Below are 72,089 nucleotides of genomic sequence, written 5' to 3'. Positions count from 1 at the left end.
TAGCCACCATCACCGGTGCTATCAAATCAATGTTTCTACTATTGCTGCTTCTAGGTGTACTAGTATTTTCCAAGCTTGATTTAAAATCTTCTGATTCTTTTTAAACGGTGTTGGTGTTGTTGTTAGAGGAATAGCATTAATATGTTCTTTTAATTTTTGTAGAATTTGCTTATTGCTAAACAGACTTTTCGGGAAGTTTAATGTATTTTAGAAGTTGTATAGATGACTGCCAAATGATATAAGTCCTTTACGATTTGTAACCATATCATAAATTAAATCAAGTAGATTATAACTTTTCCCTTGAATTATAATTCGTTTCCCAGGGCTATTAACTTGAAAAGGGTGATCTTGACGAGCATCAATTTCCAAAATTAGATATGTTATGACTCTTTTATTCTGTTCACGATATGAGTGTGGAAGTAGTTTTCACATAGTTGACACTATCGAGTTCAATTAATTTTCCTTCGATTGTATAGTATTTTGTTGTTGTTCCAGCAGCAGCAGAATCTTGAAGAGATATTTTCTTTTTGGGATCAATGAAACTTAAATTAACTGTTCTCTCACAATAGGGTTTATGTTTGTCCACTCGTTGAAGTGCATCTTGAAGTAAAACTAGTTTTTATCATCGGCAATAGTCTCCTCATTACTGAATTTACTTATATTGTCCTCAAAGAGTTCAACTGGTGAAAGGGCGACTTCTATTAAGGTCAGTTTGTAGGGTTTAGCCATCTAGAGAAAACTGTTTACAAGTCCCGCATTTATTGTCAATAAAATTGAAAAAGGCTACCAACCGCCGGTTGAAGACCTTTTCTTTTAAAATCTTTTCATTAGTTTTTGCAAGCCAAGGCACGTAAAATGGAACGATGTTGCTTTGTCTGTTATCTAACACCTTCCGGGAACTGTACATTGCCCTCGGTTAAATTTAAACAAAGTTCAGATATTAGATTAATAAATTCTTTTTCAACACCATGTCTGACTATGGCCTTCCTAAGCGATGGTTCTGAAGTGCTTTGATAGGAAAATGAATTTCTATTTTCATGTACTTTCTTCAGTGTCATGATGGCGATTAATAGCCTTTTTCACTGTTCGATAGAAGTTATACTGTAATTTCATTGTTAAAAAAATCAGTGACTACACGCAAATCCTCGGGTGTATTCTGATTAAGATCAAACAGAATATAACCATAGGTTTATCTGTCGTCTGAATGTACGCTGAAAGTAGAGATTTTGGAGCACCAGGATATACATTTTTTTATTGAGAGTTATTAGAGTGCTTGAATCACGAACAACTCTGTAGATAATACAATAGATACAGTTCAAAGCAAGTGTTCTCATACATTTGCTCTGATAAAAGAGATTATGTAGAACTAAAGTTATGGAAATCTTTTCAAGATGTGGGCGAACAGTAAACAATTGTAGCCTTTCCTGAGACCATCGTTCAATGGATTTGGCTATATCATCAACAATCAACCAAGATTTTGGCTCAATAATATTAAAAACATCAAGTCCCCGTATGAATTGTATCGGCATAGTATCTGATGCAGCCGCAATAACCTTCATTTGAGCATATTACTCTTGCCAAACATTACAATAATAGTAGATTTTTTAGGCTTTTCCAGAAAGATTTTATTAGAATTTTTAATTATTGTAGTTAAAAGTGTCGTTTTGCCTGACATTGATGGACCACAGAGGAACAATCTGAATGATGTTTTAAGTTTATATATATTTGATGTTCAACAGCTGGACTACAACTAGGAGTAAACTATACTTGTTTAACAAATAAACAATTTCCCCTAGTCAGCAGTCCTAGTATGATGTTAAAAAAACAAGAACAAAAACAACAGTTTAGAATCATATTTTGCTTTTTTTTTTAATAAACATATAAATCCAGCATCCCAACCAACATCGTCCTTTGACACACCTTGATCTTCAAATGCATCTGGTTGGGAAACATAAAACTCCCAAGCTCTGTTCAAATGCACTAGGAGGGATATTAAATTAAGTATTAACATTAGTTTCGCTAAAATATTCTTTGAAAAAGTTATCCGTCCACTCAGGGCCATCATCGATAATATTATGAGGGTAAAACGGCAAGATTTTTACTACCTACCAAACATTCCTTTAAAAATTTACCGTACAACTCAAGATCATTGTCGACAGATGGCGTCTCAATGAGTTGACTATTGCTAAAATCTGTCGGCGGCGCGATCAAATATGTATCCTTAACGAGGTCGCATAATCCTTGAGTTGGTAGTAGAGGCGGTAAGTCGTCCATGTTAATCTGCAATAATAATATAATTTATTTTCATTGTGTTGTTGACCCTATTTTATAACACTCGAAAAAATGGATTATTAGCAAGCTTTATTCTCATATTTTTGAAAAACATTTGCATACTAAAAAATACATATTAATAGTTCACTGTCAATCCCAACCCACCCCCCAACCACTCTATATATTTCTGAAAGTTTCAATTTAATATACCATTATATAATGCTCTTACACGTAAATATTGACAACTTAAATGTACATAGTGTGTATGTTTTGATTTCATCTTAGTTTCATCTTAATGCTCATAAATCTGCTTTTTGGAAAAACATGCATCATATTTTACCCATCCCCCACAAAAGTACCATCTTTCCCCCTCCCACTGTCAGCCGTGATAAAAGAGTAAGCCTTGATAAAACAGTTTTTAAACAAATGCCAAATTGCATAATTTATGAACTATGCTCAATATAACGTGGAGTTTTTATGTGATTCCTACTCACACAGTTAATTCAACTTTCAAATATTACGGATAAAATGGCTATATAATATTGCTATCCTATTATTATTTTCTAAATAGTGCACTAGAATATTCAATAAACTACACCATCATGGTTTTTCTATGATAACTCCTTCCATGCTAAATGATCTGTTGTAGAGAAAAGAATAAGTTAAAAAAATACTCATAGCGGCGCTTTTTTTTACTAATGTGCTGTCCATACTAAAAGCATCGCTTTTTAGTAGTGCGCTGTCCGATAAGTTCTGCCTTTTCGAGAAGAGCCGTAAATCATCTTTAAATTGAATTAACTTACTTGTTTAACTCACCCCGTGCATTTAAGATTTATAATATGGAAGATCATGTTTGATATTATTGTCATATGCAGTCATCACAGAAGTACTGATAAGTTCATGTCTACTAGGGCCAGCATATACTACCACAGATAGTCTTATCAATGCTGCTGATGATGTTTCCATTTGAGCAGAAGTTGTTAATTTTGGTCTGTTTGCCATAGGTTTTTCTTCAGAAATCTCCTTAAATAAAATTGTATTTAGTTTTACTGATAATTTTTTTCTTAATAAGCTGGATGTCCCCCACCTCCCTTTCCCCACGTTTATGTATTTACATCTATGTACTGCATTTAATTAGACAGTAATTAGCTCTCATGTATGTTAAAATGCAAAAAACAGTTTTAAAAGTCATTCTCTTTCACGGTCTAATGAATACAAGGTTACCAGTTCTATTCAAGGACTGGCGGGGGGGGGGGGAGATAATTGGCAATTGACTGGTTTTACATTCTATGAGATACACTCTTGAATGATAATAGTCTAAGACGCGACGATGTTTGACATTTGCCTGTTTTTTTTTTTTTTTTTTTTTTTTTTTTTTTTTTTTTTAATTCTAAGATTATGCAAAATACAGATTTTTGGATAATAACGATCTGCTGTCAAAGTTGAAACAAGTCATTATGCCGTTAAGATACTACCAGATATTATCCTAAAAAAAAGTAGGTTAAAATATTAATAATTTTCATTTTTTTAATTTTTCTTCGTTAAGTGATGGTATTTCTGTGTGCTTTATATCTTTATGAATTCCCATGTACAAATATAGCTCTTAGCCAATTTGAATACGACATCTATCCAAACTATTTGAACGGAAAAATATCTAAATTAATTATATAGAAACTATTTTATTATATAAAAGAAACTTGCATCGAAGAATTTATTAACGCCATTTTGATTGTCCATAATATGTGTATCCCTCAGTTAAGACTAGAACTAATAGTGATAGTATACTGGAAGTTGTGACGCATATTTATACGCTCAAATTCACAGAAAAATATATTAAAAATAGAATTTCTGTCACATTGCTTCTAACACTTTGGAGTCCTGTTCGCCAGTAAATATGTATTCATGGTCGAAGTATACGGTGCTGCTCTGGCTTGAGTCCAATTGTCTTCCAAATAAGGGTGTATAGTTGAAAACTCATGATAGACTACTACATAGAAGCAGTAGTATTATAAGGCAAATATTGTTTTTTTGTCAGTTCAACATCCCCCAAAACAAGCGTTGTAAGTTTTAATTTCTCACTCGAAACTGTTTCTAAGATATTGCTGATATGTCCTTTTGACAACCTGCATACGGATGTCAGGCTGTCATCCGTACAATATAAATTTTCAGAAATATTATCTGAAAATTTCACCTTCATACCCTTAGGTTGTTATAGGAGTCCCAGCAGTAGTACAATTATTCAGCTTAATACAACTATTCATTGCTGTGATATTGTCAATTCGCTCTTTTGATAACCTGGATATTCATATAATTCTTGAAATTTTTATCTTAATGTTCTTAACCTTACAAGTGGTTGCTATATTAAATTGTAGTTGGAGAAATAGTAATACTAGTAGTAAAACTGGTAAATCTAGCAGTAGCAGTAGTATTAGTAATAGTTTACGGATATTAATTTTTGGTCCATTGATCTTCCCCTTTAAGTATTCTCTGAGAGTTGTAACTTAATGCTCAAATCGATTTTGAAGATATGCTATTTTGACAATCTATATTCACATACTGTATTTTTTTAGTTCGAATTTGCCATCAATGTTCTCTCAAATTTTAGATTCATAGACTTAGCCTTAATAGTACTAATATCACAAAAGTTTTGGTGGTAGTATAAGTAGTTGCAGTGTTAATTTTGTATTAGTGGTAGCAGCAGCAATAGTAGCAGCAGTATTAATAGTGGTAGTAGCATGTAAATTTTGCCTTTTGGTTAGTTGAGCGTCGCTTTCATGATGTCCCGGAATTTTCACCTTGACACGTTTAGCCGATCCTAAAATACTGTTGAGGTGCACCTTAGACACCCTTTTGATGCCCTTTTCACCTTAATACTCTAAGCCTTACAGGATGTTGCGATTAAAATAGTAGTTGGAGCAGTTTAGTAGTAGTAGTAACAGGTACATTTTGCCTTATTTTGAAAGCAATTCCACCATGCTTTTGCAGTAGTAATGCAGTACTAATGCAGTAGTATTAGTATTAGTTGCGTAGTATTAGCTAAACACTAAGCTAGGTCCCCAGACGCACTCGCTCAAACTTTATTTATCGTTCATTCCTTAAGTTTCAGAATGCATTCACTCTCTCGGCATTCACTTTCACAAAAAGAAGCTTGGCCTTTGTTCTAATTATTGAAGAATGACTCCTGAAACACAGGAACCTTTTAATTAGAATGATAAGCCTTTTAAAAAGTTCTAAAAAAAAACTCTTTAGCATAAAGAGCTAGTTTTTATTGGGGGGGCTAATTAAGGCTTTAAGTAAAAGTAGCAGTGGTACTAGTGTTACTAGTGATATGCATATACTACCTTTTTGTCAATTGGTCTTCCCCTTTAAGCATTCTCCGAAAGTTTCGACTTAATACTGAAATCAATTCTTGAGATACATCCTTTTGGCAATATGCCAGCGCTTAATGTGTTTTGGTTTAGTTCAACTTCCCCCTCAATATTTTTCCTTTTCATATGTGTAGCTTTAATTAAACTAGTATCATAGTAGTAGTGTTCGTTGTAGGAACATTAGTAGCAGTAATAGTGTCTAATTATTAGTCGTAACAGTAGTAGCAGCAGCATTAGTAGCAGTAGTAACAGGTAGATTTTGCCTTTGGGTCAACTGAACATCCCGCTCATGATGTCCCGGAAGTTTCCACTTGATATGATAAGCCTTTCCAAAAATATTGCTGATACGGGGGCATTTGTATTCACATAGTATGTATTGATTTGATTTAACTTTTGCCTCAATGTTTCCTCAGATATATTTTTCAATTTCCTCAGCCTTAGTAGTACTCGCTACGGAAATAGTAGTTGTAGTGATAATAGTGGTAGTAGTAACAGTACTGGTCCCTTGACCCAGGCCTCTGGGGGTTGTGCCAACCCTGGATGCATTGTTACATGTTCTTTGGATTATTTGAAGCAAAATTGTCATGACATAATCTCAATCAGGTGCGTTTAAAGAAAAGAGGGGAAGTTAGGGGAAGTTAGTTGACCTCCATCAGTACTGACTCTTAAAAGGTCACTAGAACCTCCAATTTCAACCAAATGAGACAGCCACCTCTAAGGCTTATGCAACCATCCCTTCCACAAGAACCTTAAATTCGCGAGGGGCATGACTTACAGCCCTCATCCTCAGGCTCCAGCGGTTTGTATCAACCCCAAAACCCTTGTTATATTGTCATTATACTATCTTGAATAAAAGGACTGTCTCAAAATTTCTATTGGCTGTATCTCAGGGAAACACGACTTGTTTGTGTATGTGTGTGTGTGTGGGGGGGGGGGGGGATGACTGCACTCTGATATCTTTGACTTTTAAAAAGGGTACTAGAACTTCTGATTACCGATCCAATGAGTCCTCTCTAAGGCATATACGACCACCCTTTCTATAAGAACCTTGTAAGCCCCCAGGGCATAACTTACAATCCTTGCCCTGAGAGCTGTAGGGGGGTTGTCTTCCTCACAGACATAATTTCTGGACCCTTCAACTACGATGAACAAAATAGATATCTCCAAATTTTGATGGGAGATATTAAGGGGAATGATGAGCGTGGAGGGGGGCTGTTTGCTGTCAAATCACTTTGACTCTTAAAAAGGGCATTATAACTTCCAGTTTCAGACCAAATGAGCCCCATCTGAAGTTTATACGGCCACCTATTCCGTAAAAACCTTATATTCCACCAGGGCATGATTTACAACCCTATCCTCAGGGCGCTGGGGGGTTGTTTTAACCCTGGAGGCATTGCTATATGTTTTTTAGACTATTTTGAGCAAAATCACTTTCTCAAAATTTTAACTAGATTCGTTTGGTGAAGAGGGATAGTCGGGGGGGGGGGCGAGATGATCTAGCTGCCCTTCATCACATTTGACTCTTAAAGTGGAATTATAAATTCCAATTTTCAACCAAATGAGCCTTCTGTAAAGTTTATACAGCCGTCCCTTCGATAAAAACTTTAGATACCCCTGGGGCATAATTTACAACCCTTGCCCTTACGCTCTGGGGGTTTGTTTCAACCCCAAAAGCCTTGTTATATGATATTTGGACTATTTTGAATAACATGCATATTTAAAAATTTCTATTAGATCCATTTCGTGACAATACGGCTTGTGTGGGAGGGGGAGAGTAGCTGTCCTCCAATTACTTTGACTATTAAAAAGGGCACTACAAAGTCTGATTACCAATCCAATGAGCCCCCTCCAAAGTTTATACGACCACACTTTCTATACAAACCCTATATGCCCCCAAGGGATAATTTAAAACCCTTACCCAGAGGACTGGGGGGGGGTGTCATCCTCAAAGACACAATTTTCAGACTTTTCAACTACGTTGAACAACTCCAAATTTTGATTGTAAGTGTCTTGGGAACTGATTGGCTAGGAGGGAGGCATTTTCCCGAGGGCTGAATGGGGGGATGTCATCCTCGGAGACATAATTTTCAGACCTTTCAACAGTAATATATATATATATATATATATATATATATATATATATATATATATATTTATTTATGCCCGCTTACAATGGAGAAATGGAAAAAAAGCGGAGTACAAAATGAAACAAAGAAAGAAGAAAAACATGTTCAACACTAAAAATTAAATACAGGTACTTCATTCACAGAAACAGTTGAGTCAGCGGTGAGTCGTAGAGTTTACTGAGGGATCGTCTTGAGGCTCTCCGTTCTAGATCAATCACCTTGGTTGATGGATCAAGGATTCCATATATGGATGAGATCTCCGTGTTAGAAAATCTTAGTGGAAGTCGCAGCAAAAACTTTGCAAATCTGTAGTACGTGGTTTGTATTTTTCGACGCTCGGTGAGGGACAACATTTCCCACAAGGGTGATATATACCAGATGGCAGGAGAGACGACGGCGTTGAATAGTTTTGACTTAATAAATCGATTAAATGACCACTTGCATTTGACAGCTTTTCCATATGCTGAGAGGATAGATTTACAGACTGATTCAGCCAACAAGCCTCTAGTTGACCTAGGCGTCTGGCCATACGTGATACCAAGGTAATTTAGGAACTGGGACTGCTGGATTCTGATACCGTCAAGGACAAGATTGGAATTGGTCGAGTTGGTGCCACTAAAAACGATAAATTCGGTTTTCTCTATGTTGACTCGTAGTCCTATTCTTCTGTATAGGGTCACTAAAAGACGAAGATTCTCTTGTAGACCCCTCAGCGTGCTGCTTAGGAGCAACAAGTCATCTGCATAAGAAATGAAACTTAGATCCAAGTCCTCCAAAAAGAAGGTCCCACGAACGAATCTAGTTACAGAGTAAATCTCAGAATTAAAGATGATAGGGCTTAGAGCAGATCCTTGCCGAACTCCTTTGAAGAGCCGAATGGGTTCAGAAAGCTTTTGCTTGCGGTGACTGGCGATTGTTTCCCATTCCAAAGCTAGACGAATATGCGTGTGGGAGTACCAGTCATGGAGAACAAGGACAATGCGGGGGTCGACTCCTGAATCTAAGAGGCACCACAGTGCCTGCGATTGGACGACAGAATCGAACGCAGCGGAAATGTCGACACTGCAGGCACAGAGTGGCCTTTTTAACTAAAGATATAGACCTCATTATTCTTCTTAGTAGCCGATGGGCGTGTCCACAGCCCAACCCATTTCTGAATCCAAGTTGTTTGTCTCCCATTGGAGCGTGTGACGTAATATGGGGCAACAGTACCTTCTCAAATACTTTGCTGATAACCGATGAAACTGTGATTGGTCTGTAGCTTTTACAAAGCAAGGGATCTCGATTCTTTTTCAGAATGTTGGATGTGCGGCAACCATGAAAGTTGGCAGGTGTGAGTCCCTGCTCGATGCTCATTTGGAATAGTAAGGCTAAGTACTCATGTAGACGTTCTGTGCCGTGCTGTAAGTGCCTCGGAGAGATCCCATCGAGCCCTGGAGACTTGTTCTTTTCAATTTTCAATTGTGTTCCGAGTCAACAATGGCTTTAATCCCGGTCGGAAGTAGGAAATTTACGAAAAAGTGATCGATATCTGATGTAGTCAGGGATGCGCTGTGGACAAACGTGAGGGACTGGGATTTTGGAACCGGGGCCATATCGTCTGGCAGACACCCCCTTAATATGGTGAAAAAACGATCATCATCCAGAAGCTGACAGTTGAAGTCACCACAGATAATAATCTTTTCTGCCTTGTATTGTTCGGCCAACCTCCTGAGTCTCGCACAAGCCTTCGTGTAACGCCTTTCTGAGAGGACATCACGATAATTTATAGGGAGGTACACTGATATGACTATAAAGCCATTTGGACCAGGAACTCCGATCGCAGAAAAAGAATCGCATGAACCAATTAGCGTGCATTGCAAATTGGAGTCTGCAATGATCAAGATTCCACCACTCGGCCTTCCAACTGAGCTGTTGCGGATAGCAAACTGTAAAAAATAGTCCTTTCCTGGAAATCGGTCAAGGATTGCTGAATGATCGGCTGTTACCAAATGTTCCTGAATGCATATTATGCTATGCTTGGTTACTAGATCACTTAAAAGAGACAGCTTGTGTGGAGCGTGCCCGTATATATTTCTGCTATAAAGCGAGATAGTTGCATTCATTGCTTACGTTTGTTTGAACTAGCTTCTGATTGTCTTTTATAAACTGGGCATTGCGAGCTATAACATGGATGCTTTTCATAGCAATTAGCACATTTAGTGTCACGGACACATCGATTGTCTTTAGGGTTTTCGTGATCGCCGGAGCACCTGAACACTTCGCATTGTTAGGGCAATGTCGTTGCAAGTGGTCAAACTTTTGGCATTTAAAACACCTCAGAGGGGCGGCAACATATTTGTCCACCTTGATATGGCAATAACCGACGTATGGGGGTAGGAACTTTAAAGTCAATCCCCCCCCAAGATTTCAAAGTAATTCCCTGTTTTAAAGTCAAGCCCTGTTTTAAAGACATACCCTGTTTTAAAGTCATCAGGTACGCAGTACTTGAATGTTTAAATTTTGGGAAGACACACACTCGCATTTTAAAAGGACCCGCAATACGACGGGTCACGAGAGCAGGTGTAACGTCAATCCACTGGGCCAGATGGTGCGTGTTGCTTCAATGTTTAGATTTTGGGAAGACACACTTTCGCATTAAGGACCCTGTTTTGAGCATTCATTTTTTTATTACTTATAAGTATTGCTGATGCACCCATACCAGCAATCTCTATACACATAGCATGTTTTGATTTAGTTTAAATTTGCCGTAAACGTTTCCTCAGATGTTTATTTCAATATCCTCAACTTTTTTAGTACTCGCTATAGAAGCAGTACTTTATTGGTAGTACTTGTAGTGGTAATAGTAGTAGTAATAGCAGTAGTAGTGGTGGTAGTGGTAGCAGTAGTATTAGCATGCAAATATTGCATTTAGTCAATTGATCATCTCCCTTATCATTTACTGAAAGTTCTAAGTTAATATAGGCTGCTCAGTCAATTCTTGAGTCATGCCCTTTGACAACCCGTGTACAAATAACGTGTTTTGATGTAGTTCAACGCCTCCCTCAACATTGTCTGAAAGATTCACCTTAATGGCGTTGGTCGTTTTGGAAAAAGAAGGTGAAACATGCATACCTTTCTCATTATCATATTCTATATGTAAACAATGAAGGAACTACCTAACTTGAAGCCTTTCACCCTAAGGGCTGTAGGGGATTTGATATACCCAAAGGCATAATTGCTAAACCTTTCAACATGCTGAAGAAAATGGATGTCTCAAAATGTTCGATTGGATGTCTGTTTTGGAAAATTATTGGCGTGGGGGTGGGCTGGTCACCCTCTTATCACTTTTCACTCTTAAAAAGGGCAATATAACCTCCAATTTACAATCAATTGAGTTCTATCCAAAGCTTATACGACGACCCATTTCACAAGAACCTCACATGCCCCCACGGCATAAATTACAACCCTTCTCCCAGGGCTCTGATGGGCTGTGTCAACCCTAGATGCTTTGTTATATCTCCTTTGGACTATTTTTAACAAAATGACTATCTCACAATATCGGTCATACGTTTTTGGGGGGAGTGTCAGGGGGGAGGGGTTGGTTGGTTTACCAGTTGCTCTCCGTCAGTTTTGATTCTTTAAAGGGAACTAGAACGTTAAATTTCCAGTTAAATGAGCATCCTCTAAAATTTATACGATCACCCATTTTATAAAAACCTTAAATGCCCCCAGGGCATAGTGTACAATATTTGCTCTGGGGCTCTGGGGGGTTGTGTCAACCCGAGAGACTTTGTTATATGTTCTTTGGACGATTTTTAATATTAATTAAAAAAAAAATTTCCGAAAGATAAGTTTTTCAAAGAAAAGTAAAGGCCATTTTAAACTTAAGATCAGGAGATACAAATACCTGTTAAAATTCAAACTCAAAACGACCAGAAATTACTATTAAAGAATAAATGAAACCCAAAACGAACAGAAATTAAATAAACAATCATAGCAACAAACATACAACAAGTAATAATATAAATGAATAAATAGATCTTAAAGCGAGTAATTCTTCGATTGAATATGAAAATCAAGCTTAAAACGAAAACAAATATTTTGCTATTAAAGTATAAATGAAACTTAAAACAAACAGAAATTAAATAAACAATCAATGCGAACAAACTTACAAAATATATTAATGTAAATGAATAAATAAATCTTAAAACGAGTGAAACTTAAATTGAATATGCAAATCAAGTTTGAATCGAATAAAAATAACTACAAACAAGAGTGTGGATATCGTCTCACTGCAGAAGCCTAAAACCTACTGCGTCATTGGCCGTTTACTGAAAACAATTCTTTGAAATATTTTCACGTTTGTAACTTTAAGAAATCAAAAATTAATTAAGATTTTAGGAAATAAATATCAGCATATGTATATTAAATTGATAATGCACATTTTTTTTCAGTAAACTCATTTGAATTTTTTTTCAGTAAAGTACAAATTATATTCTGGCTTATAGAAAGCATAAGGGTTTTGAACCCTACTCACATTAATTTCTGCTCGTTTTGAGTTTGACTCTAATATTTGTTTTAGTTTTTGTTCGTTTTGGGTGTCATTTATTTATTGATACTGATTTGGGGTAGTTGTATGCTTGGTAGATTATATGATAGTCCGGAAGCCAGGTATTGAAAATGTGAACCATACCACGACGGAATGGGGCTTCTACGAGAATTAACCCACCCTCCAACCCCCTAAATTGACCATGCGGATTCACAAAAACCAATGGCACTTGCTTGCGAGTGGTGGAACACTCCGAAACTTGACATTTTATTATATTTTGGTGTTTCATGCAAGAAAATTCATGTTCCACAAAGTTTGAGGTGCAGTTTTCCGCTCAAATAGAAGTGCCAAGAAGCCATAAAATGTTTTTTAATAACAAACTAACACGATTAGTTACAAAAATTGGCAGAGTTAAAAAAAAATGGCAAAACTATATGAGTCTTGAACAGTCTTGGAAAGTATAAACAAAATCAAATTGAATATTAGATATATAATGATATTAATTGTTGACAGATCCATCAGTTCAAGATTTTTTTTTCATTGTAATTTTTATTTTCATTTTCAATGCTGTAAGAACTTGAAAATAATAAATTTGTAATATACGAGTAATTCGTTTTCAGTGAAGCACCAATGACGCAGAAGGCTTTAGGTTTTTACAGTTAAAGAAGGGGGCAGTATCCAAATTTTGCTTGTAGTGAAACTATATTTGTCTTGACCAATATTGAAAAGAACTAATAAATTAAACTGAAAATTTGATGCATCATAATATTAATTGCTAAAAGCTCATTAGTTCAAAATTTTACTGTAATTTTAATATTTATTTTCAATATTAAGTACAAAAGAAAACATTTGTAATATAATTCGTTTTTAGTAAAGCGCCAATGACACAGTAGGTTTTAGACTTCTGGAGTGAGGCGATACTCAAACTCTTGTTTGTAGTTATTTTTATTCGATTCAAACTTGATTTGCATATTCAATTTAAGTTTCACTCGTTTTAAGATTTATTTATTCATTTACATAAATATATATTGTATGTTTGTTCGCATTCATTGTTTATTTAGTTTCTGTTCGTTTTAAGTTTCATTTATACTTTAATAGAAAAATGTTTGTTTTCGTTTTAAGCTTGATTTTCAAATTCAATCTAAGCAGTACTCGCTTTAAGATCTATTTATTCATTTATATTGTTACTTGTTGTATGTTTTTTGCTATGATTGTTTATTTAATTTCTGTTCGTTTTGGGTTTCATTTATTCTTTAATAATATTTTCTGGTCGTATTGAGTTTGAATTTTAACAGGTATTTGTATCTCCTGAGCTTAATTTAAAATGGCGTTTATTTTTCTTTGAAAAACTGATTTTTCGGAAAGTTTTTTTTAATTAATTTTTGTTCGTTTTTGATTGCAAAAAGTTTTTATGGTATGGGGGGTGGGCTTACTGTTGACTTTAAAAAACGGATCTAGAACTTTCAATTTAAATCGAATGAGGTTTTTTTTCAAAGTCTATACGATTACCTCTTTGATAAAAACCTTATATATGAACAATAGACAGCTTGCATAACTTGTGGACAGCTATTGACAACAATGAATGGATTGAAAAAATAGCTCCAATAAGGGGGTTTAGACCATTTTACTTGCTGACACAAAGGGATCACGACTGTCTGGAATTGACCTTATTAGGAGTTTGTGGGCCAAAGCAATTTTGCATCTATCACAGAGTATGTATTTTAACCTTATAATTGGATAATTAAAATAGATTTCCTATGTGTTCTTCCCATACGAAACCCCGTCCCATAATTTATAAACCCCCTTTAATAAGTCGTGCCCCAGGGCATAACTTACAATGCCTACCCCTGGGCCCTGGTGGGCTGTGTCGACACCGGAGTTTTTTGTTATCAGAACTTTGAACTATTTTAACAAAATGTTTATCTCAAAGTTTTATCTGATACATTTAGGGCGTGGAGGAGGGAGAGGAGCCCTCTCTAAAGTTTATACGAGCATCCCTTCCATAAAAAATAATATGAAGGATTCGGAGAATCCTTAAATTACAACCCTTGCACTGAGGGCTTTGGGGGAGTTGTAATCCTGAAAGACCTAATTTCCAGAACTTAAAACTACGTTTAATAAAATGGCTGTCTTAAAATTTTGATCGGATGTGTTTGGGGAAAAGGTGGGCGTGAGAGGGGGGTTAGTTGCCCTAAAATCACATTCGACTATTACAAAGGGCACTAGCCCCCGGAATTTCCAATCGAATAAGACTTTTTTGAAGTTTCTACGACACCGCCTTCTATAAAAAACCTTATATGCCCCCAAGGCATAACTTAAAACCCTTGCCCTGAGGGTTGTGAGGGATTGTCCTCCTCAAAAAAATATTTTCTAACTGGAAATGAACTACGCTGAACAAAATGGCTATCTCAAAATTTTGATTGGATGTGTTTGGGGGAATGATGGGCGGGGGGGGGGGGGCTATGAGCCCTACAATAAAATACGCCAATTAAAAAGGGCCCAAGACCTGTTAATTTCCAATTGAATGTGCCTGTTTTGAAGTTTCTACGACAACGCCTTCTATAAAAATCTTATATACCCCCAGGGCATAACTTAAAAATTTTGCCCTGAGGGTTGTGGGGTAGTGTCCTCCTTAAAAACATATTTTCTATCTGGAAATCAACTACACTGAACAAAATGGCTAGCTCAAAAGTTTGATTGGATGTGTTTGGGGAAATCATGGGCATGGGGTGGGGGAGGGGCTAGTTGCCCTCCAATCACTTTCGACTATTAAAAATGGTACTAGCCCTTTAATTTCCAATCGAATGAGCCTGTTTTGAAGTTTCTCTGACAACGACTTCTATAAAAACTTTATACGTCCCCAGCTTATAACTTAAAACTTTTGCCCTGAGGGTTGTGGGGGAGTGTCCTCCTTTAAAACATATTTTCTATGTGGAAATTAACTACGCTGAACAAAAATGGCTATCTCAAAATTTTGATTGGATGTGTTTGGGGGAATGATGGGCGTACGGGGAGGGGGGGGGCTAGTTGCCCTCCAATCACTTTAGACTATTAAAAAGGGCACTATCCCTTTGAATTTCCAATTGAATTAGTCTTTTTTGAAGTTTCTGTGACAACGCCTTCAATAAAAACCTTATATGCACCCAGGGCATAGCTTAAAACACTTGCTCTGAGGGTTGTGGGGGAGTATCTTTCTCAAAAATATATTTTCTATTTGGAAATCAATTACGCTGAACAAAATGGTTATCTCAAAGTTTTGATTGGATGTGTTTGGGGTAATGATGGGCGTGGGAAGGGGCTAGTTGCCCTCCAATCATTTTCGATTATTAAAAAGGGCACTAGCCCTTTAATTTCCAATCGAATGAACCTGTTTTGAAGTTTCTAAGACAACGCCTTCTATAAAAACCTTATATGCCCCCAGGACATAACTTAAAACCCTTGCCCTGAGGGTTTTGGGGGAGTATCCTCCTCGAAAATATATTTTCTATTTGGAAATCAACTACGTCGAACAAAATGGCTATCTCAAATTTTGATTGGATGTGTTTGGGGGAATGATGGGCGTGGGGAGGGGCTAGTTGCCCTCCAATCATTTTCGATTAATAAAAAGGGAACTAGCCCTTTAAGTTCCAATTGAATGAGCCTTTTTTGAAGTTTCTACGACAACGCCTTCTATAAAAACTTTATATGCCCCCAGGGCATAACTTAAAACCTTTGCCCTGAGGGTTGTGGGGGAGTGTCCTCCTCAAAAATATATTTTCTATTTGGAAATCAACTACGCTGAACAAAATGGCTATCTCAAAATTTTGATTGATTGTGCTTGGGGAAATGATGGGTGTGGGGGGTGGAGGGGGACTAGTTACACTCCAATCACTTTCGACTATTAAAAAGGGCACTAGCTCTTTAATTTTCAATCGAATGAGCCTGTTTTGAAGTTTCTACGACAACGCCTTCTATATAAACCTTATATGCCCTCAGGGCATAACTTAAAGCCCTTGCCCTGAGGGTTTTGGGGGAGTATCCTCCTCAAAAATATATTTTCTATTTAGAAATCAACTACGCTGAACAAAATGGCTATCTCAAATTTTGATTGGATGTGTTTGCGGGAATGATGGGCGTGGGGAGGGGCTAGTTGCCCTCCAATCATTTTCAATTATTAAAAAGGGCACTATCCCTTTAATTTCCAATCGAATGAGCCTGTTTTGAAGTTTCTAAGACAACGCCTTCTATAAAAACCTTATATGCCCCCAGAACATAACTTAAAACCTTTGCCCTGAGGGTTGTTGGGGAGTGTCCTCCTCAAAAATATATTTTCTATCTGGAAATCAACTACGCTGAACAAAATGGCTATCTCAAAATTTTGATTGGATGTGTTTGGGGGAATGAGTGGTGTGGGGGGGGGGGGGGTGTGGGACTAGTTGCCCTCCAATCATTTTGTACTATTATAAATGACACTAGAACTCTCGATTTCCAATTGAATGAGCCCTCTTTGAAGCCTCTACGACGACCCCTTCATATGAAGTGCCTCTGGGGAAAAAAAATAATAAATAATAAAACATTGGAACCGTATGGCCTTTACTATAGGTAACGCTACAGCGTTGCCTCTGATAATGACTGAATCACAATTTTGGTCAGCTATGTTTGGGGAAAATGGGGGCGTCGGGTTGCGGGGGGGGGAACTTTTGTACTTTTTACTCTTGATAGAGAAATAAAACGTTAAATTTCCGATAAAATGAGCGTCCTCTAAAGCTCAAATAGCTAGCCCTTCCATAGAAGCCTTATAGGTCCCCGGGGCATAACTTAAAACCTTGCCACCAGGCTCTGGGGGTTTGTGTCAATCCCAAAAACCTTGTTATGTGATCTTTGGAGTGTTTTTGAACAAATGGCTATCTACAAATTTCTATCAGATACATTTCGAAAAAATAATACGTGAAGGGGGGGGGGGGAGGAGGAGATAGTGGCCCTCCGATCACTCTGAATCTTAAAAAGAGCACTAGAACTTCTAATCCAGTGACCACCCTTCAAATTTTATACGATCACCCTTTCTATACAAACATTATATGTCCTCAGGGCGTAACTTACAACACTTGCCCTAAGGGTTGTTGGGCGGGGGGTTCATCCTCAAAGATAGAATTTCTGGACCTTTCAAAACTCTGAACAAAATTGGTATCTCAAAATTTTGATTCGCTGTATTTGGAAAAAGGATGGGCGTGGGGGGGGGGGGTGGTTGTCTTCCAATCACTTTCACCTATTAAAAACAGCACTAACCAATTTCATTTGCCAATCGAATGAGCCTCTTTTGAGGTTTCCACGACAACTCCTTGCATACGAAGTGCCCTAGTCTAAAACCAAAAAAAATAATACATTGTGATAACATCGTTCTTTACTTAGGTGCAGCGCTATTGCGCTGCCCATTTTTAATCTAAAAATCTCTTTCCAAAAGGCAAGTTTTTGAAAGAAATATAAAGAGCTTCATTAAGCCAAAAAAGATAAAAAAAAAAAGTCAACTGATCTTCCAAGCGTAAAACTACCACACACGACCATCAATAAATAAATGAAAATAGAATTAATAAATGAACAAAAATTACATTCAATAGCCGAGCCAAATTCATAAAGAGTAAAAATTAAATCAGTAGGGCTGACAACCTCCATGCCTTCTAAGAACCTGAACATAATTTGCACTTAACTAAAAAAATAAAAGAAAAAAACAAATGATCGTGGATTGTCACTTTAACAAATTTATATATACTAATATTTATTGTTTAAAGTTTAAAAAATAAATTTAATAAAGCCAAAAAAGAGCCTTTCAAATGTATTTTGATTTCAGTAAAGTGCAAATTATGTTCTGGTCTTGAAGAGGCATGAGGGTTGTCAGTCCTACTCATGTAATTTGTACTCGTTTTTGATTTTCACTCGGTTATTTATCGTAATTTCTATTCTTTTTGGGCTTCATCTATTTATTGATGCTAATTTGTGGTAGTTTTACGCTTGGAAGATTATTTCAATTTATTTTTGATCATTTTTGGTTTAATGGCACTCTTTACTTTTTTTCTAAAAATTGTTTTGTGCAGAAAGCTTTTTAAATTAATAACTTTTAGTCCTTTATTGACTTAGCCTTTTTCATGGAAAAAAAATTATATCTTTTCAGTTTTTTTTTTATTATTATAAAAATCCATAGGTTTGTGGTAGTTTCATGCTTGCGGAATATTATTTTACTTTATTTCTGCTAATCTTTGGTTTAATTGAGTTCTTTACTTTTCTTTGCCTTTGATTTAGTTTTAAAGCAACGTTTTGGTTTCAAAGCACTATGAGTCAATTACATAATTGTGTGTTAGGGGGGGGGGGCAATATACACAATATCCGCAAAGACATAGCTACTGAACCGTTCTACTATGCTGAATAAATGGTAGTCTAAAAATTTTGACAGGACGTTTGGAAACGACAGGACGGATGACAGGTGTTTGGAAAATGAATGGGATGGGAAGGAGGGCTGCTTGCTCTCCTGCCTTGAGAAGGCAGGGAGGTTTTGCGCCCTACTAATGTTAATTTTTGCTCGTTTTGAATTTTACTTGGTTATTTATTGTAATTTCTTTTCGTTTTGGGCTTTTCTTTATTTATTGATAAATAAATAAATAATTCATGGTAGTTTTACTCTTGATTAAATAAAAAAAAAAAAGTTTTTTTTAACTGAAAGTATGGAACGACATTAAAACTTAAAACGAAAAGAAATTATTCCGTATATGAAAGGGGCTGTCCCCTCCTCAACGCCTCGGTCTTTACGCTAAAGTTTTGTTGTTGTTTAAAAAAATAGAGTTGCGAGAAAGTCAAACTTTAGCGTAAAGAGCGACTTACTTTGAGTTAAAAAAAACTTGTTGTTTTAATTTAATTTCTGAACGTTTTTGAATTAATGCAGGTTTTTATTTTGGCTCACCGTACATGAATAATTAAAACAAAATTTGCATATTAATTTTACTTTTATTTGGTTAAATGGCTATCTCGAAACTTGTTTAATTTTATTTACGAACGTTTTTATTAGTAATAATTATACGTAACTTACGAACTAACTTACGTAACGAACTTCTATATTCATAGACTTTTAATACGTATATTAGAGGGTTCGCACCCTAGTCGATACCTTGCTCTATAAGCTAAAGTTCGAGTTTTGTTCCAATTCTTTAAAAATGACCCCTTATTCACAAAGGTCGTTAATTAGAATAAATAGCTCTTATGAAAGTACTAAAAAGTCTTTTGCATAAAGAGCGAGGTACTGATTAGGGCGTGACCCCAAACATATACGTAATATTTTCTGTTCGTTTTAATTTTTGATGTTGCTCCTTACTTTTAGTTGAAAATCTTGTTTTTTTTTTTATTTAATTTCTGGTCTTTTTCTTTAATAATAGTGAGAAATCCGGCACCCCATCCCCCCCCCCCCACACCTACCAGAAAAAATCTCCCCTGAAAACGTCTGTATACTTCCCAATACTATATAATAACATTGGGTAAAGTTCATAACTTTCAGCCCTCCCCCCGGGGACTTCGGAGGGATTAAGTCATCCTAAAGGACATAGTTATCATATTTTCGACCATGCTGAACAAAATGGCTATCTCAAAATTTTGATCGGGTGACTTTGGGAAAAAATGAGCATGGGAGGGGGCCTAGTTGCCCTCCATTTGTTTTGGTCACTTAAAAAGGGCACTCGAACTTTTAATTTTTGTTCCAATGAGCCCTCTCAAGTTATTCTAGGACCACTAGGTCGGTACGATCAAACCTGGGGAAAAAAAAAAACAAAAAACAAATAAACACGCATCCGTGATCTTTCTTCTGGCAAAAAATGCAAAATTCCACATTTTTGTAGATAGGTGCTTGAAACCTCTACAGTAGGGTTCTCTTATACGTTGAATATGATGGTGTGATTTTCATTAAGGTTCTATAGTTTTTAGGGAGTCTTTCCCTCTTTTTTCTAAAATCAACCAAATTTTCTCAGGCACGTAACCTTTGATAGGTAATTTTAAACTTGATGAAACTTCTATATTTGAACTCAGCATTAAAATCTGATTCTTTTGATGTATCTATTGGTATCAAAATTCCGTTTTTTAGAGTTTGGTTACCATTGAGCCGGGTCGCTCCTTATTTACAGTTCGTTACCACGAACTGTTTGAAAGACTAATTTGACTTCCTTTTTGTTCATTTTTGATTTATTGAAGTTCTTTACCTTTCTTTGAAAAACTTGTTTTGTAGAAATTTTTTTTGAACTTAAGTTCTGTTCATTTTTATTCACATAGTCTTTTCCGTTGAAAAACAAAATTTATCTCTTTCGCTTTTTTCTATAAGAATCCATAGTTTAGCTCGCTATTTGTATATTGGAGAGACTTTTTACCAATGTTCAATCATGCACAAACAGTATCGTTTGATTTAATTTCATACCTCCTAAGCTGACCTGAAAAAATAGCATTCCCTAAAAAATGGTATATATGCTCTTTGATAACCTGGATATACTTACACTCTTTTTATTTATTTAAATTATATGAGCATAAGTAGTAGGAGTAGTAGCCCCAAAAGTTTTAACTTAATCCCCCGAGTCGTTCTCGACATATTGTTGAGGTGTCTTATTGGCAACCATACCCACAGTGTCTTTTGAGTTAGTTTTAAAGCAACACTTAGTTTTAAAGCATTAAGAGCCAAATACATAATTATGGGGGGTTGACACACCCAATCTCCCTAGAGACATTGACAGTTACTGGACCACTCTACTATGCAGAAAGAAATGGCAGTCTGTAGATTTTAACAGAATTTTTGAAAGCAATAGTCTAGAAACGAAGGCTACTTCCCCTCCAACTTCTTTTGACTCTTTAAAAAGACACTAGAAATTTTTTATTTAGTTCAACATCCCCCTAAATATTCCTTTAAAACTTCACTTTAATGCTCATAGTTTGCGTAGTAGCAATAGCTGTAGTAGCATTAGTAGGAGTATGCGCATAGCACATTTGATTTCTTCAAACTCCCCTTAAAAACACTCTGTAAGTTAAGCTTAACACAGCAACCGTTCCTGAGGCATTTTTGATACTTCCTCTTGCAAACCTGTGTGGGCATAGTTGGGGAATAGGCAGTAGAGGAAGAATGATTTTATGTTCGACGTCGCTTGTTTAGTCAGTAAATGAGTTTTTTTTGTATTGAGTCAGGACCTAGCTCATTTTTGCACAAATCAGGACTCACCGAGTATTGTAGGGAGTCAGGACCTGATTCGTGTTTTTTTTTCTGAGCCAAGCCATAAATTGTTCTTTAAGTCATCCATAAGATGAGACTTAGTTTGTTAATACTATGAATCATGAACGTAGACAAGGCTCTTATTAGGGAAGGGTCAATAACAAAATTATTACCTGATAGTCTGAATAGTAGAGCACAAAACCTCAGGAAAACTTGAGATTTCAAAGTGAGGGGTTGATTACCCCCCCTTCCCCTCACCCTCCCTGTGAACGTTGCCCCATTGACTCATAAAATAGCTTGTCTTTGCTGAACAGAGTTTTCGGGTCAAGACACGATCCTGTTAAATTTTAAACTTGTTTTAAGACAAGCTGTTGTATATGAAAACTGGAATATAGGCATATGTTTCCATGCCTATTTTGTAATTGGAAATTTTGTAATCCAAAAGTAGTTTTATAAATTAAAAACTAGTCACAAAAAACTGGCTCACGAAAAGAATATAAGAGGCCCTTGTGGTAGTTTTATGGTTATTCCTTGCTAAGGACGTAATAAAACATTATGCTTATGGTAAGTCTTTTCATGTTTCCCAGTTTCTTAAAGTAATATTAACGAAAATTTTCTAAAAGTATAAACAACATACTCCTTACATGGGTAGTATCATTAATTATTATGGTAGATCCAATGAAGATGTAATTAAGCGAATAGCAAAAACGCAGGGAATCTTTCTCCAGTTGAAAAAAATTCAAGTTTTGCTCTGAAAAGGAAGCATTTGCAAGGCTAGGGAGTACTTTTAAAATGTTTTCCAGGGACATTGTCTAAGAGTAATTTTACCTACTCATTTTACCTACCGTATATAAAACAATAAGCTCTACGAAAAATGTGGTTTGGTCCTACTTTCTAGGGCTACAATAAAAGAAAGGTTTTTCGGCCACATTTTATAGATGAAAGAAACATATAACCAAAATTACGATTTTTAGTCATTTATCTAGGGGAAAACAAAACAGAAGTTGTCTCAGCATGGATAATAGAACATAAGGAACTCTTTAAAGGGAACTAGAAATTCAACGGAAGGGCAAATGTTTGAGGATAGATGGGAGGGAGTAAAGAACGTACAAATTTTTAGGGGGGTGGGGGTAATTTTATTTCTGATGTAAATGAGAGAAGTTTAAACGGTCCCCTAGCCCCCTAATGTGCAAATAAATGCCCTGAATTGGTATATATAGGGGTGGGGGCTAAAACTCGTTTCTGACAAAAATTATTATTATATTCATAAAGAGCATAAAAAAAGGCATAGAGTGGTATATTCACTTTAGCTGTAACTCAATAATATGATTTGGTAAATATTTACCCAAATTAGCGTGCGCATTCAGTGCAGCAGTTGGCAGGTAATAGTAGTATTAGCAGTTGTCGTCGCAATTTCAGTTGCAATAGCAGTAGTATTAGTCCTAGTAGTAGCAGTAATAGTTATTATGGCATGCCGTATTACGCAACCTAACATAGTTACCGGAATAGTCAATTCGTAAAAAAATGTTTTGTTTTTAAATTAAAAAATCTCTATTATCTAATAATTAAAAAGAAGTGTAAAAATAATATTGGTGTTTACTCACTGCAAAATCAAGGCATTAGCTTAAATTCCTAGGTCTTCTTTACGTATAACTTTTATTTAAAATTTTTAATTTAATATCTAGAAAACAATGAAGTTTTTCAACAATTAAACAATTTAATTTCTTATCGTTTTTGAAGAAAATTCAGGCAATCTGTCCCAATTTCCACGGAGAAATACCCCTCTTAACGGAAATATCCTTTGGACAATTCAATTCCGGTTAAAATTTACACCGGACAATTACTCTACACAACTCCACGCGTAAAATTGAGACGGAAAAGAGAAAGCAAGACAAATAAAGATAATTTTGCATAGCAATTCTGACAAATTCCCTCAGAGTACAATTCCCCTGACAAGTTCATCCCCTGGAAACTTCTCTACCCATGGGATATTCCCCCGTGGCGAGAATTCCCCAGCAGAAAATTCGTCCCCCACCCGACAATCTATGAATATTTCCCAATAACAAATATTATGAGTAAACAATAGCCAAATTTTATAACTTAAAGACCTTTCCCCTTGAGCTAGGGGGAGAGGGTTCATGTTATATCTAAAGACATTGTTTTTGGACCTCTCAACTATGATGAACATCTCAAAACTTTGACTATCTCAAAACTTTGATCGGAGAATTTTGGGAAAAAAGGGCTAAGGGAGGGTTCTAGTTGTCCTTCAATCTTTTAGGTCACGTAAAAATGCACTAGAACTTTTAATTTCCGTTCAAATGAGCCCTCTTCCGATATTCTTTGACAACTGGGTCCAAACGATCACCCTCGGGGAGAAAAAAAAAACAAGCAAATAAACACGCATTGTGATCTTTCTTCCGGCAAAAAAAAGAAGAAAATTCCACATTTTTGCAGATAGGAGTTTGAAATCTTTTTATTTCCATTATTCATAATATCTATATCTATCTCTATATATATATATATATATATATATATATATATATATATATATATATATATATATATATATATATATATATATATATATATATATATATATATATATATATATATATATATATATATATATATATATATGATATTTTTGCTTTCCATATTCGATATATCGATATCGATATTTCGGATCAGTGTTTTGCTATCTCATGAATTTGTCGAAGTTTAGTAACGCAAACGGTAACTAAAGGGCATTTTGTATATTTTTTGGTATTTGTTAACAATCCAGTAGTCACACGAGAATTGTATTGCAAGAATAGATTGGCATTACCCGGTACTTATATGAAACGCTATATAAACAAAGGGTTTCTCACTCTGAGAACTATATTTAAACTTAAGTTTTTTGGGGTTTAGGGGGGATAAAAGGTTAGGTTACGTATTTAATATATGCTATGCTTTAACCTCACCCATCCTATTTTCATCCTATTTTGTTTTATTTCATTAGCATTAACGAAACTTGACTTATCGTGTGACTACTGGATTCTTAACAAGTACCTAACTTTTTTTTGAATTCAAATAAGATAAAATCAAACAATAAAAATAAACTTTGATTTCATTAATGAATATAATAAAAACCCAGATTTGGAATTAATCGGGCTCAGGAAAAGAGAAAAATAAACTACTGGCTATTCGAAAACAGCAGCATGTTAATGTTTTTCCGTGAGAGTCGGTTCCGCCATTCAGTGATAATCTGATCAGCCTTGGAAAACACACTTTCAGAAAGGGCATTAGTAGCGGGCACAGGCATGAATTTCATTGCAACTTCGTAAAGGTATTTTTGGGACCCCATAGCATGATACTTCCACCACTTGAGTGGACAAGTTTCTCTCGAAATTATTAGTTCCATATTGAAAGTTTGCAGAGCCATGATATGTTTGGCTGCTGTCGAAGCATGTCCTGCATTGACTTTAAGGACTTCTTGGGTGAACCCCACACACTGGCTCATTCTTATACGACTGCATCGCAGGGACTGCGATGGTACTTGTATTTTCTGATCGAGATTCAGCAGCCAGTAAGGCCAAATCTATCTCGTTTGCAATTTTACTTTCAACTTGTAAAAGATCGTCAGGTGAAATATACATATTCTTGAAACGCGGGTCAAGATATGTGGCAATTGCGAAGGGTGTGACTTGACATAGGCCTAGAAACCTAAAATGCATTTTATTCAGCAAAGAATTTAGAAGCTCATCAGCCACATCTGAGAATCCACCAAAATCTACCTGAACAAGGTGGCGTCTCAAAATTTTAGACAAAGGCAGGAGTTTCGAGATCGAGATGGAGCTTTCAGAAGAGACCTCAATATTTGCCTCTTCCAAGGGTGTAAGCACCGCAATCACATTTGGAATAACACTCCACTCACTATCAGTGAGCATGAGATCCACTTTACCGAGAAGTTCGAGCGAGCTTGTTACCGACTCTTTCAAATCTTGTAGACTACACAACATATTGAGAAGCGAATTACATCGAGTGATCACACCAGGTTTTAGTTTTTTGATAAAAACAATACCAACAGAGATATGAATTTTGAACCTGGCGCAACTTGTCGGTAGCTACAACACTACGTCTGAAAAAACTGACAATATTTCTAGCCTTTTGGACGAGAGGCAACAATTCACCAGTATCATTGATAGCACCCCCCACAATCAAATTTAGAGTATTTGCGAAGCACAAAACATGTTTCCATCCTGTACCTACTTGGGGTGCAGCATCCTTTGCGACCCGAACTACATTTGCTCCATTTTCAGTTACTACAGCAATAGCCTTTTCCTTGATTCCTCACTCAGTGGCAATTTTCATAGAGTTAGCCTTAATAGCATAAGCAGTATATATATATATATATATATATATATATATATATATATATATATATATATATATATATATATATATATATATATATATATATATATATATTCTCGGGGGTGATTGTTTCGACCCAGTTGTCCTAGAATCTAAGTAGAGGCCTCATTTGAACGAAAATTAAAAGTTCTAGTGCATTTTTACGTGGCCAAAAAGATTGGAGGGCAACTAGAACCCCTCCCCTAGCCCTTTTTTCCGACAATCCTCCAATCAAAGTTTTGAGATAGTCATTTTGTTCAGCATAGTTGAGAGATACAATAACAATGTCTCTGGAGATAATATGACCCCCCCCCCTCTAGCTCAAGGGGAAAGGTCTTTAAGTTACAAAATTTTGCCATTGTTTACGCATAGTATTTTTTATTGTGAAATATGCACAGATTTTCCGGTGAGGAGGGGAGGAATTTTCTGCTGGGGAATTTTTGCAACGAGGGAATATCCCATGGGTAGAGAAGTTTCCAAGGGATGAACTTGTCAGGGGAATTCTACACTGAGGGAATTTGCCAGAATTGCTATACAAAATTCTCTTTATAGGTCTTGCTTTCTCTTTTCCGTCTCAATTTTACGCGTGGAGTTATTGAGAGTAATTGTCTGGTGTAAATTTTAACTGGAATTGAATTGTCCAAAGGATATTTCCGTTAAGAGGGGGATTTCTCCGTGGAAGTTAGGCCAAATTGCCTGACATTACTTAAAAAACGATAAAAAGTTAATTAAAAAACAAGTTTTTTTAACTGAAAGTAAGGAGCAACATTAAAACGGACAGAAATTATTAAGCATATGAAGGGGGCTGCCCCCTCTTCAACTCCTCACTGTTTACAACAAAATTGGAATTTTGTCCTAGTTCTCTAAGAAGGACTCCTGAAACACAATGTTTACTTAATTAGAACAATAAGGAGCTCTTTTAAAAGTACTTCAAAAACTTTAGCGTAAAAAGTGAGGTATTGATGAGGGTCCATTCATTTATGTAATAAGATCTCTTCGTTTTAATTTTTAATGTTGCTCCTTACTTAAGTTGAAGAAATTTGTTTTTTTTATCTAATGTCTTCCAAAGACTGTGTGAGTTAATACGCAAGGGGAATTCCAGTCAATGCTCAATGATTTGCACAATATTTTGCAAATGTTTGAACAGCAAGTTGCACAATAACAAATGAAATCAGCGCTTTACTGAAAACGATTATTGTTTCGTGCAGTGTGTTTATTCCTTAAATTTAGCAACAACATAACATCAAGGTTAATCAAGATTCATAAATAAAGGTATCACAACTAAGACTGAAGCTACCCCTTCAACCTCTTATACCCTCTAAATCAGATGAGTTTCATTTGCATTGTTCTGAAAACGACGTATATTGTGTGCAGTTTGGTTTTTATTTTTCAAAAAATGTACATCTAGTAAGAAAAAAGGATAACAATCGTTTTTTAGAAAAAAAACACACGTTTCGTTTTTTTGAAAAAAAACGAAAAAGGAAATTAAATTCTTTGAATAATGGCTTTGTGACTTTTAATTTAATTTACTTTAAAAGGTAAATTTACTATTCTATTTCAAGATCTATTTCAAATTCTATTTCTATTTCAAGTATTCTATTTCAATTCTATTTATTGAAAAGGCAAATTTGCCTACTATTTCAAACAGTCACCGATTTGTCAAAAGTTATCCTTTTCATTTTATTTTGTAGGAAAATACAAAAAAATGATTACAAAATAAAACTGTGGTGATCCGCTTTGAAGCAACCTGTTTGGTTTCTTTAAACAAGATTTAGAATTGAAGAATCAGCAAATAATTATTTGCTTCCCATTAAAAAAAAATGTATTTAAAAGATAGAAGGTATGAATATATAATTAGTGATATCAGATTCGGAAAAGTAGAATAACCGTTTAAAACATGTTTATTCCTGAAAATCTTAGCAATTTTGGATTTTTCAATTTTGTCGAACAGTTCGTGGTAACAAACGGAATTTGATACCAACTGATACATTAAAAATCAGATTTTTATGCTGATTTCAAATATATAAACGTCATCAAGTTCAGTCCTACCCATAAAAATTTACGCACCTGAGAAAATTTTCACCCCCTAAAAAACACAGAATGAAAATCACACGATCAAATTTAGCCTATCAAAGTACCCTACTGTAGAAGTTTCAAGCTCCTATCTCCAAAAACGTGGAAATTCTGTATTTTAAGCCAGAAGAAAGATCACGGATGTGTATTTATTTGTTGTTTTTTCCCCAGGGGTGATCGTATCGACCCAGTGATCCTGGTATATCGCGGGAGGACTCATTCCAACGGAAATTAAAATTTCTAGTGCCCTTTTTAAGTGATCAAAAAATGGAGGGTAACTAGACCCCCACCCCCCACGCTCATTTTTTCCAAAGTCACACGATCTAAATTTTGAGATAGCCATTATCTTCAGCATGGTTGAAAATTACAGTAACTATGTCTTTGAGGATGACTTAATTCCCCACAGTCCCCGGAGATTGGGCTGCAAGTTTCGAACTTTGCCCAATGTTTACATATAGTATTGGTTATTGGGAAGTATACAGACGTTTTCAGGGGGAAATTTTTCTAGTAGTGGACAGGTGGATCGGAGGTTACGTGGAAGGATCTATCCATGGAGGACATTTTCAATGGGGAAGGGATATTGCTATGAAGGGGGTGCCAGATTTCCCAGCATTATTTAAAAAAACGATCAGAAACTAAATAAAAAAAAATACATGTTTTCAACTGAAAAGCTTTTCAACTGAAAACTTTTCAACCTCAAAACTTAATACGAACAGAAACTATTACGCATATGATTGAGTTCGCCCCCAAGTCAATACCTCGCTCTTTACGCTAAAGGTTTTTTGGTACTTTCATAAGAGCTATTTAGTCTATTAAGCGGCCTTTGTGATTAAGGATCATTCTTAAAGAATTAGAAAAAATTCAAACTTTAGCGTAAAGAGCGAGGTATTGACTAAGAGGCCGAACCCCCTTAATATATGTAATAAAAATATATGAATATAGAAGTCTGTTACGTAATTTAATTCGTAAGTTACGTATATTTATTACTAATAAAAAAGTTCGTAAATCATAGGCAGCGCAATCGCGCTGCCTAAGTAAAGAACGATGCTGGCACAATGTATTGTTTTTTTCCATACCAGGGCACTTCATATCGAAGGATTTGTCGTAGAAACTTGGAAAAGGGCTCATTCGATTGGAAATTGGAGTGGCTCGTGCCCATTTTAATAGTTGAAAATGATTGGAAGGCAGCTAACACCCCTTTCACGCCCACCATTTCCCCAAACACATCCAATCAAAATTTTGAGACAGCCATTTTGTTCAGCTTTGTTGATATCCAGATAGAGATTATGTTTTTGAGGACGACACTCCTCCCACAGCCTTTAGGGCAAGGGTTGTAAGTTATGCCCTGGGGGTATATAACGTTTTTATAGAAAGCTTTGTCGTAGGAACTTCAAAAAAGGCTCATTCGATTAGAAATTCAAAGGGCTAGTGCCCTTTTTAACAGTCGAAAGGGATTGGAGGGCAACTAACCCTCTAGCGCCCACCTTTTCCCTAAACACATCCAATAAAAATTTTGAGATAGCCATTTTGTTCAACTTAGTTGAAATTTCTGGAAACTAGGTCTTTGACAATGACATCCCCCCCCCACAGCCCTCAGGACAAGGGTTGTAAGCTATGCCCTGGGGTATATAAGGTTTATATAGAAAGCGCTGCCGTAGAAACTTCAAAAAGGGCTTATTCGATTGGAAATTGAAATGGCTAGTGCCCTTTTTAATAGTAAAAAGTAATTGGAGGGCAACTAATCCCCCTCTCACGCCCACAATTTCCCCAAACACATACAATTAAAATTTTGAGATAGCCATTTTTTTTCAACGTAGTTGAAAGTTCTGGAAATTAGGTATTTATGGATGACAACCCCTCTAAGCCCTCAGGGCAAGGGTTGCTAATTATGCCCTAGGGGCATACGAGGTTTTTATAGAATGAGCTGTCGTAGAAACTTCAAAAAGGGCCCATTTGATTTGAAATCGAAAGGGCTAGAGCAATTTTTAATAGTCGGAAGTGATTGAAGAGCAACTACCCCCCTTCCCACGCCCAACTTTTTCTCAAACACATCCAATCAAAATTTTGAAATATTCGTTTTGTTCAACGTAATTGAAAGTTCTGGAAATTAGGTCTTTTAAAATGAACCCCCCCCCCCCCAACCCTCAGGGCAAAGGATGTAAGTTATGCCTTGGGGGCAAATAAGGCTTTTATAGAAAGTTTTGTCGTAGATACTTAAAAAGGGCTCATTTGATTGGAAATTGAGAGGAGTAGTGCATTTTTTATTAGTCGAAAGTGATCAGAAGGTAAATGTCTTCCTCCACGCCTATCATTTCCCCAAACACTTCCAATCAAACTTTTGATGTAGCCATTTTGTTAAGCCTATCAGAAAGGTCTGGAAATTATGTCTTTAAGGATAATAAATCCCCCAGCCCTCAGGGCAAGGGTTGTAAGTTGTGCCCTGGGGACGTATAGGGTTTTTATAGAAAGTGTGGTTACACAAACTTCAAAGGGGGCTCATTGGATTGGTAATCAGACACTCTAGTATTCTTTTTAAGATACAAAGTGATCAAAAGGCAGCTACCCTCTCACCCCTACACACACGTCATATTGTCCCGAAATGCGTCTAATGAAATTTTGATTTAGCCATTCTATTCAAAATAGTCTAAATATCATATAACAAGGCTTTTGGGGTTGAAACAAACCCCAGAGATTAGGGACCAGGGTTGTAAGTTATGCCCAGGGGGCATTAAAGGTTTTTATGAAAGGGATGGTTGTTCAGACTAGGAAGAAGCTCAGTCTTTCTCCCTGAAAAAGACTATGTCAATATAAAACGAACAGAAATTAATAAAAAAAACTTTTTGCACAAAATAAGTTTTTTTTTTAAAGTAAAGAACTCCATTGAACCAAAAATGAACAAAAATACAATCAAATAATCTAACAATCATACAACTACAACAAATCAGTATCAATAAATAAATGAAACCCAAAACAAACAGAAATTAAAAAAAGTCAAACACAAAACGAGTAGAAATTAATCTGAGTAGGGTACTAAACTCTATGCTTTCTAAAAGCCAGAATACAATTTGTACTTTACTAAAAAAAATTCTTTTAAATGTTTTCAGTTATAACTTTAAGAAAACAAAGATTAATAAGGATTTTAAGGAATAAATATCAGCATATGTATATTAAAATGACAATGCACAATTTTTTTCAGTAAATTCACTTGAATTTTTTTTTTCGATTAAATTAACATGAACGATGTTGGCACAACGTATTATTTATTTTTTGTTCCAGACCACGGCACTTCGTATCGAAAGGGTTGTCGTAGAAACTTCGAAAAGGGTTCATTCGATTGGAAATTGGAATGGCTAGTGCCCTTTTTAACAATCGAAAGGGATGGGAAGGCAACTAACACCCCTTCCACGCCCACCATTTACCCAAACACATCCAATCAAAATTTTGAGATAGCCATTTTCTTCGGCGTAGTTGATTTCCAGATGAGGAGAGCACTCCCCCACAGCCCTCAGGGTAAGGGTTGTAAGTTATGCTCTGGGGGCATATATGATTTTTATAGAAACCGTTGTCGTAGAAACTTCAAAAAAGGTTCATTCGATTGGAAATTCGAAGGGTTAGTGCCCTTTTTAGTAGTTGAAAGTGATTGGAGGGCAACTAACCCCCCTCTCACGCCCACCTTTTCCCCAAACCCATCTAATCAATATTTTGAGATGGCCATTTTGTTCAAAGTAGTTGAAAGTTCTGAAAATTAGAACTTTGAGGACAGGATCCCCCCCCACACATCCAAAAGCGGAAGGGTTGTAAGTTATGCCCTGGGGGTGTAGGCTATATGGTTTTCATAGAAAACGTTGTCGTAGAAACTTCAAAAGAGGCTCATTCGATTGAAAACTGAAATGGCTAGTGCCCTTTTTAGCAGTAGAAAGTGATAAAGGTAATTAACACCCCTTCCACTCCCATCATTTATCCATACACATCCAATCAAAATTTTGAGATAGTCATTTTTTTTCAACGTAGCCGAAAGTTCTGGAAATTATGTCTTTTAGGATGACAATCCCCTCAGAGTCCTCAGGGAAGGGCTGTAAGTTATACCCTGGAAGCATTTAAGGTTTTTATAGAAAGTGTTGTCGTAGAAATTTCAAAAGAGGCTCATTCAATTTGAAATGGAAAGGGCTAGTGCCCTTTTTAATAGTCAAAAGTGAATTGAGAGCTACTAACCCCCTTTTCACGCCCACCTTTTCCCCAAACATGTTCAATTAAAATTTTGAGATAGCCATTTTTAGTTGAAAGTTCTGGAAATTATGATTTTGAGAATGTCTAACCCCCTTAAACTCCTCAGGGCTCAGGGTTGTAAGTTATACCCTGGGGACATATAAAGCTTTTATAGAAAGTGTTTTCGTAGAGGCTTCAAAAAGGGCTGTTTAGATTGGAAATTGAAAGGGCTAGTGCCTATTTTAATAGTCGAAAGTAATTGGAGGGCAACTAGCCCCCCTTTCAAGCTCACCATTTCCCCAAAAACATCCAATCAAAATTTTGAGATAGCCATTTTGTTCAACATAGATCAAAGTTCTGGAAATTAGGTCTTTGAGGATGAAACTACCCCCAGAGCCCCCAGAGCCTCTAAGGTTTTAAGTTATTCCCTGGGGGCATATAAGGCTTTTTATAGATAATGTTGTCATAGAAACTTCAAAAAAGGCTCATCCAATTGGAAAAATTAAAGAGCTAGTGCCCTTTTTAATAGGCTGGACGAAACGGATTGGAGGGCAACAAACCTCCCTCTCACGCCCACAGTTTCCCCTAACACCTCCAATCAAAATTTTGAGATAACCATTCTTTGTCAACGTAGTTGAAATTTTTGGATATTATGTCTTTGAGGATGCTCAACCCCCCCCCCCCCCCGCCCACGCACCTCTAAGGGCAAGGGCTGTAAGTTATGCCCTGGGGCATATAAGGTTTTTATAGAGCGTTGTAATAGAAGCTTCGAAAATTTTGAGCTAGTGCCCTTTTTAATAGTCAAAAGTGATTTTAGAGAAACTAACACACCTCCCACGCCCACTATTTCCTGAAAACAGCCAATAAAAATTTGGAGATATCCCTTTTTTCAACGTAGTTAAAAAATCTGGAAATTAAGTCTTTGAGAATGACACTCCCCCACAGCCCTCAGTGCAAGGGTTGTAAGTTATGCCCTTGGGGCATATAAGGTTTTATAGAAAGCGTTGTAGTAGAAACTTCAGAAAGCGCTCATTCGATTGGAAATTGAAAGCGCTATTGCCCTATTTAATAGTCAAAAGTGATTTGAGGGCAACTAACGCCCCTCTCAAGCCTACCCATTCCCCAAACACATCCAATAATAATCGTAATAATAATAATAGTAAAAATAATAATAATAATAATATATTAAAAACCCGTCCTATACAGTAAATGTACAATGACAGAGTATACAAAATAGTGCAAAAAGAGGAAATAAAAAGAAAACATCCTAAAAAATGACAACAAAAGCAACAACTATTTTAAATAGTATACAAAATAGTACAAAAAGAGGAAACAGAAAGATTACATACTCAAAAATTACAACAGAAACAACAACTTTTTCGAAAATAGCAGCAAGGACAACAACTTCTGAAAGGAGAAAAAAAGAAAAAAAAAGAAAAAAAAAGGAAACAAGAGGGGAAATTAAACAAGCAAACTTGCCCAATCGTGCTTTATAATTGCTGGTTTTTTTTTTGCCGGCTAATAAGTATCTCGACAGCCAGATTTGGGTCAGCTAGGTTGTAGCGCTGAATCAGAAAACTATTTTTTGTCCATGGTGGCAATTTTAGTAGGTACTTGGCAAAACAGAAAAACAAAGAGCGGATTTTAGACTTTTTATGGTTTGCCAATAATATTCAAAAAGGGGTCACATATAATATGTGTGGCAGAGCGGTAAGGTTTTAAATATTTGCCAGTAGTGGACGGTTAAATCTCAGAGTGGATTTAACGATCAAAGCATATGAGGTGGAAATTCGCCGTTCAAGATGTGATATCAGGAGGGAGTGGGTATGCTGTAATGAGGTACCTATTGGCAGCCCCAGATACAATATTGTATCAACTGGTTTTACTGAGCAATCACCTAGTGTGACATTAGTAGGAGGGTCATTCTTCCAATTGTAAAGGGAGTTAAATCTCAGACCGACTTTCTCGTAATTCGACTGCAGACATGAGAATATTTCTGAATGTTGCTTAAGCGTCCAGCTGAGATTTAGCGTGTCATCAGCATAGCATACTAGGGAGGCGTCAATAGAACTGAGAATGCATGATGAAGGACAGCTGTCTTGAGGCTCAATAATGTAGTTGTTGAAGAAATTGGGGGGGGGGGTAAAACTGCCTCCTGGAGGGCACCTTTACGGACTGGTATCAAAGCTAACTGGGGGCTGGCGGAAGGCCTTTATCGGCAGGGAGCTTGAGTCGCACGCGAACGCGAGAGTAAATATCAAGGAAAGCCCGAATGATATTTGAGTTCATTCCTCTTTTAACTGAGTTTAGCAACTTAAACGCATAAATCAATGAATCAAACGCTCTCTGCAGGTCTAAGCCACTGATCGATAGGCTTTCTTCTGATTTGTGTGCATCCAGGAGTGCATATGCAACGACATGGAGAGCTTAGGCACAACCAATACCGCGTTGGGAACCGATTTGTCTTGGTGGACTGCAATACAGTTTCTCAAACTCATCTACGAATAAAAGTTCAAATCACTTGCAAAGAGAAGTAGCAATCGTGATTGAACGGGAAGAGGAGCATTGCATGGTAATTTTTCCTTTTTTAGGAACTGGCGTAAGATCTCCAATTGAGAAAGTGGTTGGGACATTGCCCTGAATGAGGATAATCTGCATCAGAAGAATTACGTGACTAATGAGAGCGGGCCCACCACTTTTTAGATGGAGTGCGCTGATCTCGTCAATCCCAAAAGATTGTTTAGGTTTTAGGCGAGAGATGGGCTTGCACACAGCTCCCTCTGTTGCAGCAAAATCACCCTGAGGACCACTATCTAAACTTCGAAGAGGACTCATTCCATTGGGAATTGAGAGGGCTAGTGCCCTTATTAATAGTAAAAAGCGATCGGAGGGTGAATACCCACCATACCCATTATTTTCCAAAACACTTCCGATCAACTTTTGATATAGCAACTATGTTAAACGTAGTTGAAGGGTTCGAAAGTATGTTTTTAAGTATCACAACCCCCAACAGCCATCAGGGCCAAGGTTGTAAGTTATGCCGTGGGGCATACAATGTCATATAGAAAGTTCTGTCGTAAAAACTTCAAAAAGGGCTTTTCCTAATGAAAACTGAGAAGGCTATTGCCGTTTTTAATAGTCGAAAGTAATCGGAGGGAGAATCCATCCCCCCCTCCCCCGGGCCCATCATTTCCCAAAATATTTCAGATAAACATTTTGATATGGTCATTTCATTCAACTTAGTTGAAAGGTCTGTAAATTATTTGTTTGAGGTTGACAACCCTCCCCCCATAACCCTCATGACAAGGGTCGTAAGTTATGCCCTTGGGGTATATAATGTTTTCAATAGAAATTTTTGTTATAGAAGCTTCAAAAAGGGCTCTTTCGATTGGAAATTGAGAGGACTAGTGCCTTTTTCATTAGTAAAAAGTGATCAAAGGTCAAATGTCTCCCTCCACGCCTATCATTTCCCCAAATACTTCCAATCAAAATTTTTATATAGCTATTTTTTAAGCCTATCAGAAAGGTCTGGAAATTATGTCTTTGAGGAAAACAAATCCTACCAGCCCTTAGGGCAAGGGTTGTAAGTTGTGCCCTGTGGACATATGGAGTTTTTATAGACAGTTTGGTCATATAAACTACAAAGAGGGCTCATTGGATTGGTAATCAGACGCTCTAGTGCTCTTTTTAATAGTCAAAGTGATCAGAGGGCAGCAACCCTCTCACCCCTACACACACGCCGTATTGTCCCAAAATACGTCTAATAGAAATTTTGAGATAGCCAGTCTATTCAAAATAGTCTATATATCATATAACAAGGCTTTTGGGGTTGAAACATACCCCAGAGATTAAGGGCAAGGGATGTAAGATATGTCCAAGAGGCATTAAATTATTTTATGGAAGGGATGGCTGTTAGTTGGGAGGGAGCAGGAAATTCTACCAGGAGTCATATATGGGCATAGACCTACTAACGGGAGTGACGCAACACGCTCAGTGAATACAACTGGTACAAAATTACGTGCCTCTTTCTAGGCCAGTCACCGGTTAGAATTACTGGGATAACAAGCTGACATCAGAGCAGACTTCTGGAAAATTTATTAGCATGGATTTACGTAACTGTTATATCACACTTTGTTTATAAAATCCTCTTATCTGACTATCGAATATTCTTGAAGTAGAAGTTTCATAGGGGATGAAACAAAGCTAGATATTATTCATATTTCCGATTGAATTTTATTAAAGGGAATAAAAGAGTTAAAAGCGCGTAAAGATAAGTCTGAGAGGATGGCAAGTTTTAAATGTATCTGTGCACAGTTGCCAGAACAAGGGAAACGTCAGAGATTAATTGACATTTTAGGGGAACTGTAACCTCCTAGGGGTCCCCTCCCTTCCAAATTTTTTTTGACGCCCCCCAATTTTCAATATAGAGGCTCCATTAGAAGTTAAAAATGTGTAAGAAAAAATTTATCAGAACGTCACATCTGACCTCATCTTGCGGGACTTAAACAAGCAGATGCTTTGAACATCTTATTCTGTAACTTTTTACCTAGTATTATCAAATATTTTTTGTCAGTCGAAATTCCCCGTGTGTAACTTGAACATTTACAGACCGTGCATGTCCCAGGACTTTCCTAAGTGATATAAGTAACCTTGGTTCTTGTTAATTCGATTATAGGATTTGTATTATAGTCCTGAACAGTGAAAGAAATAGGAGGTGAGATTTTTAGTTCCAAATGGCTCATGTCTGACACAAAAGAACCTCCTGAAAAAGACATAGATGTCTCACCTCTCCTGACCTTAAAAAGAAACCTAACTAGAACCCCTCCGACTTTTATGTCTAAATCAACCATACATCTTAAGGGGATATAAGCCCTAAACATCCTTCAAGCTAAAAGTACCCCTGAAGAACCCCAACCCGAGATCATATCACTGCTTGATGATTCCCAAGCAATTTAATCGCTACCTAGCTCTTTAGATCAGCCATACTGTTACATTGTGACCATCAAGAAAACCAATGGTCAACCCTTTACTAGATATCGGTTAATGGATATTAGAAAGTTTATGTTTTTACTAGCTAACTCAACTTTTGAAGTAGTTTTCCTGAAAGACAGTCTGATAGATCTTTATTTTACCTCTCACAAGGCCGCGGATTCAGTCCTTTCAAGGTCCAAGGAACTAATCGTTGAGGGTTCCAAAATCTTTGCCACTTCAAAAGAAGTGGAAAAGTCAGATAAATACGTGGTTTATGGAGTTGACTCCGGTATACCAAAAGAGGAATTTACAGCTGAACTAATTGATTCTTCGGGTCATCCCGTCCAACCAACAACAGCCACAAGACTCAGCTTGAAAATTATGGTAATCTTTTACCCAGTCACCCAGTGCTCATTGTATGCATAAACATTTTGCAAAGAGAAGTTTTTTTTGCATGGTATAGCCCTTCTCCAGAAGTCCTATAAACCAAAGCCCCTACAATTCACAATTTTCCTAGCTCATGGTCATAGCAAAATAATTGTAAACAGTCACTCCAATCATGTCGAAAATGTGGTAAACCTAGCAACGTTATAGAAAATTGCACCGAGAAAGACGCCTACTGTAAAGATAGTAATAATAAGGGGCACACGGCACTTGAGAATCAACTTTGTCCGGCATATCACAAGAGAGCCAAGATCCTCGGAACCTCTGTGAGATTGAACTTGCCCTACTCCGTCGTAGCCGCTACAATCCCTAGACTAACAACTCCAAGTCGACCCTTAAATAGCCAAACTGAAGTTTCAAAGAACCAGAGGAAAAAGGTCCCACTCCCAATAGATAAAAGCTTTTCATTTACCCAATGGTCCACTCAATTTCCTCAACTTGAGGCCAAATCGCAGCCTTCCTCTTCCCATCTTCCAGTTTTATCACATCCACAAGTTATTCATCATTATAATCAAGAATGGCAAAGGTTAGCCATATACCTCGCAATTTCCCATCTTATCGAGGTTGGCAGTGAACCAGTTGAACTGAAAAATATCCTTAAAAAAAGCCATTACTACGCTCATAGGAGAGGAAATCTGACAAAAAGCTACGGTCCAACTTTTATCCTTCATAGAAGGCATGGAATGCCATTCTAACTCAATATTTCCTATGATCCCAACTGTTACCAAGTCCCCCAGAAATTTGAAAGAATCACCAGCACCTGAAACGATGGTAGAAGCACGAAGCCATAGCAAAACAAAAAAAAAACAAGAAAAAGCCGACTAACACAGTAACACAGACATTGACGACCTCTCACGAAGTCTCTTCGGGCGAGGATGATGTTCAAAGCAAATCCCAAGCGAGAAGATACTCAACAAGAATGCCTGACGACCAATTAATGTGTGACTTTTCGTTTTTAACTAATTTATCCCTTTCTAATAACATTACTTTTAATTATTCCGATATAGAAAGCAATCAGCATTCCATCCTTATAAGCAGCCCCAATGGTACCTTAACTCATGCTAGTTGTAAATACCTTGATATTCTCGATTTTGCTACCAATTTGAAGCCAAAACTAGTAAATAATAATTCCCTTAATGTTCTTTGTTTCAACATCAGAAGCATCCGCTAAAGTGGCTCAAGTTTAAACATTTAATTTCATTCAATGGTGTCTGCCCTTTTGACGTTACAGGATTAACAGAGACATGGCTTTCCGATAATGATGACACTAGTGGTTTTTACTCCCTGATTACCAAATAATCCATATGCCCAGGAAATTGAAAAAGTGTTGTAGGGGTATCTCACTTTACATCCGTTCGAATTTAAATTTTACCGGGATATCAGAGTGCGAATCTATGTTCTCTACAAAAATAAATCAATAATTGTTAACATAGTAACATTATCGGCCAAAATTCCTATATACTCTCCTTATTTTATAAACCTTCTCCATTTCCGACCTCATGTTTTTTTAATCTGTTTGATGATTTCTCTAATTTTATTAATCTACCCCATAAAAAAGCAATAGTTCTTGGGGAATTTAATTGTAACCTACTCAATCTTGGTAAAAATATTGAATCTGACATTTTTTTTAATCGGTAACCGCGAGTGGTTTTCTACCCACAATTTTTTCCCCTGTAGAGTTGATCCTGTGAGATCAGCTTCAACATTAATTGATAACATTTTTGTATCCACTTCCCTGGGAAATGACCTGTCATCAAATAAAATATTTTGGGATCTGTCAGACCATTTTCCTATTTTCTTGTCACTACCTTCGCAACCACTACCTCTACGCTCTAGAATTAATATCAAAACACCTACTAGAAACTAAATCTCTGAAAATATAACCCATTTTATCGATTGCCTAAGAACCACTGACTGCTCTGATGTTTTAAATTGTCAAGAGGTAAATTCTGCTACAAATATTTTTGCGCAAAGACTAAGTGAGATTATCCATTCAACTTTTCCTATTCGTATACCTAACCGGAAAACTATCCCTATATGCCCCTGGATGTCACAGAGCCTCTTTGTCTCCTCATATCGTAAAACCAAATTATATAAGTTGGCCTGTAAGACCAGTAGTGATATTGACCTATAAAATTATAAGAATTATAAAAAACTTATACACTAAAATCATCCGTGAAGCAAAGAAAAATTATTATTATACAAAAATTCTTAATTGTAAAGGAAACCTGAAACAGATTTGGTCCACCATTAATGATATACTCTCAAAAAATAGAAAATCGAAGTCTATACCTATTCGCCTTAAAGACACAAATGGTAGATTAATTGATCCTTTACATGCACCTGTCGCATTTAATAATTATTTTTTTAACGTTCCTGATAGTGACTCAAGCTCCTCCTTACAGCTGTATTCCCTTGCTTCAATTCTAGATCCATGTTTTTCTGCCCAACTGATAGCAATGAGGTACTTCAAATCATCGGCTCTCTCCCTATTAGTTTTACACCTGACTGCGTTGGATTAAGTAATAAGCTCTTGAAGACCATATCTCCTTTTGTTTACGAGCCCATCAAGCATATTGCCAACCTATCTTTATCCCACGGAGTTTTCCCTGATTTACTAAAGTCACCCATTTTTATTCCAGTTCTTAAAAAGGGCGATCCAACTGAGATAGGTAATTATCGTCCAATCTCAAAACTTCCTGTTATATCCAAAGTGCTCGAGAGAATCATCTTTGGACGTCTCTCTCCCTTTCTGTTTGACAGTCAGCACTCCGTTTCCTGGATTTCTCCTCACCAATACGGCTTTAGGCCGAAGTTTTCAACTTCACATCTTCTAATTAACACCACACAGTTCATATGCTCACAACTCGACCTTAAAAAAACCGTATTGGGCTTATTTTTGGATTTTTCTAAGGCCTTTGACACAGTCGATCATAGTATTTTAATAGGTAAATTAAATAGTTACGGTATTCGTGGTGTTCCCCTTTCTTGGTTTGATTCTTATCTATCTGGAAGGGTACACAGTGTGAGCTTAGGCAGAGTATCCTCTCAGCCCTTACCTGTTCGGAGGGGTTTCCCGCAAGGCTCCGTTCTAGGCCCTATTTTATTTCTCCAATATATCAATGATCTTGTTATAGACCTGGGCCCTTCAGTGTATCCTGTACTATTTGCTGATGACAGAAACTTCTTCATCACTGGCACCAATTTACCATCGGCAATAACCTCTTCCCAAGTCCTTCTGCACAGAGTCCAGGCGTTGTGCCTTACAAATAACATGACCATTAATAGCAAAAAAAGTCAAATAGTATTATTCAGAACTCCCTACAACAAAGACGTAATTCAACTTGCTCTTGGTCTCAAGTACTCCTCCGAAATCTTCCCACAAGCGGAGGTTGCGAAGTTTCTTGGTGTATTTATTGACTCATGGATGTCATTCTCTAATCATATTTCTTAAATCACAGCAGTAATTTTGAGACAAGTAGCTATGATTAACCATGTGAATTATTTTCTTCCTCCTGACATCCTAGTTACCCTCTATTATTCCTTTACTTTTCCTTACTTTTCTTATTGCTGACTAGTTTGGGGAAATACATATCGGTCCTTCACTAAAAAACTCCAATTTGCCAAAAACCGTGCCATTAAAGCAGTTTTTCTGGTTCCCCGTCTGTATCCAACCCGTGATTTGTACTCAGATTTTGGCATAGCTCCACTTGATCAAAATGGAGACTTGATCAAATAACAAGACTTATCGCTTGTTTACTCTGCTTTCCACAATAATCTTCCTCCTCAGCTACTAACCTATTATAATATTGATAATTCGGAAGCCAACTGTCTCCGTTCATCCAAAGAAGCCTTTTATAATTCCTAAATGCATTTCTAGTGCTGCCCAGAAATCTTCCATTTACAAATCTATTATTCAATCGAACAAAATACCCTCCAGTGTCGAACTAGCCATAAGTTTCTGCAAGCTGTACAAAAATGCAACAAAACTTGATAATATAATTTAATCTTTCAATTGTTAACCAATTTGCTTTAATTCCCCATGTTTTATTCTTCTATCTTTTTTTTCAGTGTTACTTTAATTTTTTCTTTTTTTGGTCCTTAACAAGTTCTCTTCTAGGATCTTTATTGTTATTGATGTTTGTGTTATGTTTTTATTCGAATAAATTGAATTGAATTGACCTATTAAAGATATAATTTGAGGTACCGGCCCCTTAAAATCCTCATTAATTGCATTTAAAACATGTAAATAAATAACAATATTTAAGGTATGATACAAATGGATTGCTAAAACATGAAAATGACAAGTAAAGGTAAGATAAATTTAGTAACTGTATTTAGTGATTTAATGAGTTTAGGTTTATAAATAAGTTTAATATTTGTAATGGTCACTATTATGACTTCACTAAGTCGTATGAGAGTAATGCAGCAAATTTAGAAATCATGTTAAATGAAATAGAAGAGGACAATCTACGTGAAATGAGAAGGATAATCTTTGATGAAATGGTAAGAAAAAGGGTAGGCTCATCAGTTCCTGCAGTGGAAGAGAGTGACAATAATCAAAAGAAACAATACAGACAATGGACATCCTCTCCATTCCAAGGAAGATCAGGAGCACAGGGAAGCTCACACAAAAGGAGGTACGATATAGCAGAAAAGAAAGATATACAGAAGAGACAAAGACAAGAGGGATATTTCTAGAGGGGCACTATCATGAGAGAACACGATGAATTATTTTATGATGCAGATTCAGACTTTCTAAAGTTGTTCAATAAAGTTAATAATGTATAATAATATATGAAACGTATTTTTCAATTAATATTCTTCATACCATTACTTCATTAAAAATATACTATACACTACTTTCTTGAGCCTACAGATAAAGTTTTAATTCGAAACTGTGATCATAGGATTCCACTTTTCAATTTAGAAGAATTTAAATGTCCTAAATTTGAAGGGGCTTATCACCATCCTGAAGGGGAAGTTAGGTTCTTCGCGCAATGAATACCTAGGGACATACCTGATCGTGATAAGTGCATAAGACATAGTAAAAAGTATTCTATATCATGGGACCCTCGTCTGTGGATGTTTAACAGTGATCTTTAAGTATTATTTTTATGTAAATACGTGTTATTTCAAAATCTTTTTAATATGTTTAAGCAATAAATATCTTAAGCCTTACTCGTCTTTATTCTTTAGAATAGTTCATCGCCATGAAAATTATACTTCAGATTCCTTCAGATCCAGCATGTTGGAGAAGTCCGTCATTACTTTTCAACTTTATGTACCCAAAATGGGTATATAGATACTAAATTTACAAGTTTAGCTATCTCATAATGGCTAAAGACAGTAAAAATGTTTATTTCTAGCAAAAAATACAGTTATTTCTAAATAAATGGTACGTAAAAATGGGTTTATAGATACTTAATTTACAGGTCTGGCTAACTCGTAATGGTTAAGGACAGCTAAAAATGCTTGTTTCTAGCAAAAATATAGTTTATTCTAAACAAAAGTACCCACAAATGGGTTATAGATTCTTAGTTTAGAGGCCTGGCTATCTCGTAATGGCTAAGGACGTGCGCGCACGTAACCTAGTCTAAATTAACCTTGAAAATGAAGAAAACATACATCGACTTTGCATGTCTCTCTCACTATGACTGTGAGTCTGAGCGGGTGTGCTGCCATATATAAACAGTCTAACCTATTTTTTGCAGAGTTTGTTGCTTGCTTAAAAGTGTGTTAGGATTCAAATGAAAGCAAAGGGAAATAGAAGACACGAATGCTGATGCACCTACATCATAAATCATATCTTGTCTACGTACCAGAACTGTTACCTCTTTAAAAATAATTGTGATAATAGACAATAAAATCGCTTTCAAAATAAAAAGGGCATAACTTTTTTCTAACTTCTATGGAAAAATTTAGAATTGAACTGTAACTTTTTTTTGATTTGATAAAATTCAGAAGAGAACTTGAATTTTTCTTCACTTTTTCGAGAAAACTCGAAATTAAAAGCGGAACTATTTATCTTCAGAAGAGAGAACTTGTACTTTTCTTTACCTCCCTGAGAAAACTCAGAATTAGTGGAACTTTTTTTATCTTCATGGAGAATATACAGAATTCAACTGTAACTTCTTTTCTATCCTCTATGGAGAAATTTACAACAGAAATTTTAAATTTTTTTCATATCTGAAAAAATTCAGAACTGAAGTGGAATTTTTTTTCTCATCTTTGGTAAAATTCAGAATTGAACTAACTTTTTTTTATTTGATAAAATTCAGAAGAGAATTTGAACTTTTCTTCAGTTCTTCGAGAAAATTCAGAATTAAAAGTGGAACTATTTATCTTCAGAAGAGAGAATTTGTACTTTTCCTCACCTCTCTGAGTAAACTCAGAATAAAAGTGGAACTTTTTCTATCTTCCTGAAGAATATACAGAATTCAACTTTAACTTCTTTTCTATCTTCTATGGAGAAATTTAGAACAGAAATTTTTTTTTTCATATCTGAGAGAATTCAGAAGTGAAGTGGAACTTTTTTCTCTTCTTTGATAAAATTCAGAATTGAGCTAAATTTTGTTCTCTTCTTTAAGAATATTCAGAAGAGAACTTGAAAATTTTTGCACTTCTTTGAGAAAACTCTGAACTAAAGTGGAACTATTTATCTTTATGGCGAATATTCACAATCAAAGTATAACTTTTTCTATCCTTTACGAGAAATTTAGAACAGAACTTTAAATTTTTTTTACCTCTTTGAGTTAAATCGGAACTGAAGTGGAACCATTTTATTTTATCTAGAAAAAACAAATAAAATTGATCTCTAACTTATTTTTTTCTTTGTGAAAATTCAGAAGAGAACTTGAACTATTCTTCAATTTATTGAGAAAACTCAGAATTAAAGTGGATCTTTTTATCTTCAGATGAGAACTTGAACTTTTCTTCACATCCTCGAGAAAACTCAGAATTAAAGTGAAACTCGTTATCTTCATAGTGAATATTCACAAACATAGTATAACTTTTTTCTTTTTTTTCTTTGAGAATATTCAGAAGAGAACTTGAACTTTTCTTCACTTCTTTGAAAAAACTCTGAATTAAAGTGGGTTGCTTTATCTTCATGGCAAATATTCGCAATCGAAGTGCGGACCTGTTAATTAAGACCCATTTTTGCGTACCATTTGTTTAGAATAAACTATATGTTTTGCTAAAAATGAACATTTTTAGCTGTCCTTAGCCATTACGAGTTAGCTAGACCTCTAACTAAGTATTTATAGACACATTTTTGGGTATCATTTGTTTAGAATAAACTATATTTTTGGTAGAAATGAATATTTTTAGCTGTCCTTAGCCATTACGATATTTCCAGACCTCTAAACTAAGTATCTATAAACCCATTTGTGGGTACCATTTGTTTAGAATAAACTGCGTTTTGCTAGAAATAAACATTTTTAGCACTCCTTAGTCATTACAAGATAGCCAGACCTGTACATTAAGGACCTATAAACCCATTTTATCGTATCATTTATTATAATTAACTATATTTTTTGCTAGAAATAAACATTTTTTAGCTGTCCTTACCCATTACGAGATAGCCAGACCTGTAAAAAAAGTATCTATAAACCCATTTGTGGGTACCATTTGTTCAGAATAAATTTTATTTTTTGGTAGAAATACAAATTTTTAGCCGTTCTTAGCCATTACGAGATGACCAGACCTCTAAATTAAGGATCTATAAACCCATTTTTGCGTACCATTTGTTTAAAATATATTTTATGGTAGAAATAAGCATTTTTTAGCTGTCCTTAGCCATTACGAGATAGCCAGACCTGTAAAAAAAGTATATATAAACCCATTTGTGGGTACCATTTGTTCAGAATAAACTATGTTTTTGGGTAGAAATAAACATTTTTTAGCAGTCCTTATCCATTACAAAATGGCCAGACCTCTAAATTAAGGATCTATAAACCCATTTTTGCGTACCATTTATTTAGTTAAACTATATTTTTTGCTAGAAATAAACATTTTTAGCTGTCCTTACCCATTACGAGATAGCCAGACCTGTAAACTAAGTATCTATAAACCCATTTTTGCGTACCATTTATTTAGAAATAACTATAATTTTTGCTAGAAATAAACATTTTTGCCGTCCTTAGCCATTATGAGATAGCCAAACTTGTAAATTTAGTATCTATATACCCATTTTGGCTACATAAAGTTGAAAAGTAATGATGGACTTCTCCAACATGCTGGGTCTGAAATTGTAATTTCAGAGGAATTATTTAACCTTTTAGGGTTAACTTACCTTTTTAGGGTTGACCATTTAGGGTTCTCCAACTTGCTGAACCTGAAAGTGTGTTCCCTGAAATGCTGAATCTGAATTTATAATTTTCATGGCGATGAACTATTCTAAAGAATAAAGACGAGTAAGGCTTAAGATCTTTATTGCTTAAACAAATTAAAAAGATTTTGAAAAAATACATATTTACATAAAAATAATACTTAAAGATCACTGTTAAACATCCACAGACGAGGGTCCCATGATATAGAATACTTTTTACTATGTCTTATGCACTTATCACGATCAGGTATTTCCCTAGGTATTCATTGCGCAAAGAACCTAACCTCCTCTTCAGGACGGTGATAAGCCCCTTCAAATTTAGGACACTTAAATTCTTCTAAATTGAAAATTTGAATCCTAGGGTTACAGATTCGAATTAAAACTTTATCTTTAGGTACAACAAAGTTATGTATAGTATATTTTTAATGAAGTAATGACATTTAGAATATTAATATAAAAATCTGTTTCATACATTATTATACATTATTAACTTTATTGAATAACTTTAGACATTCTGAATCTGCATCATAAAATAATTCATCGGGTTTTCCCATGATAGTGCCCTCTGTAGAGATATCCATCTTGTCTTTGTCTTTTCTTTATATCTTTCTTTTCTGCTATATCGTACCTCCTTTTGTGTGAGCTTCCCTGTGCTCCTGATCTTCCTTGTAATGGAGAGGATGTTCATTATCTTTATTGTTTTTTTGATAATTGTCACTCTCTTCCACTGCAGAAACTGATGGGCCCCCCCTTTTCTCACCATTTCATCAAAGATTATCCTTCTCATTTCACGTAGATTGTCCTCTTCTATTTCATTTACCATGATTTCTAAATTTGCTGCATTACTCTCATACGAATTACTGAAGTCATGATAGTGACCATTACAAATGTTAAACCTATTCCCTGCTTTAGCTGAAAAATTTATCAACAAAAAAATGGTCTCCCTATGGAAGCATCGCTATTAAATTTTGTAGCAGTGATTTTTGCAGATGAATCGTGTTTGTAACTGTGCTTACCTATAATTACTATTTGAATAAAATCAAAGTCGAAATAAAGATAAAAAAATAGGCTCAAGATCAATCATGTAAACGAGAATATTCAAATAAAGAAGTCATCTCTTTACCCTAAGTTTACACGAGGCGATAAATATGTCTTTTTAGGCATTATTCATAAGCCTAAACTCATTAAATCACTAAATACAGTTACTAAATTTATCTGAGATTTACAAGACCCCCCCCCGATTTTTATGTTTTTGCAATACATTTGTATCATACCCTAAATATTTTTATCTATTTACATGTTTTAAAGGCAAATAATCATGATTTTAAGGGGTTCGATACCTCAAATTATATCTTGAATAGGTCCGGGTATGATTTGGAAAACAGTCAGAAGTTTTAAAAAATAGAGAGTAATTATATATATTTATTAAGTTTTAAACTTATTCCCTGCTTTAGCTAAAAAAATGTTTGCTTTTTGTTAATTTCTGTGTCTATAATTCGTGCATTATTTAAAAACAATGTAGCTGTGCTTAGCTATAATTACTATTTGAATAAAATCAGAGTCGAAAGAAAAATAAAAATAGGCTCACAATCAATCATGTAAACAAGAATATTCAAATAAAGAAGTCATCTCGTTACCCTAAATTTACATGAGGCGAAAAATATGTCTTTTTAGGCATTATTTATAAGCCTAAAGTCATGAAATCACTAAATACAGTTACTAAACCTATCTGACATTTCCATCCCCCCCCTCCACTATTTTCATATTTTTGCAATCAATTTGTATCATACCTTAAATATTGTTATTTATTTACATGTTTTAAATGCAAATAATCAGGATTTCAGGGGGCCCGATAACTAAAATTATATCTTGTTTAGGTCCGGGTATGATTTGGAAAACAGTCAGAAGTTTTTGAAAATAGAGAGTAATTATATTTATTTATTAAGCTTTAAACTAATTCCCTGCTTTAGCTGAAAAAATGTTTTCTGTTTGTTAATTTTTGTGTCTATAGTTCGTGCATTATTTAAGAACAATATAGCTGTGTTTAGCTATAATTACTATTTGAATAAAATCAGTGTCGAAAGAAAGATAAAAATAGGCTCAAAATCAATCATGTAAATGAGAATATTCAAATAAAGAAGTCATCTCGTTACCCTAAATTTAGAAAAGGCGAAAAATATGTCTATTTAGGCATTATTTATAAGTCTAAACTCATTAAGTCACTAAATACAGTTACTAAATTTATCTGACATTTCCATCCCCTCCTATTTTTATGTTTTTGCAATCCATTTGTACCTTACCTTAAATATTGTTATTTATTTACATGGTTTAAATGCAATTAATCAGGATTTTAAGGGGCCGATACCTCAAATTATATCTTGAATAGGTCCGGGTATGATTTAGAAAACAGTCAGAAGTCTTTGAAAAATGGAGAGTAATTATATTTATTTATTAAGTTTTTAACTTATTACCTGCTTTAGCTGAAAAACATTTGCTCTGATTCTTACATCACAGATGAAACAAATTTTATTAGAGTCATTATGGAAAAAAGAACTATTCAATGTTTCACGAACGTCTTCAAACTGTATCGCATTTTCTACCCGTTTAAATTAGTCGATCAGAAAATGTGCTTTGAAAATAGATATTTTTGTTGTGTCTTAGTTTTTATAGTGACGGTAATGTCTTTTAATAGTGATATTATTGTTGGATGTTTGCATGAATAGCTGAAGTACCTAAGGTTAGTAAATAGAAAAGTCATAATGAGGAAACATTTTAGGCCACGGAAGGACTTTTAAAAAAAGGGTAACATTCTAAATGACATATTTAATAATTTTAGGTAAAAAATATCAGAATGAGATGTTCAAAACGTCTGCTTCTCTAAGTCCCGAAATATGAGGTCAGAAATGACGTTCTGATAAGTTTTTTCTTACACATTTTTAACTCTTAATGGAGCTGCTGTAGTGAAATTTGGAGGATGTAAAAAAAAAATTGGAAGGGAGGGGAACCCCTAGGAGGTTATAATTCCCCTAAAATGTCAATTAATCTCTGATGTTTCCCTTGTTCTGGCAACTGTGGACAGATTCATGTTAAACTTGCCATCCTCTCATACTTGTCTTAACTGTTACGCGCTTTTAACTCTTTTATTCCCTTTCATAAAATTCAATTAAAAATATGAATGATATATAGCTTTGTTTCATCCCTATGAAAGTTCTACTTCAAGAATATTCAATAATCAGATAAGAGGATTTTATAAACAAAGTCTGATATAATAGCTACGAAAATCCATGCTAATGAATTTTCCAGAAGTCTGCTCTGATGTCAGCTTGTTATCCCAGAATTTTTGACCGGTGAATGGCCTAGAAAAGGCATGTGATCTTGTACCAGTTGTATTCACTGAGCATGTTGCGTCACTCCCGTTAGTACGTCAATGCCCATATACGGACTCCCATTAGAATCTCCTGATGCCTCCCTACTGCTGTTTAACTTAAGAAGAGGCTCAGTCTTTCTCCCTGAAAAAGACTATGTCGACATAAAACAAACAGAAATTAATCAACATTAAAAGAAATTAAAACAAACAGAATACAAATGAATGTGCATTGTCAGTTCAATATACATATACTGATATTTAGTAATCCAAATGTTAATATTATTTGATTTATTAAAGTTATAAAAGTAAAAAAATTTATATTTTTTGTCAGTAAAGTGCAAATCATGTTCTGGCCTTGGGAAGGCATAAGGGTTTTGAGCCCAACTTATGTTAATTTCTGCTCGTTTTGAGTTTGACTTGGTTATGTATTGTAATTTCTCTTCGTTTTTGGTCTCATTTGTTTATCAATGCTGATTTGTGGTAGCTTCAAGCTTGGTAGATTATTTAATTTTATTTTTGCTTATTTTTTGTTTAATGGATTCTAAACGGAGTCAAACTCAAAATAATCGGAAATGGGAAGGCACTAGGACATCGACACGTCAGGACATCGACAGTCATATCATCGACACGTCGGGAAATCGACAGTCATATCATCGACACGTCGGGACATTCACAGTCACAATCGCTATCCGTCAGAACGTCGACAGTCATAACATCGACGTTTCAGTTCATTGACAGTCACAATCGCTACCTGTCCGAACGTCGACAGTCATAACATCGACACGTCAGTTCATTGACAGTCACTGTCGCTACCCATCAGGAAGTCGACCGTCAAAACATCGACACGTCATAACATCAATTTCTTTTTTCATAACGAAAATCCGTCAGAACCCCTAACAGTCAGAACATCGACAGTCATAACATCGACACGTCATAACATCTAAAATAATTTTCATATCGAAAATTCGTCAGAACCACTAAATGTCAGAACATCGACAGTCATAACATCGAAACGTCATAACATCTAAAATTTTAAAACTGTAGTTTTTTGGGGTTTAGGGTGGGAAAGGTACCTAAGTTAGTTTACATGTTTAATATGTGCTATGCTCTACCCCCCCCCCCTGATGTGCAAATATGTAGCCGAAATTTGTTTCTAAACTATTATATACTTATTACTATTCTATAAAATTATAATTTTTTTTCATAGCGAAAATTCGTCAGAACCACTAACCGTCAGAACGTCGACAGTCATAACATGCACATGTAATAACATCTAAAATAATTTTAGTTTTTATGAAGTGTCGATGTTATGACTGTTGACGTTCTGACGGGTGGCGATTGTGACTGTCGATGAACTGACGTGTCGATGCTATGACTGCCGACGTTCTGACGGGTAGCGATTGTGACTGTCGATGTCTTGACGTGTCGATGTTATGACTGTCAATCTCCTGACGTGTCGATGTTCTGACAGACTTTCCTTGTCGACGAAATGACGTTTAGTGCTTGTGACGGTTAGATGAAATGGTAGAGTCCCTCGGAGATTAACATGAGTAGGGCTGACACCCGTCATGCCTTTTCAAGGCCAGAACAAAATTTGTACTTTACTGAATTTTTATTTTTTAATGTTTTCACTTTTTATTTTTTAAAAATCAAAAATTATTAAGACTTCAATAAATAAATATTAGCATTTGTATATTAAACAGACAATGGATATTCATGTGCATTTTTGTATCACTAGGAAAAGGTAAATCTTTAGAGAATCTCCAAGGAAGTATTAAACTAAATCAAAATGTACTTTGTCTATCCCAAACATAAAAAAAAGATCTCAAATATCTTGAGAACGGCTAAGGGTATTAAATCGAAAATTTCAGAACATGTTAAGAGGAATGTTTTAAAGCAGTGGCAGGACTGCCAACTTTAGTCCATGCCCTCTTTAGCCCCCCCCTTCTCCAAAAACCTTTGATCAAAATTTCGAAAGAGAAATCTTGTTCAAAATAGTCTATAAGTAAAAAAAAACTATACCTACTAGGATGACATAACCTTCAGAAGTTTCAGAAAAGAATGCCAAGCACAATGAAAACATATTAAGTGCATGCTGGTTGTCAAAAGGGTGTATCAGTAATTTACAAGGAACAGGTGAGAGTATTAAGTTAAAACTTAGAGGATATATTGAAAATTTATTGAAGGACTACAGGCCCCACCCCCCATGCCATTTTTTAATTGTATTACTTATCCTTTAAACAGAGGAAATGTTTAATTCTAAGTGTGTCCTAAAAGGTTATGCTGAATAATGGTGAAACTTTGGGGAATATTGAGTGGCATTTTCATCTAAATCAAACTATATCATGTGCAACTAGTTTTTCAACTAGGCGTATTTTCTATTTCTCGAGAACGACTGAGGATAATAAGTTCAAACTTTGAGGACATGTTTAGCGAGATGTTGAAAAATTCTAAGAGGTATACCAGTCCTCCTTTCATATCCTTTTTAATTACAATCTCCCTAATCACTTCCAACCAAAATTTTGGAATAGCCATCTTCATCAAAACAGTCGAAAAGTTAAAAAAAAATATTTCCAAGGATGACAAAACCCCCCTACATCCCCAGGAGCAAGTATTGTACGTTATATAAGTTACCCTTTGTTCATATATAAGGTTCTTTATTGGGAAAAGGGGGGCATGATTTATCCTAATTCTTCAAAATAGTTAAGGGTATTAAGGTAAAACCCACAGGGGTCTGTCAAACAAACTAAAATCATGTTGAGAGGGAAGTTGAAAGAGGAATGGAGGACAACCAGCCCCCTCCCTCACCTCTTACCTTTTACATTGGAACATTAACATTAACATGGAATAATTTCTGTTCGTTGTAAGTTTTAATGTCGCTCCTTACTTTCAATTTAAAAAACTCGTTTTTTTTAATTTTTGAATGTTTCTAATTAATGCAGGTTTTGATATTGGCTCACCGTACATGAATAATTAAAACAAATTTTGCATATTTATTTTACTTTTGTTTGATTAAATGGTTTTCTCGAAAGTTGTTTAATTTTATTTACAAAAGTTTTTATTAGTAATAAATATACGTATCTTACGAATTAACTTACGCAACGAACTTCTATATTAATATATTTTTAATACGTATATCAGGGGGTTTTCCCCCTAGACAATACCTCGCTCTTTACGCTAAAGTTCGAATTTTGTTCCAATTCTTTAAAAATGACCCCTTAATGACAGAGGCTGTTATTTAGAATAAATAGCTCTTATGAAAGTACTAAAAAATATTTAGACTTAAAGAGCGAGGTATTAACTAGGGGATGAATTCAATCATATACGTAATAATTTTGGTTCGTTTTAAGTTTTAATGTTGCTTCTTATTTTCAGTTGAAAAACTTTGTTTTTAATCGAATTTCTGATGGTTTTTTAGTTAATACTGGGAAATCCGGCAGCCCCTTCATAGCAATATCCCTTCCCCTATGAAAACTTCCTCCATGCTAAGATCCTCCTGCATAACCTCCGACCCCCCCCCCCACTAAAAAAAATCTCCCCTGAAAACATCTGTATACTTCCGTATAACCAATACTATATATAAACATTGGGTAAAATTCATAACTTTCAGCCCTCCCCCCGGGGAATTTGGGGGATTAAGTTATCCTAAAAGACATAGTTATTATATTTTCGACCATTCTCAACAAAACGGCCATCTCAAAATTTTTATCGGGTGAGCTTTGGGAGAAAATGAGCGTGGGAGGGGACCTAGTTGCCCTCCATTTTTTGTCACTTAAAAAGGGCACTAGAACTCTTAATTTCATTTCCAATGAGCCCTCCCACGATATTCTAGGACCAATGGGTCGATATGATCACCCCAGGAGAAAAAAATTAAAATAAACACGCATCCGTGATCTTTCTTCTGGCAAAAAATAGAAATTTCATATTTTTGCAGATAGGAGCTTGAAACCTCTACGGTAGGGTTCTCTGATACGCTGAATCTGATGGTAGATTTTTATTAAGGTTCTATATATTTTAGGGGGTGTTTCTTCGAAAATCAGACAAAATTTCTCAGGAGAGTAACTTTTGATGGGTAGGACTAAACTTGATCAAACTTATATATTTGAAATCAGCATTAAAATATGATTATTTTGGTGTATCTATTGGTATTAAGGTTCTATAATTTTTAGGGGGTGTTTCTTCGAAAATCAGGCAAAATTTCTCAGGAGAGTAACTTTTGATGGGTAGGACTAAACTTGATGAAACTTATATATTTGAAATCAGCATTAAAATATGATTCTTTTGATGTATCTATTGGTATCAAAATTCCGAGTTTCGGTTATTATTGAGCCGGGTCGCTCCTTGCTTACAGTTCGGTACCACAAAATCAAAATTTTAGAGTTTCGGTTGCTATTGAGCCGGGTCGCTCCTTACTTACAGTTCGTTACCACCAACTGTTTGAAAAATGAAGACTCCTGTATTTTTTCGCCAGGAGAAAGATCGATGAAGCGTGTTTGTTTGTTATAGTTTTTTCTCACAGTTGATCTTATTGAACCAATAGCCCTAGAAGATCAGGAGAGGGATCTTTGATAAAAAAAATTTCAAGTGACAAAAAATATTGGACGGCAACTAGGCCCCCTCCTACATCCCTTTTTCTTTAGAGACATCCGAAAAATTTTTAAGATAGACATTTTTTCAGTATAGTCGAAAGGTCCAATAAGTAAGCCTAATTGGGATAACATGACCCTAAATTCCCCTGGGAGAAAGGGTGTCAATTATGATTTTATTTTTTCATTGTTTGCATATGGTGTTTGCTGCTGAGAAAAATACTGAAATTTCTCTGAGAGAAATTTACTGCAGGGAAGGTGATTTTTTAAGGGTAAAAATAACGTTGTCAGGGGAAGGCGAGTTTTCAAAGAAAATTGTAGACAGGTGAAGGGGGGGGGGGATTTCCTGGCGTGATTTGATCAGAAACTAAATAAAATATTTTTTTTTCAACTTGAAGTAAGATAGGGCTAACACATTAAAGCTTAAAACGAACAGAACGTTTTTTTAATACGTGGAGTAGTCCTTCCCCTCGATCCCTCGATCCTTTCTTTTTGTATCGATCTTTTAAGAACGACTCGTGAAACGAAAAGGTCATTTATTTGGGATAAAGCTCTTTTAAAGTATTAATAAAGTTGTTTCAAGACTTAAAACTTGAGCGTAAATAGCGAGGGATTGAGGAGACATCAACACCCCTCATATACGGTGAGTTATTTTCCTTTAGTCAAGGTTTTAAAGATAGAACGATTTGCCTCTCAAGCAGCAAATTATAATACGCAACTAAATAAACCAATAAAATGAAACCCCACACCACAGATCATTGCCGTATCAAAGATTCTAGTCTAGGGGGGTCAGTAGCTAGTGGGAGGAGAGGGGTTTGCAAAAATAACGTTACAAAACACAGCAAACATTTTAAACTTGTAATTTTGTTACTTTTGTTCAAGTTAGATAAAGTTTCTGCGGAAAGGTTCAAACAAATTGGCCCCCCTTGGATATGGCCCTGTCTTGTGTTCTTCCGTGCCTTCTTTAGCACATAGGGCGTCGGCAAGGAGGCTAAGTGAATAAAATAAAATGTTATTAACACGGAGAATAGGATGGATTTCCCGTTTTTTCTTTTTTTGTTTTTTTTTTTCGTCGTTGCTCAATACATATCTAACATTCCTTTTATTATGTTTCAGATGTGGGTAATTCTATTATCCCTCAGCGTGACTTTTTCGCCAAGTGTAGCAGTGGAAATTGAAAGCACAATGGCAGAAGGTGTTGATGGCCAAGAGAGATTCATTTTTGTCACGAAAACAATTACAAACCTAATTATAACAACAAGCACCACTGCTGGGGGTCTTCAAACATGGTGCTACACCGTTGTTTCGGGTCTTATACCAGTGTTTTCAACAGGCACGTTTTCGTCTGATTCATACCTGGGGACAAATACGATCTTTGTCAATTCTGCATCTGCTTGCAGAAAGAGACGCTGGTCTTTTGAAAACCCATTTGACGAATCATTAAAAGGAATTTTGTTTCCATCTGCTATTGCCGCCAAAGAAGATGTAACTGCGGCTGTTGCACTTGGCCAGTAAGTAAAGATTCTTATCACACAGTCAATGGAATATACAGTAGGATCTATGGCTCTGGTGTTACTATGATTCCATTTAAGGGTGTAATTAACCATTTTGAAATTCAAACGAGTCGTTTCGGGACCCACCAAAACCCACAATTGGCACTACTAATGACGCATTTTCACAGGTTGTCAGATATACTTATGCTGTGATTAGTGATTAGCACCATAATAAACATATACTTTTTTGTAAACAACGCAGAAAGCAACAATTTTTAATTCGGGGACGTGACAAAGGCCATGGAATCTCTATTTTAAAATGTGTTTGAGCCCAGTAGTATCAATTCACAAAGATTAGGACTGGGGGGGGTGAATAAAGATCTAAGCGTTTACCACCCGGAACCCATTCCCCAGCGGAAAATACCGCCCGGAAAATACCCCCCGGAGAAAAACCCTGCGGAAAATCCCCCCGTAGAAAATACCCCGCGGTAAATACCCCCTCCCCGGCGGAAAAAAAACTCAGAGAATAATCCCTCGCCCCGGTAAATATCCCCGGAGAATACCCCCCTGTCAAAAATAAGGTTTTCCAAATTTGAGAATTTTATTTGAGTTTAATTTTTTTAATTTTCGTAGGGGGAAGGAATTTTGGTACTTGTGTATTAGCGACACTCACTCAAGTTTACGCTGTGTGAAATTCGAGAACACACTGGTTTTTTCGTTAGTTTCTTCGTTACTTTATAAACAAATTTGGGCTATAGATTTGCACATTAGGGGGGGGGGGGTAAAGTATAGCGGGTCGGCAAGCAAAATGTGTTTGGTACGATTATTCTGCGTATTAGATAAATAGATAGATAAGTGTATTTTAAAGCCAAATATACGGCCATGAACACAGTAAAATAACATAAATGAAAGACATAAACTTTTGCATAACATAAATTTTGATCAGGGATCATCATAAAACACTTAAATGAAACACTACATTAACCTAATAATAGCAATATAATAGTAGTAATAATAAATTATTTAAATATGTTTAAAATTTATTAAGTTTTATTTATAAGTGCATAGTTAGTTACACAAGAAAATTGTCTTCTTACAATAGAAATGAGTGTGAAGCAGTAGAAAGTGGAACCTCCAACAACTAATTACAAGGAAAAAAACAGCCAAGGTTTTGACTGAAATCGATTTGCACTGATGCTTTAATGCAGTAGTTCCCAACTGGTTTTGGGCCATGCCTTACCAATTTAACACACCTCTTTTTTGAGCAATTCTAAAATCTTGACACACCCCTTGTGACGTTAAATTTTGTTATTCAAAATGTTATGTTCGTTCACCTAAAAGAAGCTTACAAAACTATTAACTTGGTATCTTTTTCTGGACCGTCCTCTTGGCATATTCTATGCTAATGACAAATATTATCTGAATTCAATACATTTTATGTAATGCATAACGTCATTGTAATACTATCATGTATTTTGTTTTGCTCTTTATGTATCTTTTCATGTATCTTTCGATAACTCACAAAAATATCGCTATGCTGGTCCCCCCAAAAATATGGGGGGACCAGCACACTATGTTGGGAATCATGCCTTTGAGGTTAACAGAAAATTCAAGTATAATAATAACCACCAAGATAGGTCAATTACCTTGACGAACATACTGCTGAGTCTTGGACTCGAACCTTTGTTAAATTAACTAAAAAACAAGTTTTTTAACTGAGCGACATTAAAACTTAAAACGAACAGAAATTGTTCCGTATATGAAAGCGGCTGTCAACGCCTCGCTCTTTACGCTAAAGTTTTTTATTGTTTAAAAAAATAAAGTTGTAAGACAGAGTCAAACTTTAGCGTAAAGAGCGAGGTGTTGAGGAGGGGACAGCCCCTTTCATATACGGAATAGTTTCTGTTCGTTTTAAGTTTTAATGTCGCTCCTTACTTTCAGTTAAAAAAAACTAGTTGTTTTAAGTTAATTTCTGAACGTTTTTGAATTAATGCAGCTTTGATTTTGACTCACCGTACATGAATAATTAAAACGAAATTCGCATATTAATTTTCCTTTTTTTCGCTAATTGGCTTTTTCGAAATTTTGTTCTGAAGTAACTTACGAATTAACTTACGCAACGAATTTCTATATTTGTATGTTTTTATTACGTATTCTAGGGAGTTCGCTCCCTAGTCAATACCTTGCTCTTTACGCTAAAGTTCGAATTTTGGTCGAATCACAAATCCCCGAATCACAAAGGCCGGTTAATTAGAATAGATAGTCCTTTTGAAAGTACTCAAACAACTTTAGCGTAAAGAGCGAGGTATTGACTAGGGGGGTGAACCCTCTCATATACGCAATAATTTCTGTTCGTTTTAAATTTTAATGTTGCTTCATACTTTCAGTTGAAAGAAAACTTGTTTTTTTTTATTTAATTTCTAATCGTTTTTTAAATAATGCTGGGATATCTGGCGCCCCTTCATAGAAATGTCCCTTCCCCCAAAGAAAGATCCTCCCCCGTAACCCCTACTCTGAACCCGACCCCCACTAGAAAAAAAACCCTCGTGAATACGCCTGTATACTTACCAATAACCAAAACAATATGTAAACAATGGGCAAAGTTCATAACTTGCAGCCCTTCCCCTGGGAACTGTGGAGGATTACGTCATCTTCAAAGACATATTAATTAGGTTTTGGACTATGCTGAACAAAATGGTTATCTCAAATTTTTTATTGGGTGACTTCGGGAAAAAAATGACCATGGGAGGGGGTCAAGTTGTCCTCCAATTCTTTTGGTCACTTAAAAAGGGCACTAGAACTTTTAATTTCCGTTCGAATGAACCCTCTCACAATATTCTAGGACTACCGGATTGATAAGATTACCCCTGGGAAAAAAAACAAAAAAACAACAACAAAAAATAAACACGCATCCGTGATCTTTCTTCTGGCAAAAAATACAAAATTCCACATTTTTGCATATAGGAGCTTTAAACCTCATAGTAGGGTTCGCTGATACGCTGAATCTGATGGTGTGATTTACATTAAAGTTCTATGACATTTAGGGGTTTTTTCACCCTTTTTTCGAAAATAAGGCAAATTTTCTCAGGCACGTAACTTTTGATGGGTTATGATGGGGGACTAAACTTAATGAAACTTATATATTTGAAATCAGCATAAAAATCTGATTATTCTGATGTATCTATTTGTATCAAAATTCTGTTTTTTAGAGCTTCGGTTACTATTGAGCCGGCTCGCTCCTTACTTACAGTTTGTTACCACGAACAGTTTGGCAACAGATCTTGCATCAATCTCATAACAAAATCACTTAACCTTAAAAAGGAAAAAGAAACTGTTTCATTTAACTCTTCAGTAAGTGTGTTTTCTTACAGAGCAGACCAAGGCACAGTTGAAGAAATTGAAACTTCTCGTGAATTAACTGAAAAAGAGGCAAGATTGGGATTAAGCTTGATTCACACTGTTACTCAAACGCTGACAGCAATTTCAAGCATTATCACAACCACACAGTTCAGATCAGTGACCCTGACCTGTACCCCGTTGAATCTTGGAATTGGTCCCTGTTAAACTGATTGTTTGCTGTATATTAATAAATATAACTGCATTATTTTATGTTTCTTTGCTTAGTAAGTTGTTATCACACAGAGAAAAACAAAAATATAGCTACAGAACTTGCAACCGCTCAATAACTAAGCTTTATTTTACACTAACACTCAAACTCCATTATATATAAAAATTAATTGAAATTCAAACGTGTAATTTTTGATAGCAGATTATTATTTGCTCAAACTATCAAACTGAGCTTGAATCATGCTGACGCTAAAAAGAATTTAAAAAAAAACACCTTTTTCTTAATTATTTCTTACTATAAAATGTTACTATTAAATTAAACCCCTTCATAATTGTCTGAATCGTACAACAGTTTCACTATTTTAGATGAATTTTTGTGACTATACTTATTTTCTTAAAGAGGAATCGAAGAAATAGTTGCAAAAATGGCAAGTACTACAGAGATTATTCGCAAAAGCTATTGCTTAACAAATTCAAATTTATCCAGGCTAAAATCCATGATCATAAAAAAACAACAAGTTATTATCTTGGCCTATCAATCGAAATACTACCATACCATAGAGTACTTTAAAAAGGTTAATAAACTCATATTAAACTTGGAGCACATTACCAAAATTTCGTCGTTTTGTTGAAAAATCCACCTTGATTCTCCCTATTAATAAAATGTCAATTTTAAAAGGAATTGTCTTTTAAATTGAATAGAAACATTTTAAGGTAAAAAAAAACTGCAACAATACATATCAAAATACTAAGAATTGTGTTTGATTCGCACTTTTTTTTCATATTTTTGCTCATATGTGAATTCTCAGACAAAAAGAAGTTTGTTTTTTATTAATAAATTCGTCCTTATTTATGTTTAGTTGTCTAGTAAGTTTGATTTTTTACAGAGCAACCGAAGCTGCATTTGCTGAAATTGAAAGTTCTCGTGAATTAAGTGAAATAGAGCCAAGATTCGGACTGAGCTTGATTCACACTATTATTCAGACGTTGACTGCGATTTCAACCATATTTACCACAACTCAGGTTAAATCCGTGTTTCTAACATGCACGCCATTAGATCTTGGTCTCAGTTCTGGACTTAGACTTGGACTTGAGTCTTGCACGCTATAAAATCCAAGTAATAAGTCGAAGTCTTTGTAATTACCTCCCTATTTCAAATTTAGCGTTTTTTAATTACCTTAACCAAATTGATACTTTTACTGAAACAGCATTTTTTAAACGTTAATTTAGCTTCTTTGAATAGCGTCATTTCAAATTAAAAGCGACATTAACAATACTAAGAAATAAGCTTGATGCACACTAATGTTTAAATATAATTCACAAAAACAGTAAAACTAAGATAGATCTTAAGAAATGTATCCTTAGAAAATGTATTTTCTTAGAAAATTTATTTTATTGTTATTTACTTTCGGTTGTCTAGTAAGTTTGCTTTCTTACAGGACAAACGAAGCTGCCGTTGCTGAAATTGAAAGTTCTCGCGAATTAACTGAAAATGAGCCAAGATTCATAAAAGCATTGAGCTTGATACATACTGTTACTCAGACCTTGACAGCGATTTCATCCATAATTACCACCACTCAGGTTAAATCCGTGACCCTAACCTGCACACCTTTGGATCTTGGACTTAGTTCTTGTACATCTTCTTAAATCCGTGTTAAGTCAGTGCAATAATTATTATTTTATCGAGCTAAATAAACGTAATTTTCATGGATTTATTGATCTCACATTTATCATTTTCCTAACACCACCACTTATTGAGATATTAGTAAATCTTACATGCTCTTAAAAATTTAATTCGTGATCGAAATTTTTAAAACTCAAAAGTTAAGTTTGGATTAAACCCTACTCAAGGATTTTCTCAAGGAACCCCACCTGGATTCTGAGAAAATTACCTATTACATCGCAGAAAAGTTAACTCGCTTTTATTTTCAATTTCCACTCCAGCATTCTTAATATATATATATATATATATATATATATATATATATATATATATATATATATATATATATATATATATATATATATATATATATATATATATATATATATATATATATATATATATATATATATATATATATATATATATATATATATATATATATATATATATATATATATATATAATATATATATATATATTTATATATAATATATATGGAGTTTCAAATGAGAGCTCCCTGCTCACTCTCTCTCTGTCACCTAGTTTACGCCTCAAAGCGATACTTGCACGAACATGACATAGTAGACTCAGTCTTGACATATAAGATATAGGCTTCAGATAATAGATTTAAGATTGACAGAAGATTTGGGCCTGGCATAGTACATTTACGCTTGCCATAGTACATTTGGGCTCGTCATAGACAATTTATGAGTCTACTACTCAGTAGGGGCCTCCCCCAGGCCACTAAGTGCGTCCTCTGGTGGCGCAAGGGAATTTCCTTACGGATATGTAGGGTACATCCATACGAGGTATAGAGCAAGGGGGACCTTTTCCCTGGGGTACCTTGTCCCTGGGGGTCCAATATAGGAACTGTGGGCACCCTCACCTGGGGGCCGTAAATACAGGTGGAGGATGAAGAAGGCTCCTCAAATGTACACTCAGTAGAGCCAACTGGTTCGCACACATGTCCTGTGAGTTGACGCAGAACACCGTCGTGGGAGGATCCTCTATAAAAGAAATGTTGATGCAGGGTATAAAATCCAATTCTATGCATAATGGAATCTGCAAAAGGTTGCGTCTAACCTGTGGGAGTACATACAAGACTGGGGTCAATTTTATTCCTACTTAAGGAGTAACACCCCTCGAGAATATTATAGCCTAGTAAACGACACAGAATTCGCACGGGATTCTGATTAATGGATAATTCTTCTAGAATTAATCTGTTTGGAAGGCTGTTTTCGGGCTGAAAAACCTCTTCCTAGCCAATTTATCTACTATGGGATGCCTCCCCGTGGTAGCATTATCAAACAGTTCGTGGTAACGAACTGTAAGTAAGGAGCGACCCGGCTCAATGGTAACCGAAACTCTAAAAAACGGTATTTTGATACCAATAGATACCTCAAAAGAATCAAATTTTAATTCTGATTTCAAATATATAAGTTTCATCAAGTTTAATCTTACCTATCAAAAGTGACGCGCCTGAGAAAATTTGGCTAATTTTCGAGAAAAGGGGGAAAGACCCCCTAAAAGTTATAGAAACTTAATGAAAATCACACCATCATATTCAGTGTATCAGAGAACCCTACTGTAGAGGTTTCAAGCTCCTATCTACAAAAAATGTGGAATTTTCCATTTTTTGCCAGAAGAAAGATCACGGATGCGTGTTTATTTCTTGTTTTTTTTTGTTTTTTTTCTTTTTCCCAGGGGTGATCGTATCGACCTAGTGGTCCTAGAATATCGTGGGAGGGCTTATTGGAACGGAAATTAAAAGTTTTAGTGCCATTTTTAAGTGACCAAAAGAAATGGAGGGCAACTAGGCCCCCTCCCACGCTCAATTTTTTCCCAAAGTCACCCGATCAAAATTTTGAGATAGCCATTTGGTCAGCATGGTCGAAAATATTATAATTATGTCTTTTGAATGACTTAATCCCTCAAAGCCCTCAGGGGGAGGGCTTAAAGTTATGAACTTTACCCAATGTTAACGTATAGTATTGGTTATTCGGACCCGGCTCAATGGTAACCGAAACTCTAGAAAACGGTATTTTGATACAAATAGATACATCAAACGAATCGAATTTTAATGCTGATTTCAAATATATAAGTTTCATCAAGTTTAATCTTACCCATCAAAAGTTACGCGCCTGAGAAAATTTTACTGATTTTCGAAAAAAGGGGGAAAGACCCCCTAAAAACTATAGAACCTTCATGAAAATTACACCATCACATTCCGCGTATCAGAGAACCCTATTGTAGAGGTTTCAAACTCCTATCTACAAAAATGTGGAATTTTGCATTTTTTTTTTGCCAGAAGAAAGATCACGGGTGCGTGTTTATTTGTTTTTTTTTCCCAGGGGTGATCGTATCGACACAGTGGTCCTAGAATATCGTGAGAGGGCTCATTGGAATGTAAATTAAAAGTTCTAGAGCCCTTTTTAAGTGACTAAAAAAAATGGAGGGCAACTAGGCCCCCTCCCACGCTCATTTTTTTCCCAAAGTCACCTGATCAAAATTTTGAGATAGCCATTTTGTTCAGCATATTCATAAATATTAGAAGTATGTCTTTTAGGATGACTTAATTCCCCGAAGTTCCCGGGAGGAGGGCTGAAAGTTATGAACTTTACCCAATGTTAACATATCGTATTGGTTATTGGGAAGTATACAGTACATACGTTTTCAGAGGAGATTTTTCCTGGTAGTGGGGGGGGGTCGGGGGTTATGTGGGTGGATATTTCCATGAAGGAAGTTTTCTAGGGAAAGGGACATTTCTATGAAGGGGACGCCGGACTTCCCAGCATTATTTAAAAAAAAGATCAGAAATTAAATATAAAAAAACACGTTTTTCAACTGCAACAGCAGCAACATCAAAACTTTAAACGAAGAGAAAATATTACATATATGATTGGGTTCACCCCCTTGTTAATACCTCACTCTTTAAGCCAGAGATTTCTTAGTAGTTTCATAAGAGCTATTTATTCTAATTAACGGCCTTTTTTATTAAGCGGTCAGTTTTAAAGAATTGGAACAAAATTCGAACTTTCGCTTAAAGAGCAAGGTATTGACTAGGGGGCGATCCCCTTAATATACGTATTAAAAATATATGAATAGAGAAGTTCGTTACGTAAATTAATTCGTAAGTTACGTATATTTATTACTAATAACAACGTTCGTAAATAAAATGAAGCAAGTTTCAAGAAAGCCATTTAACCAAATAAAAGTAAATTAAAATGAAAATTTTGTTTTAATTATTCATTTACTGTGAGCCAAGATCAAAACCTGCATTTATTCAAAAACGTTCAAAAATTAAATAAAAAAAAAAAGGTTTTTTAACTGAAAGTAAGGAGCGACATTAAAACTTAAAACGAACAGAAATTATTCCGTCTATGAAAGGAGCTGTCCCCTCCTCAACGCCTTGCTCTTTACGCTAAAGTTTGACTTTCTCAGAACTCTAATTTTTTAAACAATAAAAAACTTTAGCGTAAAGAGCAAGGCGTTGAGGAAGGATAGTCCCTTCCATACACAGAATAATTTCTGTTCGTTTTAAGTTTTAATGTCGCTCCTTACTTTCAGTTAAAAAAACTTTTTTTTTTAATTTAATATTTATAAGCGTGTATATATCATGAGTTACAGGTAATTGGCTTGAGACTTTATGTGCAGGAGTTCCACTTGTGTGGATAGAAGAGCATCGCCAAGTAAGGAAAACCACATTTCACAAAGCCTCCATTCATACGGAATGTCCTAGGGACTTCATACTGTCCGGTTTTAAGCCGGTTTAAGTGCTTCGGTATAGACGCGAGAAGATCTGTCGGTACCCTTCCTGCACTTTTATCCGGTATCATTGTTTTTCCTTAGGCCAAAATAATTTCAATGATCAATAGAATTAATAGTTATTAACAAATAACTATCGTATTGACATTTTGACTGAAGAATTCAGACGATTTGCACTGGACTTAAAAGGATTTTCAGAAACTCGTATCCCTGAATTTGAAGGTGTTAGCAATAGAATACTAATTGCTCATTTTATGACTAAAACTTTCAGGGTATCAGTTATAGTAGTATGCTTCCCTGTAGAACCGACTGACGGAGATAGTAGTGATTCAGATGAATTTCACTTACAGCTATAGGAACAAATAGACAGGGTCCAAGGTAAAAATATAGTATTTCTTTTGGGAGATTTCAACACCCAGGTCAGTGGAAGCAGAGATGGATGGTATCCTAGCCTAAGTAAATTTGGTGTATGAGAAGAAAACAGTAATGGATACGGACTGCTGTAATTTTCCAGGTTTAGCAATCTAACAACAACCAATACCGTATTTGGTCAGCAAATAGCCCATAAGTTCACATGGTATTCACGTGATGGTAAGACAGCTAAAGTTATTGATTTTGTTATTGTAAACCGAAGACAGGCAGGATCAATATGAGATACTAGGGCATATATTAGTGCTGTTATTGATGTTAAAAGTAAAGATCACTATCAAGTAGTGTCTAGGGTTATGTAAACCTTAAATTTAGGAAGGGTAGCTAACTCCAGAGAACTTTTGATATTGGTAGACTCCAGGATGAGAATTTGATTAAAACTTTCCAGGAACAGTTCAATACTAAATCGGAGAGTTTGAAAATTGACATTGTAAAAGATGAATGGATAATTTTAGGAAAATAATCTGTGCAGTTGCTGACGGTGCCTTAGGAAAAAAAAGTTAGGAACGCCGCTTGGAAGATTAGTGAAAAGGCTTAATGTTTAATAGAGAGGAGAAGGGCCTTGTACAAGAATTACCGGAGCGATAGAATACATAAAAAAAAGTGGAATGTAAAAAGTGGAGAAAACATTAATATATGAACTAAGGAAGTGTGAAGTGGAGAGCAGGGATAAAATTGCCGGAGATCTGGAAGATGCAGCAGGACGGCATTATATTAAAATATTGTACTGGCATGTTAATAAATTGCGAGAGAGTAGTCAGTCCGGACTTGCCCCAGTTAAAGATAGGAACGGGCCGCAATTAGTCCTTAGGCCAAACTCGTATTTGGCCTAAGGAAAAATAATGATTGGAGGGGCTAGTTGCCCTCCAATCACTTTCGACTATCTCGGATAAAAGTGCAGGAAGGGTACCGACAGATCTTCTCGAGTCTATACCGAAGCACTTAAGCCGGCTTAGAACCAGACAGTATGAAGTCCCTAGGACATTCATCATGAATGGAGGCTTTGTCAAATGTGGTTTTCCTTACTTGGCGATGCTCTTCTATGCCGATGTCTTAACGATGATGCCGGTGTCTTAATTGTACAAACTGCAGTCAGTTATGCTGAAACTCTGTCGACCTCTTTGATTTAGAATGATACCGACCTATTAATAGTTATGATAATATTGTGTTCATTTGCTCCACAGTTTCATTATCTATGTTCATTTTCGTGTTACAAATAAAAATGTAAATAAATAAACTAGTCCTTCACTGTAACATGCCTAGCTTCATGCATGTGATATCTTTATGCAGACTAGCACACATGAAAATAACCGACAAGTGTATGGCATAAAAAGGATCAAGAATCAACTAGGAATCGAAGCAGCAGAAAATCTATTCATTTGCCACGCAATGTCTGACTGCGATACAACATCTAGATTTCACGGCGTAGGGAAACCAGCAGTTGTTTTCTTTTCAATTAAAGATGGTATCTTTGAAAATGCTTGCAAATCTTCATGATAGCAGGATCCAACCACCAGGAGATCAGCGAAGCTGGAGAGAAAGCTTTGCTCCGCATATACAAAGGGAAAAGTAATGAAAAGACCCTTAAGGATATCCAGGTGCGGTTATTTACTATGCGGGTTACAAGTTCAAATACTTTCGTTCAGGCAGAGCGACTTCCGCCAACTTTGGCTACCGCAAAGTACCACTTTTACAGGTGCTATTTGCAAAAATTGAAGTGGCAAGACGCGTCCATTACGCTAAAACCCGAAGAGTTGTGTTGGAGCCTCTTTTCATCATAGATTATATATCTTCCCACTATCAAAGATACTTTATCAGCACCAGAAAATTTGCTGAAAATGGTGCGGTGCTAGAAACAGGCAAGTGCGAGTCTCTCAGATGCAGCTGCCGTCGAAATGGTTTACACTGGAGCTTTACCTGCGGGGAGTGTAAATGGGTGTTTTGTGCCAATGCTGCAGCAAGACAGGATGAGGACGATAACAAAGACGAGTAGAAAGAAGAATGAGCTTTAGGTTGTGCTTTGAACTCAAAATATTTTTGAAATTAATTTACCTGAGTTCTAAACGTTCCTTTTTATAACTGATTTGTCTAAAGTTTTGACCTTAATTGAAGAATTGGTATTGGTTATTGGGAAGTATTAAACATTTTCAGGAAGGATTTTTTATGGGTGGGGGGGGGGGCTGGAGGAGGGGGTTTCTCGGGAGAATATTTCCGTGGAGGATATTTCTTTGGGGTAAGGGAAATTTCTATGAAGAGGGCGCCTGATTTCCAAGCATTATTTAAAAAAGATCAGAAATTAAATTTAAAAAAAACAAGCTTTTTCAACTGAAAGTAAGAAGCAACATTAGAACTTAAAACGAACAGAAATTATTACGTATATGAGGGGGTTCTCCCCCAAATCAATGCCTCGCTCTTTACCCTATAGTTTTTTTTAGTGCTTTCAAGAGAGCTATCTATTCTAATTAAACGGCCTTTGTGATTGAGGGGTTTGTGAATGAATGTTTTTTTTAACTTTTAACGTGAAGAGCGTGGTATTGACTAAGGGGAGAAGCCCCTCATATACGTAATAACATATACGTAATAAAAAAAAAACAATAAAAAAAAACAAGCGATACGGCTCAATAGTAATCGAAACTTTTAAAAACGGAATTTTGATAAATGTATCAAAAGAATAGGCTTGTAATGCTGATTCTAAATATATAAATTTTAGTATTACTCATCAAAGGCTACGTGCCTGAGAAAATTTACTTGATTTTTTAAAGAAGGGGGAAACATCCCCTGCAAGTGAAAGAATTTTAATTAAAATCACACTGTCAGATTCAGCGTATGAGAAAACCCTATTACATAGGTTTCATGCTCATATCTGCCAAAAGCTGCAACTTTGTATTTTTTGCCAGAAGAAAAATATACGAATATAGAAGTTTGTTACGCAAGTTAATTTGTAAATTACGTCAGAAACAAATTTAGAGACAGCCATTTAGTAAAAGAAAAGTAAAATTTTTATGCAAATTTTGTTTACTTATTCAATGGCGGTTAACCAAAATAAAAGCTGCATTAACTAAAAAATGACCAGAAATTAAATAAAAAAAACAAGTTTTTTTAAACTTAAAGTAAGGAGCAACATTAAAATTTAAAACGAACAGAAATTATTCCGTGTATGAAAGGGGCTGTCCCCTCCTCAACACCTCGCTCTTTACGCTAAAGTTTGACTCTGTCTCACAACTTGATTTTTTAAAACAATAAAAAACTTTAGCGTAAAGAGCGAGACGTTAAGGAGGGGACAGCCCCTTTCATATACGGAATAATTTCTGTTCGTTTTAAGTTTTAATGTCGCTCCTTACTTTCAGTTTAAAAAACTTGTTTTTTCATTTAATAACTTAAAGATCTATCTACAGGAGCTGTGGAGTGTCATGTTATCTCACAAAGTATAGTTTTGGGACCTTTCAACTATACTGAACAAAATGGCTATCTCAACATTTTGATTGAACAAGCTTGGGCAAAAAGGAACGCGGGAGGGGGGCTAGTTGCCCTCCAATCTTTTGGGTATTTTAGAATAGTACTAGAACTTTTAATTTCCGTTTAAATGAGCCCTCTCCCAATGTTATTGGACCATTGATTCCATACGATCACCCCCCCCCCCCCAAAAAAAAAAAATAAAGACGACAAATAGACACACATTCGTGATCTTTCGTCTGCAAAAAAAAAAATCCACATTTTTGCAGATAGGGGCTTGAAACCTTTATAAAAGCGTTCTCGGATAACAAAAAAAAAACCATAGGTAATACACAATCATTTCATTAATAAAGACCCATGTGTATTCAATATCTTATGTCTGTGTCGGACAGCTTGAACGAAAAGCTTGATCATAAGAACTATGTAAAGACTCATTCAGTAGGAAATCGAAAAAACCACTGTATTTCTAAGGTTCAAACACAAGTAAGATTTCCTACTGAAATACACGTTCATGGTTCAAATACCTGTATGATTTGAGGTTCGCCAGCTCACACGTACGCTTTTTGTTCACCCTGCAACCCTTTTGGTATTAAATAAAAAGAAAAGTTTTTTTTAACTGAAAGTAAGTAGCGACATTAAAACTTAAAACGAACAAAAATTATTCCGTATGTGAAAGTGGCTGTCCCCTCCTCAATGCCTCGTTCTTTACGCTAAAATTAGACTCTTTCTCAAAACTCTATTTTTTTGAAACAATAGAAAACTTTAGTGCAAAGAGCGAGGCGTTGAGGAGGGGACAGCCCCTTACATATACGGAATAATTTCTGTTCGTTTTAAGTTTTAATGTCGCTCCTTACTTTCAGTTAAAAAAACTTGTTTTTTACTTAATTTTTGAACGTTTTTGAATTAATGTATGTTTTGATTTTGGCTCACCGTACATGAATAATTAAAACAAAATTTGCCTTACTAATTTTACTTTTATTTGGTTAAATGGCTTTCTTGAAAGTTGTTTAATTTTATTTACGAACCTTTTATTAGTAATAAATATACGTAATTTACGAATTAACTTACGTAACGAACTTCTATATTCTTATATTTTTAATAAGTATATTAGGGAGTTCGCCCCCTAGTCAATATCTTGCTTTTTACGCTAAAGTTCAAATTTTGTTTCAATTCTTAAAAAATGACCCCTTGATCACAAAGGTCGTTAATTAAAATAAATAGCTGTTATGAGAGTACTGAAAAATCTTTGGCTTAAAGACCGAGGTATTGACTAGAGGGGGAAACCGATCATATACGTAATAATTTCTGTTCGTTTTAAGTTTTCATTTTGCTCCTTACTTTCAGTTGAAAAACTTTTTTTTTATTTAATTTCTAGTCGTTTTTTTAAATAATGCTGGGATATCCGGTGCCCCCTTCATAGGAATGTCCCTTCCCCTATGAAAACTTCCTCCATGGAAAGATCATCCCACATAACCCTGGACACCCCCCCCCTACTAACAGAAAGAATCCCCCCTGAAAACATCTGTATATTTCCCAATATCCAATACTATATGTAAACATTGGGTAAAGTTCATAACTTTCAGCCCTCCCCTCGGGGACTTTGGGGCATTAAGTCATCCTAAAAGACATAGTTATTATATTATAGACCATGCTGAACAAAATGGCTTTCTGAAAATTTTGATCGGGTGACTTTGGGAAAAAATGGGCGTGGGACGGGGCCTAGTCGCTTTCTATTGTTTGGTCACTTAAAAAGGTTACTAGAACTTTTAATTTCCGTTGCCCTAAATTATATCAATACCCGTTCTTCGTAGATATAGTTGAGACGGTCCGTATGTTTTTTCATGGTTATATTGTCGTATTAGAGCCCTTTAGAATATTTTGCTTTCCAGGATTTCCCAGAGTTTTCCAGGGATATACTCTTGAAATGACAAATGTTCCTGAGAAGATCAAAAGACTTTATTTGCAATAGAGTTTTATAATAGTGTATCTGCAATATTTCGAGAATGGCTTGAGAATCTAGTTGAATCCTTAAGAAAGTATTGAGAGGGGCAAGTAGGCCTCAAATTTTGACTTACGGAGGAAGGAATGAAAATAAATGAAAATATTCTATTTGCATCCAGGTTACCCTAATTGAATATTCACCGTGTCTTTAGGTGAAACGTGGATCAAGTCGAATTTTTTAAGTAGTATAAGTGGGGGACACCAAGACCTCAAATCTCTACTTGGTGGATTTGGAAATGGCGATCGACTTTTAAATATTTTGTGGTTGGTCCACCTGAAAGTTTTACATTACAAGCCTCTATGAGACTTAGAACCTATCCACAGTCAGGTTATGAGGTAAATCGAATACTTCATGTGAACCGTGGTCTTAAACGTACCATATTTTCAATATATTCAGGACCGCTTAGTTGATTGAGGTCCATTTTCAGATGGCTCTAGAGTGACCGAGTTTGCCTAAAATATCCGCAGGGAGGAAGGAAAAGAGAAGGGGTGCTACAAAATTTAGTTGATTCTTTCAAGGATTCTGCGCTGTGAGTCTATTTAGGACCTAAAATGTATGCACCTTGAAGTCACCAGGTTAATCAAAAGACATTATATGTGCTCAGTCGTAATCTGTGTATATGTTACGGTGAATGTCCGAAATCTAGTTAATGTCAAAATTCCCCGGTGAATGTTCAAAATTCCTTTTTCTCTGCTTCAATTCAATAAGCTTTGCGAGTCAGCTTGTTCAGTCTTATGCAACCTATGATGTTACAAGTTAAGGCAAGGTTAGATTATATTAGTTTAGATTAAGTTAGGTTAAATTTGGTTCAGAAATGGGTTAAAAACGTAATTTAAGCAAACTTAAACAACCTAACCTCGTCTAACCAAACCTAATTTAATCTAACTTAACCTCCCATCATCAAACCTTGCATTAAAATGAAAAAATTGACTGCCAACGGTGACTAAGTCCAAGGAGAAAAAAAAAGTTATTTTGGACATTCACCGGTGAATGTCGACATTAACCAATTTGTGGATATTCACCGTAACATATATACAGTAATTAGCTTATCAGTACAAGTCGTAAATAGCATTTACAACTTGTAAATAACGTTAGTTTGTTATATAGAAACGGCATGAGGGAACAAATTTTAACTCAGAGGGATTTTTGATGTAAATGTACTTTGAATCTTGTGTTTTTTGAAGAAATGAGTGAAGGATACGGTAGCAAACCAATAAATAAATTCTTCAATTTTGTCAAGCAATTTTTCGAAGCAATCGTTTTTTTTTACCGTATAGTCTTTTAAAAAGTATTGACTCCAAGGACTTCTGCGGGCCTCAGTAGGGAGGTTGTTGAAGGAGGTTTTTTATTTTGCCTCCAATCATACAAATTGAGAATTGTGTATTAGATCATTTCAAAGAAGGTTTTACATGCCTATCCATCTATTAAATAGTTTTTGGAGGGGGATAATGGTTTAGAAAGGTCCGTACTTGATTCCACTTCAAATAAGGTACAACCCTTCTGCTAAGAGATGGTGGTGTGTTGAGGATAAAGGGTTTTGGCGGATCCCTACCCCACTTTAGCTTCCCAATAAATTAAAATAAAAATCCTTTTGCGATTCTGGTTTTAACAAGGTAGGTTTTTCTCTGCATTTTTACCCAGAAGTTTGTTTTGAGAGAAAGAAGGAAATGCCACAACCTCTCTTTGCAGCACCAAGCTGACAGATTGAAAAAATATATTTTTTTTTGAAAATGAATATATTTTATTTACAAAAATATTTTATTTGTCCACCTTTTTGGTATAAAAGTTTACAGTGGAGGAAGACAGGACGTAGTTTCCACTTAGCTTGTTTTTACGTAGAGTCAG

The 72,089-nt window shown here is 35.6% G+C and overlaps 1 protein-coding gene across 2 annotated transcripts; it reads left to right on the top strand.

Moving 5' to 3' along the window:
- Positions 1-21,956: 21,956 nt before the first annotated feature.
- Positions 21,957-60,640, top strand: LOC148954717 (uncharacterized). Of its 2 annotated transcripts, none has more exons than XM_089086704.1 (3): positions 21,957-22,062; positions 54,986-55,380; positions 60,369-60,640. In XM_089086704.1, the coding sequence occupies exons 1-3, from the start codon at positions 22,054-22,056 to the stop codon at positions 60,574-60,576; spliced, it is 612 nt and encodes a 203-aa protein (XP_088942830.1). In that variant the 5' UTR covers positions 21,957-22,053; the 3' UTR covers positions 60,577-60,640. The 2 variants fall into 2 exon arrangements, with proteins under 2 accessions (XP_088942830.1, XP_088942832.1); XM_089086706.1 differs by lacking the exon at positions 60,369-60,640 and adding an exon at positions 58,734-58,966.
- Positions 60,641-72,089: the final 11,449 nt, after the last annotated feature.

Source organism: Artemia sp. Qi Xiang Cuo, chromosome 3 (genome assembly GCF_049724085.1).
Source record: "Artemia sp. Qi Xiang Cuo chromosome 3, ASM4972408v1, whole genome shotgun sequence".
NCBI lineage: Eukaryota > Metazoa > Arthropoda > Branchiopoda > Anostraca > Artemiidae > Artemia > Artemia sp. Qi Xiang Cuo.
Note: the sequence above shows the minus strand (reverse complement) of the source record. Positions and strands in the feature narration are given on the sequence as shown.

Excerpts from the sequence above, each read along its gene's own strand:
- LOC148954717 (XM_089086704.1), top strand. Across the intron at positions 55,381-60,368 it reads GCGGCTGTTGCACTTGGCCA|GACAAACGAAGCTGCCGTTG; the intron begins GTAAGTAAAGAT and ends GCTTTCTTACAG.